Source organism: Pongo pygmaeus, chromosome 4 (genome assembly GCF_028885625.2).
Source record: "Pongo pygmaeus isolate AG05252 chromosome 4, NHGRI_mPonPyg2-v2.0_pri, whole genome shotgun sequence".
NCBI lineage: Eukaryota > Metazoa > Chordata > Mammalia > Primates > Hominidae > Pongo > Pongo pygmaeus.
The window spans coordinates 182853835-182922938 of record NC_072377.2 but is presented as its reverse complement, the minus strand read 5'-3'; the positions used below and the strand labels follow the sequence as shown (position 1 = coordinate 182922938).

Sequence of the window (69104 nt, the reverse complement as noted above, 5' to 3'; positions counted from 1 at the left end):
ATAACAGGCATGTGCTACCACGCTCAGCCTAGAAATTTTACATAAATGGAATCATATAATATGTGGCTTTTTGTGTCTAGCTTCTTTCACTTGCCGTAATGTTTTCAAGGTCAGCTACACTGCAGCATGTATTAGTGTCTCTTTCCTCTTAATTACCAAGGAATTTTCTATATACGTATATTTTTTTGCTGGTTCCCCCTCAGAGGATGAATCTTTTTTTTTTTTTTTTTTTTTTGAGTTTAAGTGTAGACGTTTAAGCCAGCACAGTGGCTCACACCTATAACCCCAGCACTTTGCACTTTGACAGACTGAGGTGGGTAGATCACCCAAGGTCGCGAGTTCAAGACCAGCCTGACCAACATGGTGAAACCCTGTCTCTACTAAAAATACAAAAAATTAGCCGGGCATGGTGGCAGGCACCTGTAATCCCAGCTACTTGGGAGGCTGAGGCTGGAGAACTGCTTGACCCCGGGAAGTGGAGGTTGCAGTGAGCCGTAATTGCTCCATTGCACTCCAGCCTGGGTGACAGAGTGAGATTCTGTCTCAAAACAAAAAACAAAAACAAAAAAAAACAAAGAAAGAGCGTGGAGGTTTAATAGGCAAAAGAAAGAGAAAGGAGAATAGTTCTCTCCTGCAGAGAGACAGGGGCCCCCGAGTGGCTCTTCTGGTTAGTGGTGAAATGCACCGGGTTTCATAGACGAGCTTGAGGAGGTGGTGTCTGATTTACACAGGGCCCAAAGATTGGCTGGATCAGGTGTGACATTTAGTGTCCACCCCACTATAATCTTTTATTATGCAAATGAGCTTCCCACCTGGAGAGCACCATGTTGTCTGCTCCTTACTGTACACGTGGTTGATGAAGAAAAGGGAAGATGGAGCCTTCATGTTGAACATGCCTAACCCCCAGGTAGCCTTTTCCTGTTGGCACAGCTGCTGGCATGCCCCCAGAGGATGAACCTTGAAATAGTGCTGGGTCCTGGGTCTTCTGCCTTCTCTGTCTACATTCTGCCCCTAGGTGAGCTCATCTAGTTTCCTGGCATGAAATTCCACCTTTATGAAAATGATTCAAATCTCTTTCTCTAATCTGGCCTTTTCCCCTGAGCTCCACTAATGGTCTTCCTCTCCACTTCCTGATGCATTGTTCTTAAAACCCGAGGAATCTCCAGAGAGGTAAGAGTGTCTTTGGTATGCTAATGAGATGACTGCTGGCTGGGGGACCCCTAGATAGTTTCAGGAGGTGGGCAGGTCACTGGAAAGACCAAGCCACATTTAGAGGACTGGGATTTTCAGCTCCACGCCCCACCCTCTACCCCGCCCCTGCCCTGCCCCCAACCTCCCAGGAATGGAGAGGGGCTGAAGGTTAAGCTGATCACCAATGGCCAGTGATTTAATCAATCATGCCTCCATTAAAACCCCAAAAAACGGGATTCAGGGGGCTCCCAGCTGAAAACGCAGAGGTTCCTGCAGGGTGGCACACTCCTTTCTCCATACCTCGCTCTATGCATCTCTTCTGTCTGGCCTCTGTGATATCCTTTATGGTAAATGGGTAAATGTAAGTGTTTGCCTGAGTTCTGGGAGCTTCTCTAGCAAATTAATAAAACCTGAGGAGGGGTCATGGGCACCCCAATGTATAGCCAGCTGGTCAGAAGTTCCAAAGGTCTGGACTTGCAACTGACATCTGAAGTAGGGGACAGTCTTGTGGGACTGAGCCCTCAGTGTGTGGGATCTGACACTAACGTCAGGTAAATAGTGTTAGAGTTAAACTGAATTAGACGGCACACAGCAGGTGTCTGACAGAGAATTGCTTGCTTGCTGGGTAGAGGGAAAATACACACATCTGGGGTCACAGGTGTGTTGACTGTTGAGTGAGAGACTAGGAAAAACACTTTGGCTTTTCCTATATCTCAACAACAATCCAATAACACTTAAATATAATTTAAAATGATATTCAAATGGACTTATTCCAGAAAGGCAAGGATGGTTTAATATTAGAAACTCAATTAATATAATTCATTACATAAATAGATAAAATGAGAAAAGAAACCAGTCTTATCAATACCTATTAACAAGGCAGTTGATAAATTTCAACTTTTTTTCCTCTTTCTTTCTTTTTTTTTGAGACAGAGTCTCACTCTGTCACCCAGGCTGGAATGCCGTGGCATGATCTTGGCTCACTGCAAGCTCCGCCTCCCAGGTTCACACCATTCTCCTGCCTCAGCCTCCCAAGTAGCTGGGACTACAGGCGTCTGCCACCACACCTGGCTAATTTTTTTGTATTTTTGGTAGAGACGGGGTTTCACCATGTTAGCCAGAATGGTCTCGATCTCCTGACCTCTTGATCTGCCCGCCTCAGCCTCCCAAAGTGCTGGGATTACAGGCGTGAGCCACCACTCCCGGCCTTTTTTTTTTTTTTTTTTTTTTTTTTGAGACAAAGTCTCGCTCTGTCACCCAGGCTGGAGTGCAGTGGCGCAATCTCAGCTCACTGCAACCTCCACCTCCGGGGTTCAGGTGATTCTTGTGCCTCAGCCTCCCAAGTAGCTAGGATTACAGGCGCCTGCCACCATGCCCAGTTAATTTTTGTATTTTAGTAGAGATGGCGTTTCACCATGTTGGCTAGGCTGGTCTCAAACTCCTGACCTCAGGTGATCCACCCACCTCAGCCTCCCAAAGTGCTGGGATTACAGGCGTGAGCCATCGTCTTTTTTCTTTTCTCTTTCTTTCTGTTTTGTTTTGGAGACAGGGTTTCCATATGTTGCCCAGGCTGGATTCGAACTCCTGGGCACAAGCAATCCTCCCATCTTAGCCTCCCTGAGTAGCCAGGACTACAAGCACACATTGCCGTACTTCATTGAAAAAAATTTTAGAGACAGGGTCTCACTCTGTCACACAGGCTGGAGTGCAGTTGTAACTGAGTACCTCTATTTATCTAAGGAATGATTTAATTATTTTTTTCTCTCTTCTTTTCTTGTTCCCCCCATTCCCCATTTCCTACTTAGCCTTTTAGAAATACAAATATAGCCTTCTACCTCCCCGTCACCAGACTCCTCCCAGGGAAAGTTTATCTAACTATGGGCTCCAAGACAGAACAAACCAAGGGTTAACAGTTGATTTGCAAACTGAAGCATGCCGGCTAAGGAACTCTCACCCTATGGCAGGCTGCCTGAGAGACACCAGCTTGCCCACAAAGATGCCAGCAGTCACCAGCACAATGGCCCAGTAGGTAAGGCACCAAGTTAACACAGAGACCCCCCATCTTGCTCACTTTCTCCCTTGCTTTTTAAAAGTGCCTGCTTTTTGCTCCAAAGGCCAAGTGGCACATTTAAAGGCAGGATGCTTGTGGTGCCTTTTCCCCTAAACTAGCTTCATAATACATTACTTTCTTTCTATCAGACCTCACTTTTGCTAACTGAACTCTGCATGCAGCAAGCAACTCACCTGCTATTGGGTTACAGTTCTGGCGGCCCGGACTGGGAAGTGCTGCGTGCTCCGGGCAGGCCTGTGCTTGACCACGTGCTTTCACTACTGGGTGAGGCCTAGGGTCACCTGTGAGCACCAGCTGCTCGTGGCTAGCAGACCCCATGATGGGGATGTTAAGGAACTTCTCAGAAGCGGCCAAAAATGCTTTTGTTTTTGGGAAACCTCCCTTTTGCCTCCTGGCACAATGTTGGCTGCCTTCAATGCTTCCCTGGTTCAAAGAAAGTGAACTTTCTTTGTTCACTTTTTTTGTGGGGTCGGGGGGAAGCCGCCATCATTAGGAGCTGGGTAAGTTGGTCGGAGTGCACCTGACTGGCCTCTGCCTTGTTTTAGGTGTCACTGCTCTACTTAAGATTTGGCTGGGTGGGGCGCGGTGGCTCACACCTGAAATCCCAGCACTTTGGGAGGCTGAGGCGGGTGGATCACCTAAGGCCAGGCAGTTCGAGACCGTTCTGGCCAACATGGCAAAACCCCGCCTCTACTAAAAATACAAAAATTAGCTGGACGTGGTGGTGGGCACCTGTGATTCCAGCTACTTGGGAGGCTGAGGCCAGAGAATCATTTGAACCTGGGAGGCGGAGGTTGCAGTGAGCCAAGATCATGCCACTGCACTCCAGCCTGGGCAACAAGAGCGGAACTCCATCTCAAAAAAAAAAAAAAAAAATATTTGGCTGTTAGTCATAACATTTGAGCATCTGCGTTCGTCTGCATGTGGGGCACCAAGAGAGCTCTACTCGGATGGGACTCAGCAGTCCGTGGAGTCATTTGGAACTGCGGAGGGAAATTCAAGACCCCACCCAGCCCCTCTGATTGGACTCCTTTGGCAGTACGCTGTTTGCAGGTATGAATGTATGACTTTGTGCATGGGCCGCAATCCCTTCTTCAACAAAGAAGAACAGTGTGGATAGGACCCCACATTCTATACTGGCTGGAGCGTTTCCTTTCGGTCACTTTATCTTTTTTCCTTCCCCTCCTTCCTTTCTCTCACCCCACTTGTAAAACCTGGCTCCTATGTGGAAGCCAGCCAGGCTCTATCTTCCTCTATTTTGTTTTCTGCCTGCTTTATGTGAGTGTGTATGTGTGTGTTTATGTGTATGTACAGGTATTTTGTTTCGTGTTGTGGCCACAAGGTGCCAAATTGGCTTAAAGTTAAGAAGTACTCATAAATTAACTAAAGTCTTTAATAAATAAGCTGGCTTTAAAATTATTGGCAAAACAGTATTAGAAATGTCTTAAGAATTGTCAACATACATTTTCGTTTGGATTCATTGATCAAGTGGTTTCAAGTTGATCTCTGCCAGATGTTATTAGGTGTAAAAATTTTGCATAAAGCCGGGCACGGTGGCTCACGCCTGTAATTCCAGCACTTTGGGAGGCTGAGGCGGGTGGATCACAAGGTCAGGAGATCAAGACCATCCTGGCTAACATGGTGAAACCCCATGTCTACTAAAAATACAAAAAATTAGCCGGGCGTGGTGGTGGGCGCCTGTAGTCCCAGCTACTCGGGAGCGTGAGGCAGGAGAATGGCGTGAACCTGGGAGGCAGAGCTTGCAGTGAGCCAAGATCACACCACTACACTCCAGCCTGGGCAACAGAGCGAGACTCCGTCTAAAAAAAAAAAAAGTTTGCATAAGAGTTATAAAACTATAATGCAAAATTTTGATCCAAACAGAATGATCTTTGTGAAATTTTTGATAAATAAGACATTTAATAAAAACAGGCTGGGCTCCTGCCTGTCATCTCAACAGTGGGAGGCCAAGGTGGGAGGCTCACTTGAGCCCAGGAGTTCAAGACCAGCCTGGGCAACATAGTGAGACCCCTTCTCTAAAAAAAAGGAAAATAAAAAGAATAAAACAGGCCGGCCATGGTGGCCCATGCCTGTAATTCCAGCACTTTGGGAGGTCGAGGCAGGTGGATCACCTGAGGTCAGGAGCTTGAGACCAGCCTGGCCAACATGGCGAAACCCCATCTCTACTAAAAATGCAACAATTAGCTGGGTGTGGTGGTGGGCACCTGTAATCCCAGCTACTTGGGAGGCTGAGAGAGGAGAATTGCTTGAATCCAGGAGGCGGAGGTTGCAGTGAGCCAAGATCGTGTCACTGCACTCCAGCCTGGGCGACACAGCCAAACTCCATTTCAAAAATAATAATAATAATAATAATAATAATCGCTTAAATCAAACATATGTTGTCAGAAAATAGAAACTTTAGGCTGGGCGTGGTGGCTCATGTCTGTAATCCCAGTACTTTGGGAGGCCAAGGCGGGTGGATCACTTGTGGTCAGGAGTTGGAGCCCAGCCTGGCCAACAGGGTGAAACCCCATCTCTACTAAAACTACAAAAATCAGCCAGGTGTGATGGCAGGCGCCTGTAATCCTAGTTAGTCGGGAGGCTGAGGCAGGAGAATCACTTGAACTTGGGAGGCAGAGCCTGTAGTGAGCCAAGATCGCACCATTGCACTCCACCCTGGGTGACAGAGACTCCGTCTCAAAAAAAACAATTGTAAGATAGAAACATTAATGCCCTTTAGGTCATGTGTTTAAAGATTCTTGATAAAATAAAATAAAAACATCTTCAAAATTTATACATTTGGGCCAGGCACGGTGGCTCATGCCTGTAATCCCAGCACTTTGGGAGGCCAAGGTGGGCGGATCACCTGAGGTCAGGAGTTCGAGACCAGCCTGGCCAACATAGTGAAACCCTGTCTCTACTAAAAATGCAAAAATTAGCCAGACGTGGTGGCACATGCCTGTAATCCCAGCTACTCAGCTACAGGAGGCTAAGCCAGAAGAATCGCTTGAACCTTCGAGGTGGAGGTTGCAGTGAGCCGAGATCATGCCACTGCACTCCAGCCTGGGTGACACAGCAAAACTCTGTCTCAAAAAAAAAAAAAAAAAAAAAAAAGCCAGGCACAGTGGCTCATGCCTGTAATCCCAGCACTTTGGGAGGCCGAGGTGGGGGATCACCTGAGGTCAGGAGTTTCAGACCAGCCTGACCAACATGGAGAAACCCGGTCTCTACTAAAAATACATAATTAGCCAGGTGTGGTGGCACATGCCTGTAATCCCAGCTACTCGGGAGGCTGAGGCAGGAGAATCGCTTGAATCTGGGAGGCCGAGGTTGTGGTGAGCCGAGATCACGCCATTGCACTCCAGCCTGGGCAACAAGAGTGAAACTTTGTCTCAAAAAAAAAAAATAAAAAATAAATGTATACATTTGGTCTAAATTAGGCAGACCAGGTACTATCTGCTAGATACTTTAAGGCCATAAACTGCTTCTATGACTTTTAATATACAATCTGATACATGGTTAATATTGCTTACCTACGAGGATTTTCATCAAAAAGTAAAAGCTGCTGAGAGTTCACATTGTAACACGTACTTGAGACTACCAGAGAAACAGGTTTTACACGCGAGGTCCATAAGGAAGGTAGAGTGTGTTTTTGGTAAAAGATTATAAGATATGAAAATATATTTTTTGTTCAAGGGAATATGATTTTGTCTAATTCAGAAGTTTTTAAGGATTGTCTAATCTAAAAGAGTAATGGGACAAAATTGAAGATTTAGACAAGTCATAAAGAATTTCTGAAGGATTGATCTTGTAAAGAAAATTCTGTGGGTTTGAGGAAGTTGGCTAAGATTTTGAGGAGATTATTTCGTTTTTCTGTAGGTTGACTATTGAAATAAAAGTACATTGGTCAGATATGGTGGCTCATGACTGTAATCCCAGCACTTTGGGAGGCCGAAGTGGGCGGATCACTTGAGGTCAGGGTTCGAAACCAGCCTGGCCAACAGAATGAAACCCTGTCTCTACTAAAAATGGTATGGTGGCGGGTGCCTGTAATCCCAGCTACTTGGGAGGCTGAGGCAGGAAAATCACTTGAACCCAGGAGGCAGAGGTTGCAGTGAACCAAGATGACACCATTGCACTCCAGCCTGGGTGACAGAGTGAGACTCCGTCTAAAAAAAAGAGTATATTGATGCGGGGCCAAAACTGGGCCCATGTGTCTGAATAACAATGTTTTCTTGAACTGAGCTGCTATTTAACAGAAACTTGTAAAGGGCTATAAAAGATTTATGGAAATGTTACATTATGGTCAAACTAATTAGGATTGGATAGATTTGTCTATAAGGTTTTATTAAGAATCAGATTTACAGGGCTGGGCGTGGTGGCTCACACCTGTAATCCCAGCACTTTGGGAAGCCGAGGCCAGTGGATCATGAGGTCAGGAGATCGAGACCATCTTGGCTAACACAGTGAAACCCCGTCTCTACTAAAAATACAAAAAAAATTAGCCGGGCGTGGTGGCGGGCGCCTGTAGTCCCAGCTACTCAGGAGGCTGCGGCAGGGGCATGGCGTGAACCTGGGAGGCGGAGCTTGCAGTGAGCTGAGATCACGCCGCTGCACTCCAGCCTGGGCGACAGAGTGAGACTCTGTCTCAAAAAAAAAAAAAAAAAAAAAAAAAATCAGGTTTAGCCAGGCGCGGTGGCTCACACCTGTGATCAGAACACTTTGGGAGGCTGAGGCAGGTGGACCACCTGAGGTCAGTAGTTCGAGACCGGCCTGGCCAACATGGTGAAACCCCTTCTCTACTAAAAATATAAAAATTAACCAGGCATGGTGGCAGGCGCCTATAATCCTAGCTACTTGGGAGGCTGAGGCAGGAGAATCACTTGAACCCAGGAGGCAGAGGTTGCAGCGAGCTGAGATGACACCATTGCACTCCAGCCTGGGGGATAAAAGTGAGATTTCATCTCAAAAAAAAAAAAAAAAAAAGAATCAGGTTTAACATTAATAGTACGCTAATACAAAGGTGAAATTTGGGTTTCTCTTTTGAATAAGATTTTAGTGTAATATTAAAAGATAATAAAAGATTTTTGGCTGTATATGGTGGCTCACGCCTGTAACCCCAGCACTTTAGGGGGCCAAGGGGGGTGGATCACTTGAGGCCAGAAGTTCAAGACCAGCCTGGCCAACATGGCAAAACCTTGTCTCGAGTAAAAATACAAAAATTCGCCGGGTGTAATGGTGCATACTTGTAATCCCAGCTACTTGGGAAGCTGAGGCAGGAGAATCACTTGAACCCAGGAGATGGAAGTTGCAGGGAGCCAAGATTGTGTGACTGCATGCCAGCCTGGGTGACAGAGTGAGATTCTGTCTCAAAAAAAAAAAAAAAAAAAAAAGATAATGAAAGATTTTTGTTTGCCTTTTGAATAAATGACCAAAAAAAGGGGGGAAGAGAAAAGAGACAGATTCAGCTGGCCTCAGGCTGTCTTTACTGGGTCCCATTCAGAACTGAGTATTCCCTCTGTCCGTGATTAAAGATGTTTCCCTTTTACTTATAATGACCTGGGATTCTATTTTGTAATATCAAGTGCTTAAACCTAGGCTGGGTGTAGGGGCTTACGCCTATAATCCCAGCATTTGGGAGGCCGAGGTGGGCAGATCACTTGAGCTCACGAGTTCAAGACCAACATGGGGTTGGCTAGATGTTAGTATTTGTAAGTATACTTAATTTATGGCAGTATAGTTATTTGCATAAGGTCAATACAAATCTGTTTTTTCTCTTTTTTTGTTTTTTGAGATGGAGTCTTGCTCTGTTGCCCCAGCTGGAGTGCAGTGGCGCCATCTTGGCTCACTGCAACCTCTGCCTCCCAGGTTCAAGCAGTTCTCTTGCCTCAGCCTCCCAAGTAGCTGGGATTACAGGTGTGTGCCACCACGCCCGGCTAATTTTTATATTTTTAGTAGAGAAAGGGTTTCACCATATTGGACAGGCTGGTCTCAAACTCCTGACCTCAAGTGATCTGCCCTCAGCCTCCTAAAGTGCTGGGATTACAGGCGTGAGCCACTATGCCTGGTCCAAATCTGTTTTCTTTTGTAACACGACACCACTGGAGACACTTTACCAAGGCTTTGACTGGAATGGCTACTTTCAGGTATAAACAGACTGCTCTAAGGAATGAAAGTTGATTTACAGAGACTATAAAGCCCCTTGGAAAAGCTGGTCTCATACCTTGTCAACATAGTCTCTGTACAGCGTTTCCTGACCCCATGGTAAGTAAAGAGAATCACTTTTTTTTTTTTTTTTTTGAGATAGAGTCTCGCTCTGTCACCAGGCTGGAGTGCAGTGACACAATCTTGGCCCACCACAACCTCTGCCTCCCGGGTTCAAGCAATTCTCCTGCCTCAGCCTCCCAAGTAGCTGGGACTACAGGTTCACACCACCATGCCTGACTAATTTTTGTATTTTTAGTAGATACGGGGTTTCACCATCTTGGCCAGGCTGGTGTCGAACTCCTGACGTCGTGATCCACCCGCCTTGGCTTCCCAAAGTTCTGTGATTACAGGTGTGAGCCACCGTGCCTGGCCAAGAGTGTCACTTTCTGACAGGCCCAGGAACCCCAAGTTATCTTGGGACCTTGAGGAGAGGAATTCACCCAGTTCCTATAGCATTTGCAGGCACAGATAAATTCATGGCTGGACTCAAGACTTTAAAAAGTCTTAATCTGAGATTCCTTATAAAACAAAGTTCTAGTAAAGCCAATTTTTAAAAAAGCCGACGTGACAAATAATTATTCTTGCTATACTTTATGCAAATACTCAGGCCAAGTATTGTAAGACTAAAACTTCTTTTTCTTTTTCTTTTTTTTTGGAGACAGAGTCTTGCTCTGTCGCCCAGGCTGGAGTGCAGTGACACGATCTCTGCTCACTGCAAGCTCCGCCTCCCAGGTTCACGCCATTCTCCTGCCTCAGCCTCCCGAGTAACTGGGACTACAGGTGCCTGCCACCACGCCTGGCTAATTTTTTGTATTTTTAGTAGAGACGGGGTTTCACTGCGTTAGCCAGGATGGTCTCGATCTCCTGACCTCGTGATCCACCCACCTCAGCCTTCCAAAGTGCTGGGATTACAGGCGTGAGCCACCACGCCCAGCCCTAAAAGTTATTTTTCAAATAAATTTGTCCTACTATGATTTGTCTTTAGTAAAAATGGGAACTGGAGAGAGAAAAATTATGTTTCAGAAAAAACTATAGTATACCTGTTGTTAGATTCTAGTCTTGTCTACTGTTTTTGAGCTTTTATTATTTTCTGCAATTTGGACTAAATCCTGAATTCTTCCCAGGATACAATACCAAATTAATCCTTTTAAATTTTTCTTCCATTTTTCTGAGTTGGACTCAGTGAAATTACTACTATATTATTCCTTGTAATACAGGTGAGAAAAACGTGTCAGACTGCCACTGCCTTCCTCCTCTGTAATTAAGGAGATTTGAGACTAACATCTGGATAAACTGCCCAACATTAACCTTTGTTTTTCTTCTGTTTCCATGGAAACACCTCCTATTAAAAATCTGTTTGCCTTCATCACATGCAGAGGCCTAGCCCATCTCCAGTGCCACCTTCTGGATGAGACACAGCTATTTAAGTAAGCTGATCCTTTCTCAAAAACAAGACACTTTCATGAAGATTCATAGCTCTTTTTGTAGCCTGTCAAATATATATACCCAACCAACCTGTCATCATATCCAGTTACAGTTGGCAGTGGTGAACCTGCATGATAATTAAGAATTCAGGAAGTGCCTCAGATAGCCATGTGAAACATGCACCAACAAATCAAAGGTGTGTCTGACCCCACACTGTTGCTAGACCAGCGGTTAGCATCCTGGTCCAGGTCAGAACCATCCTGGTGGCAAAGCTGTTTGTAACATTGGCCCTGATTGCAGGGATAGGCATATCCCTCTGTTGTAGGGTCCACTGCTGTTGCACCCTCTGTATAGGAATGCAAGACAGGCATTCTCTCAGAGGCTCTTGAGACCTTGCACCATATTGCTCCAACAAACATCATCTGTAAGCCCAAGTACTCATGAATATTTACAATTCCAAATACATCAGTTCCATTCCGATGCCCAAAGGCTATGCTCCCTTTCAGCAGGAAGTAGCCAGAATGAATATGGTGCCCAGATCCCATAGAAATGGAATGGAATTTGTCAGTGGGGAAATGTAACTGAGTACCCCCATTTTTCTAGGGGGTAGTTTAATTTTTCCTCTCTCTTCTTTTCTCTTTCCCCCAGTTGCCCACTTTCTACTTAGCCTTTTAGAAATGGAAACATAGGCTGGGTGCAGTGACTCACGCCTGTAATCCCAGCACTTTGGGAGGCCAAAGCAGGCAGATCGCTTGAGGTCAGGAGTTCGAGACCAGCCTGGACAATATGGTGAAACCCCGTCTCTACTAAAAATACAAAAAGTAGCCGGGCGTGGTGGCTGGCGCCTGTAATCCTAGCTACTTAGGAGGCTGAGGCAGGAGAATCGCTTGAGCCTGGGAGGCAGAGTTTGCAGTGAGCCAAGATTGCGCCACTGCACTCCAGCCTGGGTGACATAGGGAGACTCCATCTCAAAAACAAAACAAAACAAAGCAAAACAAAAAAACCCACAAATATAGCCTTCTACCTCCCTTTCACCAGACTCCCTACAGGCAAGTTTATCTAACTGGGCTCCAAGATGGAACTCTCAAGAGTTAACAGTTGATTTGCAAACTGAAGCATTCCTGCTAAGAAACTCTCACCCTAAAGAGGTTGCCTTGAGAGATACCAGCCTGCCCATGAAGATGCCAGCAGTCACCAGCTCTACTACTGGCAGATAAGGACCCCTTACCTTGCTCACTTCCTTCCCTGCCTTTTAAAAGTTCCTGCTTTCTGATCCAAAGGTGAAGTGGCACATTTAAAGGCAGGATGCCTGTGCCTCTTCCCCTAAGCTAGCTTTGGAATAAATCATCTTATTTCTACCAGATCTTGATTTCGTTAATAGGACTCTGCATATGGCAAGCAACTCACCTTCTGTTCAGTTACATAATGGTGTGATCATGGCTTACTGTAGCCTTGAACTGCTAGACTCACGCAATCCTTCCATCTCAGCCTCTCAAGTAGCTAGGATTTCAACACATATTTTCTGTATTAATCCGTTCTCACCCTGTACTATCTGAGACTGGGTAATTTATAAAGACAAGAGATTCAATAGGCTCACAGCTCTGCAGGCTGTACAGTAAGCATGGCTGAGGAGGCCTCAGGAAACTTATAATCATAGCAGAAGGTGAAGGGGAAGCAGGCACATCTCTACAGGGAGAACTACAAAACACTGCTGAAAGAAATCATACAGGACACAAACAAATGAAAACATTCCATGCCCATGAATTAGAAGAATCAATACCATTAAAATGGTCACACTGACCAAAGCAATCTACAGATTCAGTGCTCTTCCTATCAAGCTACTAATGTCATTTTCCACGGAACTAGAAAAAAACTATTTAAAAATTCATCTGGAACCAAAAAAGATCCCAAATAGCCAAAGTGATCCTAAGCAAAAAGAATAAAGCTGGAGGCTTCCCATTACCCAGCTTCAAACTATACTATAAGGCTACAGTAACCAAAACAGCATGGTACTGGTACAAAAAAAGACACATAGACCAATGGAACAGGATAGAGAGCCTAGATATAAAGCCACACACCTACAGCCATCTGATCTTTGACAAAGTCAACAAAAACAAGCAATAGGGAAAGGACTCCCTATTCAATAAATGGTGCTGGGATAGCTGGCTAGCCATATGCCAAAGATTGAAACTGGACCAACTTTCTTTCACCATATACAAAAATTAACTCAAGGCTGGGTACGGTGGCTCATGCCTGTAATCCCAACACTTTGGGAGGCTGAGGTGGGCAGATCACTTGAGGTCAGGAGTTCGAGACCAGCCTGGCCAACATGGTGAAACCCTGTCTCTACGAAAAAATACACAAAATTAGCCAGGTGTGGTGATGTGTGCCTGTAATCCCAGCTACTTGGGAGGCTGAGGTAGGAGAATCACTTGAACCTGGGAGGCAGAGGTTGCAGTGAGCTGACATTGTGCCACTACACTCCAGCCTGGGCAACAGAGCAAGACTCTTTCTCTATAATAATAATAATAACAACAACTCAAGATGGGTTAAAGATTTAAATGTAAGACCTGAAACTATAAGAATCCAAGAAGAAAACCTAGGAAACACCATTTTGGACATCAGCCTTGGGAAAGAATTTATGACTAAGTCCTCAAAAGCAATGGCAACAAAAACAAAAATTTGACAAGTGGGGCCTAATTAAACTAAAGGGCTTCTGCACAGCAATAGTAACTATCCACAGAATAAATAGACAACCTACAGAATAGAAGAAAATATTTGCAAACTTTGCACCTGACAAAGGTCTAATATCCAAAATATATAAGGAACTTAAACAATTGAACAAGCAAAAACCAAATAATCCCATTTTAAAATGGGTAAAAGACATGAACAGACATTTCTCAAAAGAAGATGCCAACAAGCAACTAACCAGCATATGAAAAAATGTTCAGCATCACTAATCATTAGAGAAATGTAAATCAAAACCACAATGAGATACTACCTCACACCAGTCAGAAGAGCTATTATTAAAAAGTCAAAAACAGCAGCTGCTGGCAACGCTGTGGAGAAAAAGAGAATGCTAATACACTGCTGCTGGGACTGTCAATTCATCCCACCACTGTGTAAAGTAGTTAGGAGGTTTCTCAAAGAACTTGAAACAGAGCTACAGGCCGGGCGTGGTGGCTCACACCTGTAATCACAGCACTCTGGGAGGCCGAGGCAGGCAGATCACCTGAGGTCGGGATTTCGAGACCAGCCTGGCCAACATGGAGAAGCCCTATCTCTCCTAAAAATACAAAATTAGCTGGGCGTGGTGGTGCGTGCCTGTAATCCCAGCTACTCGGGAGGCTGAGGCAGGAGAATCGCTTGAACCTGGGAGGTGGAGATTGAGGGGAGCTGAGATTGCGCCACTGCACTCCAGCCTGGGCAACAAAAGCAAAACTCTGTCTCCAAAAACAAAAACAAACAAACAAACAAAAACCAGAGCTACCATTTGACCCAGCAATCCCATTAGTAGATATATATTCAAAATAAAACAGATGTTTCTACCAAAAAGACACATGCACATGTATGTTTATCACAGCAATGTTCACAACAGCAAAGACACAGAATCAACCTAGGTGCCCATCAGTGGTGGATTTTGGATAAAGGAAATGAAGTTCAACTTGAGGGGGAGAAAAAGAGAAAAAAAAACAAAGATATAAAACATTTAATAAATAAAAATAATTTTTTAAATGTGGCACACATTCACCACAGAATACTGTGCAGCCCAAAAACCCGAAATAATGTCCTTTGCAGCAACATGGATGCAGCTGGAGGCCATCATCCTAGGCCAGTTAACACAGGAATGGAAAACCAAACACTGCATGTTCTCACTTAGAAGTAGGAGCTAGGCCGGGCACTGTGGCTCACGCCTGTAATCCCAGCATTTTGGGAGGCCAAGACAGGTGGATCACCTAAGGTCAGGAGTTCAAGACCAGCCTGGCCAACATGAGAGGAGACGAAGGGGATGAGTAGTGAAAAACTAACTGTTGGGTACTATACTGAGTACCTGGGCGATGGGAACAATTATACCCCAAACCTCAGCATCACGCAATATACCCCAGTAACAAACTGCACATGGCCTCTCTGAATCCAAAATAAAAACTGAAATTATTTTTAAAAAATATTAAAAAGCAAAATGCAGAATGCTGTGCGTAGTATGCTACTATTTCTGTGAAGAGAGGATGGACATTTACTAAGAAAAAGGTGGGAAAAAAAGGGGAAGGATAGTATTGTGTATTGCGTATACATACAGAATATTTGCAGAATGCAGTGTTGGAAGTGGATCCCATCGGTTGCTTCTTAAAATTTTTTTTTTTTTTGAGATGGAGTCTTGCTCTGTCAACCAGGCTGGGGTGCAATGGCGTGATGCTTTTCTTTTTTAATTTACATTTTTTCCTTTCTCTCTCTCTCTTTCTTTCTTTCTTTTTCTGAGGGGGTGATTCTAAGTCTTTATTGGGAAGAATACCCACCCGCCTTCCCTCACTGCAGACCATAGACACACTTGGTGTCAGGGTAGGGGCAGGTTCAGCTGCTACTTCTTTTCCAGAGCAGGTGGCACAAAACAACCCCCCAGGTAATGGTGGCGACCGGTAACCTGGGTTGCTGATTTTTTGGGTGCTGTGAGGGCGATGAGCAAGTCTGGCTGGATCCCTCCAGAGTTTCCCTTCTCCACATCCCATCCTGAGGGAATGTTGATGCCGGCAATGGGCACAGTGAGTCCCTTCAGGACACTCAGGATGCTGTGGAACGTTCCCGAACATCACCCTCGAAGCTGAAGCCGAAGATGGCATCCACCACCAGCTCATACAGCTCAATCATCACGGGCTCTGAGCGCATTTCCCCAAGGAAAGGGATGTCCGTTTTCTGACCCTGGGTCACCAACGCAATGAAGAGGGGCTTGTTAGGCCTTTTGGGGTAATAGATGGTTGGCTGGTTAGCCAAAGAGTTTGAGGTGTGGAGCACAGACCAGACCATCTCCTCCATTATGCCCCGGGCCACAGATGACCAGGACGGTTGGGGGGCTCCTGGACATGGACGTGGGGGTACACGCCTTGGCGATGGCTGTGGCACAGCTCAGCCCGGCCAGCTCCATAAGTCGGTCCACGCTGAACTGGTACTCGTTAAATAGCTCCTGGTCCACGGCCTGGGCTTCCTCCTGGCTCGGGTACTTCACCGCTATGCTCGCCATGCGCGCTGAGTCCCAGCGGCCACCCGAGTTCAGCCGCTGCGGTCCCCGCTAGGTGGGTCCCGAGCGGCAGGCGCTGGTCTGGCTTTTGATCCGCGCAGGCGCGAGCCGCAACCAGCAGCCTGAGCCCCAGCGGCGCCCGCAGGCCGGACATCCTGCTCGCAGAGCGCGCGCCCGGCCCAGCCCGACGCGACCCCGGCGCATCATTTTTTCTTTCTTTAATTTTGTTGTTGTTGTTGTTGAGACAAAAGTCTTGTTTGTTGCCCAGGCTGCTGATTAGCTTCTGGGCTCAAGTGATCCTCCCACCTCGGCCTTCCAAAACACTGGGATTACAGGCGTGAGCCACGGCCCCCAGCCTCAGCTGTTGCATCTGATTGGAAAAACCTGTAGGCACCACCACCGTCCAAATCAGAGGTCAGCGAACTACCACCCGCGGACCCATGCTTGTGTTTGTTTCTTTGTTTGTTTGTTTTGAGACAGAGTCTCGCACTGTCACCCAGGCTGATGTGCAGTGGCGCGATCGCAGCTCGCTGCAACCTCCGCCTCTCCGGTTCAAGCGATTCTCCTGCCTCAGCCTCCCGCAGGCGCCCGCCACCACGCTCTACTAAAATTTTTTTGTATTTTTAGTAGAGACGGGGTTCCACTATGTTGGCCAGGCTGGTCTCGATCTCCTGACCTCGTGATCCGCCCGCCTCAGCCTCCCAAAGTGCTGGGATTACAGGCGTGAGCCACCGCACCCGGCCCCCATGTTTTTATAAATAAAGTTTTATTGGTACATAGCCACCCTATTTGATTACATATTGTCTCTGGGTGCTTTCCTACTATAACAGCAGGGCTGAATAGTTACAATAGAGACTGTATAGTCCACGGAGCCTAAAATGTTTACTGTCTGGCCCTTAACAGAGAACATCTTCTGACCCCGATCTAAATCAATTGGACTGACAATCAAGCCCTTTGCCTAGCAAGCCCCAAACACCCTCAGCCCAGTTCTCCACGGGCCGCGCCCCCCCCCCCCCCCCGCCCACCCCCATTCTGGCCTGGCTGCTCTCCTCTCTTTCACGAAGAAAGAGAAAAACAGATGCCTCCTTATCTCACGAGAAAAGGAAGGCCAGCAGCGCCAGGTGTCTGTTGCTGGAGAATGAGCACAGGTCAGAAGGGGGCAGGCGCACTGCTCCCTGCCTTTCCTCCTCTCCATGGCCAACTGGAAGCCAGAGGCTGAACAGGTGCCAAGGAAAGAATGAGGGGGGGCTGCCTGGGTTCTCCTCCCACCTCGGAACCTGATTTGCTCAGGGGTCTGGGCCCGGCCTCCGTCATTCCACTCTGTTGACGGGAGGGTGAATCAATGGGCTCTGAAGACCCTTCACTAGAAGTGGGCTCACTTTCTAGGGCAGGAGCATGGCCTCTCTGCCTCCTGCGAAGCGAGAGGCCAGATGTCAGTCGAGCATGGTCATAAGTACTGACTCCCAGAAGCAAAGCCCGCCCTGACTGACTGCTTGCGATTCCACGCTGCTCCACGAGGTGGCGGTACAGGCGAGGGAGAGGAGGCCACAGCGGGCTCCCGGGCGACGGGGCCACGCACCTGGCTCAGGCAGCACAATGCCACCTGCTTTCCCCGCCCGTCACACCTCAGTGGGAGGTGGAGGCCTTTCTGCCACAACTCACAGATCTCCATTCCCATTTCCACCGTAGGTCTCCCGGTTCCAGCTGCGGCCGCACTTACTGTACATGCACTTGGCTCTCCCAACAGCCTGATGAGGTAGGGACCCTTATTATCCATCCCGAGTCCCCTCGACCTCTTTCCTTTGCCAGCCTGCCCTGCCTCCCCTCTACATTGGTTTTCTTTTCTTTTCCCTCCCTCCCTCCTTCTTTCTTTCCTTTCTTTTTCTTTCTTTCTTTTCTTTCTGTTACTTTCTCTCTCTCTCTTCTTCCTTCCTTCCTTTCTCTTCTGTCCTCTCCTCTCTTTTCTTCTCTTCTCTTTTTTCTTTTACTTTCCCAGCCTGCCCTGCCTCACCCTCTACATTGGTCTTCCTTCCTTTCTTTTCTTTTTTCTCTTTTCCCTCCCTTCTTTCCTTCCTTTTTTTAAAATTTTCTTTCCCAGCCTGCCCTGCCTCGCCCTCTACATTGGTTTTCTTTTCTTTCTTTTTCTTTCTCCTTCCTTCCTTTCTCTCTCTTTTTTTTTTCTTTGAGAGAGAGCGTCGCTGTGTCACCAGGCTGGAGTGCAGTGGCACAATCTCGGCTCACTGCAACCTCTGCCTCCCAGGTTCAAGTGATTCTCCTGCCTCAGCCTCCCGAGTAGCTGGGATTACAGGCGCCCACTACCACGCCCAGCTAATTTCTGTATTTTTGGTAGAGACAGGGTTTCACCATGTTGGCCAGGCTGGTCTTGAACTTCTGGCCTCAAGTGATCCACCTGCCTCGGCCTCCCAAAGTGCTGGGATTACAAGCGTGAGCCACCACGCCAGGTCCCTATGTTGGTTTTCACTGAAGTGAATGTGTCCAGAAATCTGGTGTATTCGCTCCCTATTGCTGCTATAACAATTGACCACTCAGTGGCTGAGAACGACACCCATGTATTATCTCACGGGTCTGTACGTCAGCAATTCTGGAGGTCAGGGCTTGGGCTGAAGGTTCACATCAAAGTCTCCACCTGCTGTGATCTCATCTGGTGCTTGGAATCCCCTTCCAGGCTCACTCCTCTTGCTGGAAGAGTTCAGTTCCTGGTGACTGTAGGACCTGGGTCCCGCCTCCTGTCATCTGGTCACTCTCAGCTCCTGCGGTTGCTTTTTGGCCTCACACATGGTCCCCCCATCCTCACAGCCAGGAGCAGCATTCAGATCCTGCTTGCTCCTGGGATCTCCATCATTGCCCGTCTGCCGCCAGTCAGAGAAAGCTCTCTGCTTTGAGGTCTCAAGGGATTACACTGGGCTAACCCGGATAATCCCGGATTGTCTCCCTGTCTGAGTCAACTGTGCCAAATAAGAAGACATGCAGGAGTGACAGCTCCTCATACTCACAGGTTCTGGGCAGGGCATCTCTGGGGGGCTATCTTAGAAATCGTGTCTGCCTGACGCACCCTCTTGTTCCACTGCCACACCCCATATCTCAAAGTCCTGTCGTGTCCTGTACATCGCTCTCACCAACTCCCTGAGCTCAGCCTCACGGCCACCATCCTGGGCCAGGCCACACTCGCAGCTCCCTTGCTGCTCTCATTCTTCTCCCTCTTCCCCAGGCATCCTGTCCACCCTCTGGTTCCCCTGCTGTAGCCTAGATGCTCTTCCAAAAACACAAAGCTAACCATGCTACTCCCCAGTTTAAAATCCTGCAGTGGTACCCCAGGAGCTTCAGGGGACGAACAAAGGTCCGTAAAAGTCGTTTGTTCAAATGATTTCTGAGGACGGACTCTCCACCAGGCACCTCCTGTAGCTTCCTGCCTTGTAGGACGGGGAGATTCAACCACGAAGAAGGCTGCAGTAAGCACTAAGGGTGGCTGTTCCAGCCGGCCCTGCCCCCGTTCCCTCCTCACCCCTAGGTCTTCCCAGTACCCTCCTCCTCTACCCTGTCACAACCAACAAATCCTGTAGGGAGCACTTTTCCCAGATCCCTTCCTAGATTCCAGTTCGATATCGCTCCCATGGCTGGTACTTTCCCGTGCGGAACCCTTGGGAGACCAGGACTCTCTGTCTAGCTCACCAAGGCTCCCCCGATGCCCAGCGCAGTGTTGGGCACATAAAGACGCTCAGTAAGTTGTTCTGAATGAATGGAAAGTCCAATATGCACGGTGCAGACCCAAACCTCGTGAGATTGCCTTTACTCCTAATACTTGTCTGCCTTGTGCCAGTGATTTTTCAGTGAACCTTTAGGGGCCAATGGTCCTGGCCCCCACATCTCCATGGCACAGTCTGGAAGGAAGCTGAGTGCCGTGGCTCATACCTGTAGCCCAGCACTTTGGGAGGCCGAGGTGGCAGAACACTTGAGGCAGGTTTTGTGCACAAGTGGACATACACACGCCCCCAACAATGCCTGCCAGCCTTTAGCAAAACAGCAAAGAAAATGAGAGGGAAAGGCCCCAGCAGAGGAAACATTTTCCTGACTTTTGAGACTATGGAAAGTGAATAGAAGAAGGTAATAGATGAAACAGCTGTCGAGGGCCACAGCCCAGGAAAGGCTGCAAGGGGACTGCAGGGGAGACCAAGCCACCAGGCACCCCAGGACCTGCAAGCGGGAAGTGAGAGACCCCAGGACCAGGAAGCGGGAAGTGACAGTCAGCACTAAAACAGCTGCTGCACTTGGCATCCACCACCACCTCCTGTTCCTCTAGAAACCCCCAGACAAAAAATTCATCTCTGGGTCCGGAGGTGGTGGCTTATGCCTATAATCCAAGCGCTTTGGGAGGCCAAGGCAGGAGGATTGCTTGAGGTCAGGAGTTTGAGGCCAGCGTGGGCAACATGGTGAGACTGTCTCTACAAAAAATATAAAAACATGGCAAGACTTTGTCTCTACAAAAAATATAAAAATTAGCCGGGCGTGGTGGTGCATGCCTGTGGTCCCAGCTACTCAGGAGGCTGAAATGGGAGGATCGCTTGAGCCTGGGAGGCAGAGTTTGCAGTGAGCTGTACTTGCGCCATTGTACTCCAGCCTGGGCGACAGTGCAAGACTCCATCTCAAAAACGACAAAAACAAAAACAAAACCAAATCTGTCTGGGAAAAGCTCAGGCTTTGGTTGGTGGCCCAGAGTAAAGCCTGTCTCCAACTGCAAATGGGGATCTGTGGCTGATAATGGATTCAATAGCCACCCCCTGCCCCTGGCCAGAGCCTACAGGTGCCATCCCTCTTGTGGCGCACCCTCATGTCAACAATAGACTTTGGGTGGTAATGATGGGACAATGTAAGTTGATCAATTGTAACAAATGTACCCTCTGGTGGAAGATGACAATGGGAGAAGAGGTGCATGCATGGGGCAGGGGGCAGATGGGAAATCTCTCTACCTCCCTCTCAATGTTGCTATGAGCCTAAGACTCCTCTGTTGAGGCTAAAGCAACTCCATCTTGGATGCTAATCTACTATGTTGGCTTCTGATTAACTCCTGGTCCAGGAAGGCCTCTAAGATTTCCAGTTTATCTATTGTTCCTTGTATATGAGACTGTACTTACCATCAATCCCACCATTAAGTCAAACAGCCTTGATGTTATCATATTTCGCTTGTCCACACGTTCCTTCTGAATAACCTGTTCCCTTGGTACAGAAGCTGTGGATCTGGGGATACTGCTGCGGGGATCTATGATTTTGTCTCCCCACCACTGGAGACACAGACGTGGCTTCTGTTCATAAGTCCCTTTGAAATGTTTCTTTCCAAGAAACTGGATTTGTCAGATAACAACGTGTTAAAAATATAAAGATATTGGAACGTTTATACACTGTTGGTAGGAATGGGGCAGCCACTTTGGAAAACAGCCTGGCCTTTCCCCAAAAAGTTAAACATAGAGTTACCATTTGACCCAGCCATTTTCATTCTGGGTATCTACCCAAGAGAACGGCAAAATATACCCACACAAACACGTGTCCACGAATGTTCATATCAGCATTATTCATAATAGTCAAAAGGTAGAAACAACCCAATCCATGAACTGATGAATGGATAAAATGTGGCATATCTATACAATGAAATATTATTTAATAATAAAGCACTAGGTTGGGCATGGTGGTTCACACCTGTAATCCCAGCACTTTGGGAGGTAGAGGTGGGCAGATCATGATGTCAGGAGTTCGAGACCAGCCTGGCCAACATGGTGAAACCCCGTCTCTACTAAACATGCAAAAATTAGCCAGACGTGGTGGCATGTGCCTGTAATCTCAGCTACTAGAGAGGCTGAGGCAGGAGAATTGCTGGAACCCAGGAGGCAGAGGTTGCAGTGAGCTGAGATCATGCCATTGCACTCCAGCCTGGCCAACAGAGCGAGACTCCATCTCAAAATAATAATAATAATAATAAAGCACTAATAAATGCTGTAACATGGACAAACCTTGAAAATGTTATTCTAAGTAAAAGAAGCTAGTCACAAAAACTGCATATTACATGATTCCATTTCCGTGAAATGTCCAGAACACAGAAATGGATAGAGACAGAACATAGATTAGTGGTAGCTTAGAGTTCAGGAAAGATAAGGAGGTCAGAGGGTGATAGCTAAATGGTACAGCATTTCTTTCTTCTTTTCTTTTCTTTTTTTTTTTTTTTTTGAGGTGGGGGTCTCGCTCTGTCACCCTGGCTGGAGTTCAGTGGCACAATCACAGCTCTCCACAGCCTTGATCTCCCAGACTCAGGTTGTCCTCCTGCAGGTTGGTCTCGATCTCCTGGGCTCAGGAGACTCTCTCCTGGCGGGGCGAGGTGGCTCACACCTGTAATCCCAGCACTTTGGGAGGCCGAGGCGGGCGGATCACGAGGTCAGGAGATCGAGACCATCCTGGCTAACACAGTGAAACCCCATCTCTACTAAAAATACAAAAAATTAGCCGGGCGCGGTGGCGGGCGCCTGTAGTCCCAGCTACTCGAGAGGCTGAGGCAGGAGAATGACGTGAACCTGGGAGGCGGAGCTTGCAGTGAGTTGAGATCACGCCACTGCACTCCAGCCTGGGCGACAGAGTGAGACTCTGTCTCAAAATAAATAAATAAATAAATAAATAAATAAATAAATAAATAAAGTCCTCTCCAATTTTTTAAAAGATGGACCTTAGTCCATCTAGATCTAACTTTCTCACTTTATGGTGAAGCACTGATGCCCTGAGTTGCCTAAAGTCATTTGTCATTTAGAGCCCTGGACTAGTGTCCATTAATCTTTATGTTATCAGTCACTGTACACTGCTCAAAGTAAGCTCAGCTGGGCACAGTAGCTCACGCCTGTAATCCTAGCACTTTGGGAGTTCGAGGTGGGCAGATCACGTTAGGTCAGGAGTTTGAGACCAGCCTGGCCAACATGGTGAACCTCTGTCTCTACTAAAATACAAAAATTAGCCAGGTGTGGTGGTGCATGCCTGTAATCCCAGCTACTTGGGAGGCTGAGGCATGAGACTCACTTGAACCCGGGAGGCAGAGGTTGCAGTGAGCCGAGATTGCACCACTGCACTCCAGCTGGGGCAACAGAGCGAGACTCCATCTCAAAAAAAAAAAAAAGAATAAAGAATAAAAAAGTAAGCTCAAATAGTAGCCATTCCAACAAAATCAATAAAGTAATAAACTCACGCAAAACAACTTGGGTTCAGAACAGATTTCTGAGTCTGGCTTTAGAAATACACAGTGTGTTGGCTGGGCGCGGTGGCTCACACTTGTAATCCCAGCACTTTGGGAGGCCCAGGCAGGCAGATCACAAGGTCAGGAGATTGAGACCATCCTGGCTAACACAGTGAAACCCCGTCTCTACTCAAAATACAAAAAAATAGCTGGGCGTGGCTGGGCGCAGTGGCTCACGCCTGTAATCCCTGCACTTTGGGAGGCCGAGGCGGGTGGATCATGAGGTCATGAGTTCAAGACCAGCCTGGCCAAGATGGTGAAACCCCGTCTCTACCAAAACTACAAAAATTAGCTGGGTGCGGTGGCAGGCGTCTGTGATCCCAGTTACTTGGGAGGCTGAGGCAGGAGAATTGCTTGAACCTGGGTGGTGGAGGTTGTGGTGAGCCAAGATCTGCCACTGCACTCCAGCCTGGGCGACAGAGTGAGACTCTGTCTCAAAAACAAAAAACAAAAAACAAACAAAAATTAGCTGGGCGTAGTGGCAGGCACCTGTAGTCCCAGCTACTCGGGAGGCTGAGGCAGGAGAATGGCGTGATTCCAGGAGGCAGAGTTTGCAGTGAGCCAAGATTGGGCCACTATACTCCAGCCTGGGTGACAGAGCAAGACTCCGTCTCAAAAAAAAAAAAAAAAAAAAAAAAAGATAAGAAATACACAGTGTGTTAACAATAAAAAAAGAAAACAGGCCAGGTGCGGTGGCTTACATCTGTAATTCCAACACTTTGGGAGGCCAAGGCGAGTGGATCACTTGAGGTCAGGAGTTCAAGGCCAGCCTGACCAACATGATAAAACCCTATCTCTCCTAAAAATACAAAAATTAGCTGGGCATGGTGGCCGGTGCCTGTAATCCCAGCTACTTGGGAGGCAGATGTTGCAGTGAGCTGAGATCATGCCACAGCCTGGGTGACAAAGGGAGACTCTGTCTTAAAAAAAAAAAGGGGGGGTCGGGCGCAGTGGCTCATGTCTGTAATCCCAGCACTTTGGGAGGCTGAGGTGGGTGGATCACGAGGTCAGGAGATCAAGACCATCCTGGCTAACACGGTGAAACCCTGGTGAAACCCCGTGTCTACTAAAAATACAAAAAATTAGCCGGGCATGGTGGTGGGCGCCTGTAGTCCCAGCTACTAGGGAGGCTGAGGCAGGAGAATGGCATGAACCTGGGAGGCGGAGCTTGCAGTGAGCCGAGATCGCGCCACTGCACTCCAGCCTGGGCCAAAGTGCGAGACTCCGTCTCAAAAAAAAAAAAAAAGAAAGAAAACAGTGTGGTTTTCTGAAGACATATTTGTTCTCAGCACTTCATTGTCTTATGGCTCAAAATGCAGACACGTGTAACCTGGGCCAAGCTGAGGTTCCTACAGTTTCACTATTTACATATCCTTTTGAGCTAAAGTCAAATGTCAAATCACAGGTATGGGTAAAGCCTGGGCTTGGAGACAAGTGGACCTGGGTTCAAATCCAGCTTTGTGTGAGCTACACCAAACTATTCACCTTTATGTGTGTCAGTAAATTGTGAATATAAAAGTATATATTCCTGGTAAAAGGACGGTAAAGTCTTTACCTTTACCATAGAGGTATTTTTTGGTGAGCACCGAATGAGATATTGTATATAATATGCTCGCCACATAAATGTTAACTTTCTTTTTCCTTCCATGTAAGAGCTGAAGGGACTTCACAACCAAGGCTCTGAGTGAGGTCAGTCAAGCGAGCCCATTTGTTTGAATTTGTTTGAACTGGGTTTCTCAGGAATGAAATTCTCCATCACTCTGCTGGACAGAGTTCACCGTGCCCCATGCACAGAACTGGCGGTACTTCTCCCCTTGGTGAACCTGGCACGTTTTCATCTGTCCTAAAAGGCAGAAACACCACTCAGAAACAAGAACAGAAAGCCACCCTGCAGAGTCCTGCCAGCTGTGTGCTCGGAGGAGGTCACAAGAGCTGCTCTCACAGACCCCACATGACACTCAAGAAAGGATTCCCAGGAAGGGGCAGAACTGCTGTTACAAGACAGAAGAGGAGGAAGAGTGGGGAGAGTATGGGGGTGGGGAATGGTACAGCAAAGTTGTCAGCAGGAAGGCAAAAGCTGACAGTAACCTAAAGCTCAGGAAGGAGCTATCTTTTCTCAAGAAATAGCAAAACAAAAACTTTTAAAGCTTCAATTTTTTTTTTTACATTGTATATACACACCTCATTTGCTTTCGAATTGTTTTCTATTGTTTATATAGCATGTTGATTGATGACTGATATATTTTTCTATTTGTGAAGAGTTTTGGGAAGCTCTAAAGTTAGGATGGATTACATCATAATTTCTCTTATTAAAATACTAAATTTTAGGTCTGGTGCAGTGGCTCACACCTGTAATCCCAGCACTTTGGGAGGGTGAGGCTGGCAGATCACTTGAGGTCAGAGTTCAAGACCAGCCTGGCCAATATGGTGAAACTCCGTCTCTACTAATAAAATAAAATAAAATAAAAATATTAAATTTTAAGCTAGGTGTTGTGGGAAGTCAGGGACCCCGAACAGAGGGACCTGCTGAAGCAGTGACAGAAGAACATAAATTGTGAAGATTTCATGGACATTTATTAGTTCCCTAAATTAATACTTTTATAATTTCTTACGCCTATCTTTACTGCAGTCTCTGAACATAAACTGTGAAGATTTCGTGGACATTTATCACTTCCCCAATCAATACTCTTATAATTTCCTATGCGTGTCTTTACTTTAATCTCTTAATCCCATCATCTTCGTAAGCTGAGGATGTATGTCGCCTCAGGACCCTGTGATGACTGCGTTAACCGCACAAATTATTCGTAAAGCATGTGTGTTTGAACAATATGAAATCTGGGCACCTTGAAAAAAGAACAGGATAACAGCGATATTCAGGCAACAAGGGAGATAACCATTAGGTCTGACTGCCCGGGAGCCGGGCAGGACAGAGCCATATTTCTCTTATTGCCGAAAACGGGTAAGAGAAATATCGCTGAATTATTTCCCCAGTAAGGAATATTAATAATTAACAGCCCCGGGAAAAGAATGCATTCCCAGGGGGAGGCCTCTAAAATGGCAGCTCTGGGAGTGTCTGCCTTATGCAGTTATAGATAGGGATGAAACACGCCCTGGTCTCCTGCAGCGCCCCCAGGCTTGCTAGGATTAGGAAATTCCAGCCTGGCGAATTCTAGTCAGACTGGTTTTCTGCTCTTGAACCCTGTTAAGATGTTTATCAAAGACAATGCATGCACAGTGGGCCATGAAGCTTCATCATCAATTCGAGTTTCGCCCTGGCCTTGTGACCTTGCCCTGCCCATTTGCCTTGTGATATTTTATTGCCTTTGAAGCACGTGATCCCTGTGACCCACACCCTATTCGTACACTCCCCCCCTTTGAAAATCGCTCAGAAAAACTTGCTCGTTTTGTGGCTCGGGGGGCATCACGGAACCAGCCGACATGTGATGTTTCCCCTGGACACCCAGCTTTAAAATTTCTCTCTTTTGTAGTCTTTCCCTTTATTTCTCAGACCGGCTGACACTTAGGGAAAATAGAAAAGAACCTACGTTGAAGTATTGGGGACTGGTTCCCCCAATAGCTAGGTGCAGGTGCACCTGTAGTCCCAGCTACTTAGGAAGCTGAGGCAGAGATTGCTTGAGACCAGGAGTTCAAGGCAAGCCTGGGCAACAAATATACTGAGATCCCATCTCTAAAATAAGCAAATAAATAAACAAGATAAAATACTATTTTTTTTTTTTTTGAGACGGGGTTTTGCTCTTGTTGCTCAGGCTGGAGTGCAATGGTGCAATCTCAGCTCACTGCAACCTCCGCCCCCTGGGTTCAAGCAATTCTCCTGCCTCAGCCTCCCGAGTAGCTGGGATTAGAGGTGCCCACCAACACTCCTGGCTAATTTTTTGTATTTTTAGTAGAGATAGGGTTTCACCATGTTGGCCAGGCTGGTCTCAAGCTCCCGACCTCAGGTGATCTACCGGCCTTGGCCTCCCGAAGTGCTGGGATTACAGGCATGAGCCACCACACCTGGGCAAAATACTGAATTTTTAAAAATATTTTTTGTTTTGTTTTGTTTTTGAGATGGAGTCTCTCTCTGTCACCCAGGCTGGAGGGCAGTGGTGTGATCTTGGCTCACTGCAACCTCCACTTTCCGGGTTCAAGTGATTCTCCTGCTTCAGCCTTCCGAGTAGGTGGGACTACAGGCCCATGCCACCATGCTGGGCTAATTTTTGTATTTTTAGTAAAGAGGGGTTTCACCATGTTGGCCAGGCTGTTTTTGAACTCCTGACATCAAGTGATCTGCTCTCCTTGGCCTCCCAAAGTGCTGGGATTACAGGCGTGAGCCACCATGCCCAGCCATAGAAAGCTATTTGTTTTGTTTTGTTTTGAGACAGTCTCGCTCTGTCGCCCAGGCTGGAGTGCAGTGATGCAATCTCAGCTCACTGCAAGCTCTGCCTTCTGGGTTCACGCCATTCTCCTGCCTCAGCCTCCCAAGTAGCTGGGACTACAGGCGCCCACCACCATGCCCGGCTAATTTTTTGTATTTTTAGTAGAAACGGGGGTTTCACCATGTTAGCCAGGATGGTCTTGATCTCCTGACCTCATGATCTGCCCGCCTCGGCCTCCCAAAGTGCTGGGATTACAGGCCTAAGGCACCGCACCCGGCCTATTTGTTTTTATTTAATGCAAAACAAATAAAATTGATTGCACTTTAGTTCGAGTTACAAGGTTTTTGTTGTTGTTGTTTTGTTTTGTTTTAGAGACAAGATTTTCCTGGGTGGCCCAGACTGGAGTGCAGTGGCTATTCACAGGTGCAGTCATGGATCACTGAAGCCTCTAACTTCTGGGCTCAAGTGATCCCCCTCTCAGCCTCCTGGGTAGCTGGAACCACAGGCACGAGTCACCACACCGGGGAAAGGCCAATTTTTAAGTTGGTTTAACTGACCTGTGCTCCCACCCACAACCACCAGAACACTTCTAAGTTTCTACTTACCGGCCTGTTCCAGCAACACAAAAATGGCAGGCCTGCCACATCAGAATCAAAGGTAATTAGTATTACAAATTAGTAATTTGCAGCCATTATCTAATTAATATCCATCCAGAGTTCCAAAATATAGTGGAAGAGGCTAATCAGAGACACCAAGATCCACTGGATCTCGGCCTGCCACCGCCTCCCACATCCTGGCAGCTCTGTCCCTTTACCTTCTACAGATCCATCCAAAGGGCAGCTCTTCATAGCTCTCACCCTGCACGGCAGGGAGCTCAGTCCCCAAAGCCTTCCCTCCGCTGTTCCCGGCTTCGCTGGAGCCGTCCTTCCCTCAGCCCCGGCTGGCTTCTCGGCTAGGCCCTCTGCATGTGTAGCGTCAGGCAATGGTAAGAACTGCGGGAAAATAGCGGGTGAGGGGATGCTGGTTTGGAGAGAGAGGGGACTGCAATTTTAGATAAAATCACCAGGGAAACCTCTCCCATAGGAAACACTGAAACGGAACCCTGCGGGATGAGAGTGAGCCACACGCTATCTGGGGAAAAGCGGTGCAGACGCAGGTCAGTGGGGTCATTCCTTGCTCTATATCTTTCACACCTGCGCAGCGGGGTCCAGGGGTCAGAAAACAAAGAAAAATTATGCAAGAAAGGAGGCAGCCTTAGGCCGGGCGCGGTGGCTCACGCCTGTAATCCCAGCACTTTGGGAGGCCGAGGCGGGCGGATCGCCTGAGGTCAGGAGTTCAAGACCAGCCTGACCAACATGGAGAAACCCTGTCTCTACTAAAAATACAAAATTAGCCGGGCGTGGTGGCGCATGCCTGCAATCCCAGCTACTCGGGAGGCTGAAGTAGAAGAATCGCTTGAACCCGGGAGGCGGAGGTTGCAGTGAGTCGAGATTGCGCCACTGTACTCCAGCCTGGGTAATAAGAGCGAAACTCCGTCTCAAAAAAAAGAAAAGGAGGCAGCCTTTCCAGCACCCAGGGCCCCGCCCCCTCCGGCCCCGATTCCCAGGGCTCCGCCCCTTGCCTCACATTCCCTCCGCTCCGCCCTAATCCGTTCCGCCCAGTCCCTTGGTCCGGGGATGGCCCCGCCTTTAGGACCATGACTCCGCCCCTCTCCGCTCTCCGTATTTACGGAGCTGAGCGTCAACGATTGGGCTGAGTCGGAGACTTCCTTTCCTGATTGGCCGTGTTGTACCGCGGCTTCTCGCACGGCTGATGACCTGGAAGTGATGCCTAAAGTAGTGGACCGCGTGCGCTCGCCTCCCTGGGACTAGGTTTCAGCGGCTGCTGCGATGACCAAAATAAAGGCAGATCCCGACGGGCCCGAGGCTCAGGCGGAGGCGTGCTCCGGGGAGCGCACCTACCAGGAGCTGCTGGTCAACCAGAACCCCATCGCGCAGCCCCTGGCTTCTCGCCGCCTCACGCGGAAGCTCTACAAATGCATCAAGAAAGGTGAGGCGGACCCCGGCGTGGCCGGGATGGGGGCGCGGGTGGCTGAGCGAGGCCCCGACCGACTCTTCTGTCGTTGCAGCGGTGAAGCAGAAGCAGATTCGGCGCGGGGTGAAAGAGGTTCAGAAATTTGTCAACAAAGGAGAAAAAGGGTAAGAACCTTCCTTCCTCTGAATTTTGCATTTCTAAACGTTAACAGAGAAATCTCTACTTAGTAGGTGCGCAGTAAAAAGGCTGACTCTGACCTAGCCCCATATACAGAAGCCAATCAAGCAGTCGGTAAAGTCCCTTTGGTACAATACCGGTACAACAATACCGGTACATCACGTATACCAGCTCAAAGTGAATTCCAAAGTGAAGCGAATTGTGTAAGCTAAGTCCCTTAGGGTAGACCCACCTTCATTAATCAGGAACCCTCCTCCCCGGGCTCCGCTCCTTGCCTCAGATTACCTCCGGCTCCGGCCCTAATCCTCTCAGCCCTGAATCTCAGTCCTAGGGATGAGCCCTCTCCAGCTCTGTATTTAAGGAACTGAGCGTTAACGTTTTTGTTTGTTTTTGAGATGGGTCTAGCTCTCACCCAGGTTGGAGTGCAGTGGTGCGATCACTGCAGCCTCGTCCCCCTGGGCTCAAGCGATCCTCCCACCTCAGCCTCCCGAGTAGCTGAGACCACAGGCTTGCGCCACTACGCCTGGCTAAGTGTTGTTATTGTTGTTTTGCAGAGACAGAGGAGTCTCGCCATGTTGCCCGGGCTAGTCTTGAACTCCTGGGCTCAAGGAATCCTCCTGCCTCGGCCTCCCGAAGCGTTGGGATTACAGGCATGAGCCACCGCGCCTGGCAGCCTTAACAATTGAATGTATTCTTTTTCAGGCACTGTGCTATAGGGGAAATAGTGACATTCATTGATCACATAATGACACACACACAAATAATTACACGTTGTGATAGCCATGAAGGAAAATAACAGAGTGCAATGATAATTACTTCATCACCCCACTTTTCTTAATGGCATTTATCAAAGTTTGAACCTTGTTTACACTTTTCTTCCCTTTATCACCCTCTCAGGCCAGATGGTAAGCTCCTTCAGAACAGGGCCTCCTTGCTTTATCCCCATAAGTGAAACTGTAGGTGTTCAAGAGATCAATAGTGTTGGGCAGACTTGATGCTCAACGGCGTCTAACCTAGCTGGGGAGGGCACATCAGGGGAAGTTTCCCTCAGCAGTCACATTTGAGCTGAGCTCTTAAGACACAGGGATTAATTTGGGGGGGTGGGAGGATCCTGGAGTGGGCCTCGGGGCAGGAGAGGGTCTGGTGGGCAGAGGTGCTACCTTCTTAGGGGGTCTGGGGGGCAGAGGTGCTACCTTCTTAGGGGGTCTGGGGGGCAGAGGTGCTACCTTCTTAGGGGGTCTGGGGGGCAGAGGTGCTACCTTAGGGGGTCTGGGGGGCAGAGGTGCTACCTTAGGGGGTCTGGTGGGCAGAGGTGCTACCTTCTTAGGGGGTCTGGTGGGCAGAGGTGCTACCTTCTTAGGGGGTCTGGTGGGCAGAGGTGCTACCTTCTTAGGGGGTCTGGTGGGCAGAGGTGCTACCTTCTTAGGGGGTCTGGTGAGCAGAGGTGCTACCTTCTTAGGGGGTCTGGTGGGCAGAGGTGCTACCTTCTTAGGGGGTCTGGGGGGGCAGAGGTGCTACCTTCTTAGGGGGTCGGGGGGCAGAGGTGCTACCTTCTTAGGGGGTCTTGTAGACCACAGGAAATTTAGTTTTTACACTCAGTGCTTTGCAGGCTATTGGGGGTTAAAGCCAGGAAGTGACATTAATTTTTATTATTTTCTACACCCTAAGATTTTTCTGACAATTGAAGAAAGGATTAGAGAGGTACGAGTAGGTTTGGGAAAGTTCAGGTAGTAGACTACTGCAGTCCTGGAGAGGTGATGGTGGAGACAGAATTAAAGGGGACAGATTTGAAAGGACTTTTAGATGTGGAGAATGGGGAGGCATTGACGACTTGTAGGTTCTGACACGCCCAGCTGGAGGGACAGAGGGCCCAATCTGAGATATGAACAGTGGAGGGGGACCAGATTTGTGTAGAAAGATCACAAGTTTGGTTTTGGGTAAGTTTTTGAGGTGCTGTAGAGACACATGACTTCCACCCCTCCCCACACCAGGAGAACCGTCAAATAGGCAGATAGCTATAGGGGTGTGGAGCATGGAAGAGAGAGGGCCAGGCTGGAGATAGTAGATCTGGGAGTTTTCAGCACATAGATGGCACCTGACCCCATGGCAGTGGCTCCGGACAGCCAGGAAGAAGGTACTGAGAGGAGGGGTCAGCCGAGGACAAGGCTGTGAGGAACACTCACAGTTAAAGGCGCTTAACAGAAGGGGAGCCAGCAGAGAGCCCAGAGGAGCAGTAGGAGTGTGGAGGAGTTCTTTCAGCCGAGGGCTCTGTCCTCGTGTGTCTGCCTGTTATCCAGCATGGGAGAGCAGACTTTTCCTTCTGTGTCTTCAGGCTCCTGAGGCCCTTGCCCCCCAGCCTTGACACCTGGCCAGCTAGGAACCCTGGCTGAGGAGTCTCTGGCAAGCTTTCATTGCCTCACTGTCACTCTTGGGACACAGCCCATGCTTCTTAGCCTGGTACTCAAGACCTTGGGGCTGTCCCCTGCCAGTCTCTCTGGCTGTGTCTGGTGCCGTTCTGATTCTCGCACCACATGCTCTCCCCCGCCCCAGCCCCTCCATGGGCTGCGTGACACACAGTCATCCATCAGCATACTGTTCAAGTGTCACCTCCTGGTTGAACCCTTTTTTGACTCTCCAAAGAGAGCTGAGCTCATACACCTTGGCACCCATCCTGTACTTCACCTGTCCGAGCACTACATCACTTTGGTGGCACCTGTATGTTGCCAAGAGGTAGAGATCACCCCCAAAGAGTGTGCTCACCAAACACAATTTTGTCTCTATCCCTAAGACCCAGCCCAGGGCGGCATTTACAACTGAAAGAAGGAAGGAGCAAGCCAGAAATGACAGTGTTTTCTCATTTCAGCATCATGGTTTTGGCAGGAGACACACTGCCCATTGAGGTATACTGCCATCTCCCAGTCATGTGTGAGGACCGAAATCTGCCCTATGTCTATATCCCCTCTAAGACGGTAAGGAGCACATGGCCCCCTGACCTTGCTCAGCACTGGGGTGTCTGGGATAGTCTACCATAGCAGGAGAGTGTGGGAAAGAGCCGGGAGTGTTGGAGCTAAGACAGGCCTGGATGGATTCTCGGCTCCACATCTTCTTAGTTTTGGGACTACAGATACGTTACTTCTTGCATTTCAGTTCCCATCTTGTAAGATGGGAATCCCAGCCCAGGGGCTGTGGCTCACACCTGTAATCCTAGTGCTTTGGGAGGCCAAGACAGGAGGATTAGTTGAGGACAGGAGTTCAGGAATAACCTGCGCAACAAAGTGAGACTCCATCTCTACAAAAAATTTTTTTTAATTAGCTGGGTGTGGTGGCACATGCCTGTAGTCCCAGCCACTTGGGAGGCTAAAGCAGGAGATCACTTGAGCCCAGGAGTTCGAGGCTGCAGTGAGCCATGATCATACACCACCACACTCCAGACTGCATGACCGAGTGAGGCCCTGTCTCAAAAAAAAAAAAAGGCTAGGGTGGATCATGGGTACCTACAGTATCACTTCTTGGGATAAAGCAGGGAGAGGCCCTGTTCTGAAGGAACTTACCGTTTGGCCTGATGGTAAGAACCGAATAGTCAGTTATCTGTGGACTATGAGAATAAAGAGATAAATGTATGTGCAAGCTTTGTAAGCTAAGATGCTTCACCCATGTTAGTCTGGTTAGGTGGGTTTAGACTCAGAGGGACCTGTAGCTGTCCTTATCTTATGTAGCAGGGGCCAGATCTGAGGCACAGGAAGTGGGGGTGGCAGGGACCGGGACAGCCCCTGCTGGGCTGGAGCCCTTTCATAGTTGCCATGCGGGAATGTAGGCCCTGTGTGGCTGGACCATGCCTTCAAAGTCTGATTGAGTTTAAATGATGGCAACCAATTCAAGATGCTTTTAAATAGAACATGGACCGAATAGAACATGGTTGTAGGCCAGATTAGGCTGGTGGGTCATCAGTTGGTGACTTCCTGGCATACAGGTTGTACAGCCTTTTTTCCAAACAGCACTTCTTTCCCCTCTATAGGACCTGGGTGCAGCCGCAGGCTCCAAGCGCCCCACCTGTGTGATAATGGTCAAGCCCCACGACGAGTACCAGGAGGCTTACGACGAGTGCCTGGAGGAGGTGCAGTCCCTGCCCCTACCCCTATGAGGGGCTCTGGTAGCACCTGGGCACCTGCCGCTGGAAGCTACTGGGTTGGCGGCAGGAAGACTGGCTGTCCTCCTGCCCACCCACAGTGATAGCATCTTTCCTGTTCCCCAAGGCACGCCTTCTTCCCAGGCAGCTCTAACAGCCCTTTCATGAAAGTAATGCCAGTCTTCTGTCCATCAGTGCCATTTCCTGTAGAACTAAAGGCTGTTCCAAGAATGTGGGGTGGGGAAAGTAAATGCTAAGACTAAAATGTGGTGAGTCTGTGGGTGTTTTCTTAAGCAGTAGCTGCTGGTTGGGCCAAGGAGTTGGTGTGCGGGAAGAGTGAAGCAGTCTTCCTCACCAGAGAGCCCGAAGGACTCAGAGGGTTCTGTGCTAATGCTCAGCTGCCCAGGGTCGGGTGCTTTGGCTCAAGCTGAGAACTGATCTTGCTGTTATCCCAGCATTTTCAACTCCCTCTTCCAGGGTAGACTGAGGCTGTGAGGTAAGGTAGGGGGCCCAGACCCACTTCACGGAAGCCTAAAGCCCCCACATCAGGAACACCCCCATTCCTAACTTACCCCAGGAGCCTTAAATACCACTGTGAAGCTTATGGAAGCAATTTACCCACCCACACAGCAAATTTTAAATAGGAATATGAAGCTAAAATGCATCCCCCCGAGCTCTCTCTTGCTTAACATAATGGCCCTAGTAACCCAATCCCTTCAAATATTTTAGACTTGGGGCCCCTTCCTGCTGTCAGAGGCCCTGCACGGGACTCAGTATACATAACAGCCAAGTTCAGGCACCCTGGAATAAACTGGAAATAGCTTGGGCTTGAGGGTCAGATCTGGTTAAAACCCCAAGCTCTCTCCTTTCTAAGCTGTGAGCCCTGTTGTGCAAGTTACTTCATTTTCCTGAATCCCATTACACGGATTTCTCCTATGGAGGTAGTAAGATCTGGTATGGGTATATGTAAAAGCACCTTGCCCGGGGTCTGCCATCTAAGCTCCCCGCAGTCAAGTTGGGTTCTTCCTGCCTGGACACTGGATACCTGCTGGCCGTGTTTTTGTCTGCAGCAGCCCCCAGGCCGTGCCAGCCCCTGTGTGTGGTAGACACGTGGTCATAATTTGTCAGGGAGGCTAAAGGTTGGCCAGGAGAAGTGAGAAGGGCAGCAAATACATTTGTTCAAAGTTATAAAACAACGTCATTCCATTCTAACTGGGACTATTTACAGTGGGAGATGGTACGTACTGTTGAGGCTGTAGTGGGAGGAAGAGGTGGGCCACCACTGGACACCCTTGGGCCGAGGGGCAAGGGTGGACATAGCATTGGCATGGCAGCAAGAGACTTGGCTGAGGGCAGGGGTGGAAGGATGTCTACTGCTGAAGACCAAATCCCTTGCCACTCTGTCGGTTGCTACTAAGTCAAAGGCAAACAGAACAGGAAGAGACAGCAGGAGCACAGAGGCCAGTATCTCCCTTTCCTTATGCCATGGAGCCAGCTGCCAGGTGTGGGCTGGTCCATCTCCCTCCTCAGCCTCTGCCAAAGGGCTGCTCCAGCCCTCCCCTCAGCGGAACTCCTCAGCCAGGCGCTCTGAAACCAACCACAGTCCACTGAAGCTGACCACCCTACTGAGACAGACCAAGGCTCACAGGTGAAAACCCCTTTCAACAAAATTCCTTCCAGGTAGGAATCAGAATATGATGCGTTTCCCATCTGCCGGGTTCTGCTCCATGGGACAGTAGGGACACTTCAGCCTGCAAAGGGAGGAGAACCGAGAACGTCTCAGGGGTGGCTAGTAGGAGAGCCAAGCCAAGGTGGAGTAGAGCACGGGGAACTTACTTTCCTCCATTAATGAGCTTATTGAGTGCATCTCGGGAGATAACATGGCCGCAGATGAGCTTGATGGGAGGGTTGGAATCTGACGTCTGCTGGCGGAGGATGGGGCAAGCGAACACGGAGTGGTACCAGCACTTCATGCCTAGTTCAATCTCAATCTGGGAAGGGCAGCAAAGGGGGTGAGTTCCACTTCCTGTCATGGCTGTCCTCTCCAGTGCCTCTTGCCCACGATTCCCCGGGCCAGGCCTCACCGGCAACTCGTCCTTGTGACTCCAGACCCCAGTGCACTGCCTCTGCTCAATCACAGCCTTGATGTTCATCAACACGGGCAGCGCCACACAGCCAGAGGCAAAGCTGCAGACAAGGAACAGGGGCTAGAGTGGCTCAGATCACAGCAGACAGGCAAAAAGGGCCAGCGTGCCATACTTCAGCATGGACCTTGAGACAGGGCTCTAAAATGGTGCACAGTCAAATCGGTCCTCAAAGATCCCTCACATTCTTCATAAGGTGCCACATATGTACTTATGTATGTCTGACTCTAGAGACTCATTCTAATGCACCCCAAAATTTGAGAACCTACAGGGAAGACTTCCTATAGCTCTAGGGGCAGATATCTGCTCATCCTAATGACTGAAAAGTCCTTGGTGTGACTAGGGGACAGTGAGCAGTTCCAAAGGGCCCCAGCCTGCCTGTAGGATGTACCCTGCTGTGTAGTCATAACACATCTTTATAATGGTGGCTATCAACTAGGCTGCCTAACAAATGGAGGTTGGGGTTCTGTTCTCGTGACAATTGCATGGGGAAGGGAGCCTACTGGCTGGAAGCTCAGATGCTGAATACCCCACAGTGCACAGGGTAGCCCTGCACAACAGAATCATCCTCAGGTGCTGATGTTGTTCTTGCTGGGAAATAACATTCTATAAACTGAGTCCATGGTAACAGATGAGCGTAGAATCAGTCCACTATATTGAGGTGCTGTACTCAGACACCATAAACAGTCTAAATACACAGTGACAACTGTCCACTGTGGTGGAGTGTGTGGCTCTGGGGTCAGGTTCAAGTGCCTATTCCCTGTGAGGCCTTGGGCAAGTGAGTGCACATCTTGACCCTCCATTTCCTCATCTGTAGAAGGAGGATAACAGTGGCTCTCCCTCCCAGGGTTGCTGTGAGCTCTGAGGGAGGTGTCAGCAGCAGTGCTGAATACATATTACTCAACCACTCACATCTCCCCTGAAGGCAAGTGGTGTTTAAGACATGAGGTCATGAGGAAGGCGGGCTGCAGAGGGGCATGGGTTAGCTGGGAAGGTCTTGCAATGATCCAGGGTGAGGTGCAAGAGAGGCAGGGACCTCATTCAGGAGACCTTACAAAACGGGAACCTTGACCACGCCACTGACCTCATGGTGACCTCGGGCCATAACTCTTCCTAGTCTCAGTTTAACTGTAAAAACAGGTAATTCCTCTCCTGAAGAATGACTAAGAAAGCCAGTTTCGGTCTCTGAAAGCACCGAGCACTGTTCCTGGCACACGGCAGGGCCTTGGCAAATGATGATTCCCTCTCTACCCTCCCACCTGTACTGCCCTCACAGGGCTGGGTTGTACCTGACGCTAAGCGGGGACTCCACAGAAAGCCCCAGCAGGGAACAGGCGTCCCGGGTAAAGGTCTCACAGATCTCCGCCCAGTGGCTGTTGTCCAGCAGGTGGCAGTAGGGTGACTTCTCCAAGCCTAGCCGCAGGTACACCAGGCTGCCCATCATCACCTGGATCTCTACAAGGCAACCAGGGGGTGCAGCTCAGTGGGTGCAGGGCTCTGGGTCCACCCCCCAAGCGGGCGGCAGGACTGTGCTGCACAGTATGCTGAGCCCAGCAGCTCCCAAGCCCCTGAGCAGACTGAGCAGGGATGAAAATGCCCTCAGGCAAATTTGACTGTAAAATCCATTGGGGAGGTGGAGGTCCAGGCTGCTTCTGCAGGACAAGAACAGGCATTACTAACACAGAATCAGGAATGGGGACAGTTCTTTTCCAGTTCTCTTTCCTCCCCAACTGCATCAACGATCAAATAAGTCCTCAGGTTGGCACTGGTGTCTCCACACTAATCTCCATTTAGAGCAACCCCAGGTTAAGAGCTTTCAGGAGGCAGCAGTATCTAGCTAAAACTTCAATCATGGTTTGGGGCCGGGCGTGGTGGCTCATGCCTATAATCCCAGCACTTTGGGAGGCCAAGGTGGGTAGATCACATGAGGCCAGGAGTTTGAGACCAGCCTGGCCAACATGGTGAAACCCCGTCTCTACTAAAAAATATAAAAAGTTAGCCAGGCGTGGTGTCAGGCACTTGTTTTTTTGGTGTGGTTTTTGTTTTTTTTTTGAGACAGAGTCTCGCTCTGTCGCCAGGCTGGAGTGCTGGAGGGCAGTGGCGCAATCTCGGCTCACTGCAACCTCTGCCTCCTGGGTTCAAGTGATTCTCCTACCTCAGCCTCCCGGGTAGCTGGGACTACAGGTGCCCGCCACCACGCCCGGCTAATTTTTCATATTTTTAGTAGAGATGGGGTTTCACCATGTTGGCCAGGATGGTCTTGATCTCTTGACCTCATGATCCACCTGCCTCGGCCTCCTAAAGTGCTGGGATTACAGGCGTGAGCCATCACGCCCGGCCAGTGTCAGGCATTTGTAATCCCAGCTACTCGGGAGGCTGAGGCAGGAGAATCGCTTGAACCTGGGAGGTGGAGGTTGCAGTGAGCCGGGATCACACCACTTACTGCACTCCAGCCTGGGCAACAGAGTGAGACTTTGTCTCAAAAATAAATAAATAACTAATAAATCATGGCTTGGTTTTCATATTTATTTTGAGATAAAATTTAAAATAATAAATATGAGGTGGAACTGAAAAACCAAGTTAGTACAGGTTACTACTTGTAAGCATAGGTGAGACTCAGATTCCAGGTTTGGAAATTCTAGCATGAAAGGAAGAGTGCTCAATTGAGTCTTTTTTATTTTATTTTTTGTAGAGATGGGAGCAGGGGCAGGGGTTCGCCATGTTGCCAAGGCTGGTCTCCAGCTCAAGTGATCTGCCCCTTGCTTTGGCCTCCCAAAGTGCTGCAATTACAGGCATGAGCCATTGCACCCAGACAAGTCTTTTTTTTTTTTTTGAGATGGAGTCTCGCTCTGTCGCCCAGGCTGGAGTGCAGTGGCGCGATCAAGCTCCGCCTCCCGGGTTCATGCCATTCTCCTGCTTCAGCCTAGTAGCTGGGATTACAGGCGCCCGCCACAATGCCCAGCTAATTTTTTTTGTATTTTTAGTAGAGATGGGGTTTCACCATGTTAGCCAAGATGGTCTCGATCTCCTGACCTTATGATCCGCCCACCTCGGCCTCCCAAAGTACTGAGATTACAGGCGTGAGCCACGGCGCCTGGCCTCTTTTTTTTCTTAAAGGACTTTTCCATAGGCCAACCAGGTCAGGGAGGCACACGAGGCAGAACAGGCGGGACGGGCATGGCATGCTCTGAGTGTGGTGTGGCGCATAGCAGGCACGAGGACCCTGGGTGGTCTGCGCTGAAGCTATAAACTAAAGGTATGGCAGATGTGAGAGAGGAGGAGCCTAGAGTTCATCCTGGACACAATGAGGGGTCAGAGAAGTTTCTAGTTGGGGAGAGGCATCTGCGTAACAGACAGCCCCACACGGGTGCAGGGACTGGCAGCCTGATGTAACCCACCACATCCAGACATGTGTCAGGCCAGGCAGCACAACCCCAGCCGCCTGGGCACTCACCCCGCTGGTGCAGCCGAGCAAAGGGCTGGAAGTGCCGAGCATAGCTGAGGGCCTCCAGCTGCTTCTCGGGGCCTCCTGCCAGGAGGCGGATGAAGTGCAGTCGGTGCAGCTTGAACTCCAGGGAGCTGTTGAGTTCCAGCAGGCGCTGCCTGTGGGAGACGGCCCATCTGGGAAGAAAGGGGCCAGTTTAGTGTAGAGCTGGTGGGGGCTAGGACCTGAGAGCCAGGACCTGAGAGGAGGGCCCCAAAAGCCTGTGTGAGGCTCTTGAGACAGGGCTGGAGGCAAGTCAAGTACATCTGGGTGAACTGAAGACCACAGTCAAGCCCTGTGCCCTGAGAGGTCGGAGCAGAGTGCTGCTGGCCCACCCAAGGGCCTCCTTACTCCAACGCAGGACCCAGGTCTTGTTCGTGCAGGGCTTCCAGGATTCGATTCAACTCTAGGAAAGGCTGCTTGAAATCCAAGTCCACATTCAGCGTTGATTCCTACAAGGAGAGAGAGAAGAGATCCCACCACTGGAAGATGGTGTTTCCAAAGTTCTCTGCTATGCACATAATAAAAGCTCACCCGCCAAAGACAGGCCAGAGAGAGCTGGGCTTTGCTTGAGGAGCTTGATCTCCTGCCAGCCACTTGGGCCTCTCTTGTTCCCATTTCAGTCCTGGGGAGGCTGAGTATGACATGCTGACCTCCAGAGTGCAGACTGCAAACCCCACCCCACAACCGTAGCAATGGAGACAGTCCCCAGGCTACGCACTGAGTTGCATGGCGAGAAAATTACTCCTCTTCAATCCTCCTAGTACAGTAGAGAAAATCTTTACTTTTACCACCAGTGTGTCTTTAACACCTAACAAGTACTACTTTGTCATTTCACTCATCTCCCTTTTCATTTAAGGGATATGAGGCCTCAGCTCAGAACCCTGGCTGGCAACCAACTCTAACTAGAAATGAGTAACTTCTCTTTTCATCATATACGTTTTTAAAGCTACCTTCTACTTCTGGCAGAGGTGCTGATTTCCTTTAGGAAATAAATGGATTTGAAGAATGGCAGGGACTTCATATAGTGAAAACTAGCAGGTGAAAGGCAGAGCAGGCAGGTTGTCATGCCCGCCCGGCCCGGCTGTACCTGGCACAGCTCCTCGGCCACGCTGAGCATGCCCTGCTGGTACAGGTGTTCCACGATGGCCATCTGCAGGATCTGCTGCTGCTGTTCCCGTGCATCCCACACCGCATCTGACACAACACCACAGATCTCAGAGTCGAAGTTCTGACGGAGGAGGAGAGACAGGGCCTGGTGATGCGGGCACTCTTGCTGGCTGTCCTTCGAGTCCTTGTACATCCCAGCTTCAGGGTACTCCCACCCCAGGCCTGGAGCTGGCCACATGCTCACCCTGTCAATGGCTTTGCCCACTCGGGATACACTGCTGTGAATGTCCTTATGGTCCGAAGCCAGTTTCTGCACCGTATCTTTGATCTTCCGGCAGCACTGTGACATCACCAGAGAGAGGGTGGCTGACAGAGGGGTCCCCTGGAGGGCTGCAGAGAAAGTGGAATAAGGACACAGAGGAGGAAGACTGGGGCACCTGCCTTGGCAGCAGACCTTAGCTCTGCTTCCTCTATTCTAAATGCCAGCCCCGTAGCCCAGGAGGCAGCCCTGAATGCCAGGGTGAAAGAACTAGCTTCTCTTCCAGGTCCTGCCACTTTTTAACTGTCTGACTTGGAACTGGTCAAATGGGAAAAGCCAGTTCACCTCTGGGAGCCTTCATTTCCTCATCTGTGAAATTACAGGTTGCTGTGAAATGAAGATGATTTGGCACTTACTAAGGGTCAAGTGTTTATTTTAACTCATGGACTACAGCATGCATAGGATTCTGTTTGGTAACTGCCAGGTTAAACATAGAGTTACCGTATGATCCAGCAGTTCCACTCCTAAGGATATACCAAAAGAAATAAAAACACGTCCACACAAAAACTTGTAAGTGAATATTTATAGCAGCAATATTTATAATAGCCAAAAGGTGGAAACAACCCAAATGTCCATCAACTAGTGGAAAAATATGGCACATCCATACAGTGGACTATTATTCAGCCATAGAAAGGAATGAAGTGCTGATACAGGCTACAACATAGATGAGCCTTGAAAACATTCTATTAATCAAAGAAGCCAGACACAAAAGGCTACATGTGGTATGATTCCTTTTATATGAACTGTCCAAAATAGGCAAATCTAGAGAGACAGAAAAGAGATGAGTGGTTGCCAGAGGCTAGGGAGAGGGAGGAATGGAGAGCTAGTCAATGGGTGAGGTTTCTTTTGGGGGTGATGAAAATGTTCTGAAATTAGATAGTGGTGAAGATTGTACAACTCTGTAAATATGCTGAAAACCACTGAGTTGTACTTTATTTTTTTAATTTTCATCTATGTATGTATGTATTTATTTATTTTGAGACCGAGTTATGAGACTGGCTAATACCTGTATTTTTGGCAGACAGGGTTACCATGTTACCCAGACTGGTCTCAAACTCCTGGACTCAAGCGATCTACCTGCCTCAGCTTCCCAAAGTGCTGGGATTACAGACATGAGCCACCATGCCCATCCAGAGTTGTACTTTATTTATTTATTTTGATACAGAGTCTTGCTCTGTCGCCCAGGCTACAGTGCAGTGGCTTAATCTTGGCTCACTGCAACCTCTACCTCCTGGGTTCAAGCGATTCTCCTGCCTCAGCCTCTCGAGTAGCTGGGATTACAGGTACATGACACCATGCCCAGCTAATTTTCGTATTTTTAGTAGAGACGAGGTTTCACCATGTCGGCCAGGCTGGTCTCGAACTCCTGACCTCAGGTGATCCACCTGCCTCAGCCTCCCAAAGTGCTGGGATTACAGGCATGAGCCACTGCACCTGGCCAGAGTACTTTAAAAGAGTGAGTTTAATGGTAAGTGAATTATAGCTCAATTTTTAAAAAAGACATAGGAACCAGGGACTCCCTCTGGTCAGACCTAAGACAATTTGAACATTACATTAAATAACTGTAATGGATTATAACCTATTGAATAAAATAAGAATATGAGTGTGAACTGATAATAATGAAAGGAGAAGGGAAAGCTTCTTTACAGTTGGATGCCAACTAATAAATGTATAAAGAATGACAAAGCAGGAAAAATCACCATGTTGCAGACAGCTTAGTAATAATTCACACAACAATCATTAATGGATACTAAAACTAGTAGGCTGAAATTTGGTAAAGAATAGGACATTTATATGGTATCAAAGTATCTCCCCACAAACCACTTTTTTTTTTGAGACAGTCTCGCTTTGTCACCCATGCTGTAATGCAGTGGCGTGATCTTGGCTTGCTGCAACCTCCACCTCCTGGGTTCAAGCGATTCTCATGCCTTAGCCTCCCAAGTAGCTGGGACTACAGGCATGTGCCACCATGCCCGGCTAATTTTTGTATTTTTAGTAGAGATGTGGTTTTGCCATGTTGACCAGCCTGGTCTCGACCTCCTGGGCTCGAGTGATCCACCTGCCTCAGCCTCCCAAAGTGCTAGGATTACAGCCCACAAACTACTTAGTGATTACAAAGAAAAATTAGGAAGTTTACAGTGGAAAAACTTTGCAGCTACCATCTTAACTAAGTGATCAAAGTGAAGATCAGGCCAGGTGCAGCAGATCATAATCCCAGCACTTTGGGAGGCTGACACGGGAGGATCACTTGAACCCAGGAGTTCGACACCACCCTGGACAGCACAGGGAGACCCTGTGTCTACAATAAAAAAAAAAAAAAAAAATTAGCTGGGCCTGGTAGTGTACTGCTGTGGTCCCAGCTACTCCTGAGGCTGAGGTGGTAGGATCACTTGAGCCCAGGAGATCAAGCCTGCAGTGAGCCAAGATCATGCCACTGCACTCCAGCCTGGGCAACAAAGTGAGACCCTGTCTCCAAAATAAAAGTGAACAACAGCAATAATGCAATAAACCAACATCTTGTGTCTTCCAGTGTGATGCACTGAGAAACAAATCACTTCTGAAGTACTGCCAAAAATGCAAAACCTAAGTAATGAGAAAACATCAGAAAACTCCAAATTGAGAGACGTTCTGCAAAATAATTGGCCTTAATGCTTCAAAAATACCAATGTCATGAAAGATAAAGGAAGACAGAAGAAATGTCTCAGATTAAACAAACTAAAGATTACACAGGAGAAACTAAATGCAGTGTGTGATCTTGGATTGGTTCTTGGACTGGATATTAAAATGCTTTATGAAAATTCCTGGAACAGCCGGGCATGGTGGCTCACACCTGTAATCCCAGCACTTGGGGAGGCTGAGGCAGGTGGATCACCTGAGATCAGGAGTTCGAGACCAGCCTGGCCAACATGGCAAAACCCCGTCTCTACTAAAAATACAAAAAATAAAATAAAATTAGCCAGGCATGGTGGTACGGGCCTGTAAACCCAGCAACTTGGGAGGCTGAAGCAGGAGAATGTGTTGAACCTGGGAGGCGGAGGTTGCAGTGAGCCGAGATTGCGCCATTGCACTCCAGCCTGGGCAATGAGAGCAAAACTCTGTAACAAAAAAAAAAAAAAAAAAAATTCCTGGGACAAAAGCAAAATTGAAATGTGGACTACGCTGGCTGGGTATGGTGGCTCACACCTGTAATCCTAGCACCCTGGGAGACCGAGGCAGGCAGATCACTTGAGGTCAGGAGTTCGAGACCAGCCTAGCCAACATGTCAAAACCCCATCTGTACTAAAAAATACAAAAATTAGCTGCAGGTGGTGGTGTGCGCCTTTAATCCCAGCTACTCGGGAAGCTGAGGCACGAGAATCGCTTGAACCCGGGAGGTGGAGGCTGCAGTTGAGCCAAGATCACGTCACTGCGCTCCAGCCTGAGCAACAGTGAGACTCCATCTCAAAAAAAAAGAAATGTGAACTATAGTTATTAGGTAATATTATATCAATGTTTCATTTCTTGGATTTATTTATTTATTTAATTTTTTGAGACGAGTCTTGCTCTGTTGCCCAGGTTGGAGTGCAGTGGCATGACCTCGGCTCACTGCAGCCCACCACCATGCCCAGCTAGTTTTTGTATTTTTAGTAGAGATGAGGTTTTGCCATGTTGGCCAGGCTGGTTTTAAACTCCTGATCTCAGGTGATCTGTCCGCCTCGGGCTCCCGAAGTGCTGGGATTACAGGCGTGAGCCACTGCGCCTGGCAATTTCTGGGTTTTAATAACTACGCTGTTTTTATGTTAGAGAATGCCCTTGATTTTAGGAAATACACACGAAGGCTTGGGGCTATGTTATCTACAACTTACTTTTAAATGGTTAAAAAGTAATGATCTCGGCAAATATGGCAACATATGAGCAGTTGGTGAATCCAAGTAAAGGGTATATATCAGTTCTTTATACTATTCTTGGAACTGGTCTGTAAATTTGAAATTATCTTTAAAATCTTAAAAGCTAAAAATAGGCCAGGCATGGTAGCTCATGCATATAATTCCAGCACTTTGGGAGGCTGAGGCAGGAGGATCACTTGAGCCCCTAGGAGTTCAAGACCAGCCTAGGCAACAAAGACACTGTTTCCACAAAAAAAAAAAAAAAAAAAAAAAATTACGAGACGAAAAAAAAGTTAAAAATAGAAAAGTACGTTGAAAACACAATGTAAATGGGAATCATCTCAGGTAAATTAATAATTTGTTGGGCTTTTTGAAGTAGCTCAGAGACTGTCATTACCCGGTTTCAAGGAGGCCTAGAGATGCAGGTACCAACATCCTCATCATCGTCCTTCCGGAACCCTGTCACTCAGTAGCTTCGGGTCTCCCACGTCCTCAGGGAGGCTGTCGCAGGGCACTTGCAAGGGTGGCCACCCACCTGCGCTGGCCAGCTCAGCCCGCAGCTGGCCCACGTAGTGCAGCAGCTCCTCCAGGCTCTGCTCACAGTGCTGCCCGTAGGTCAGGAACTTCTGCAGGACCTTGTCCAGCTCTCTCTCCACGCACGCACACTGCTCCATGGCGGCCTCAGCCTGGGGAGGGTCAGCTGGGTCAGGCCCCATCTGGGCCACGGTGGCATAGCAGGCAGGGTGCCCAGACCACCTCTCTTCAGATCCCTCTCACCATTCCCACATCATGTAACAATGTTCCCAGCTTACCAAGGTTTTGGTAAGCATATAACATCCCATCTCCTCACTCCACTGGGATGCCCAGTGGAGGATGCAGGCTGGTGTGAGGATGAGGTTTTTCTTAATCATGGTGAGAAAATTATTATTCCATTTTCAACTCTTTTCATGCCTTAATCTTTGCTCATCTCCCTTTTAAATCAGAATAGAGAGCAGGTCTCACAGAGCCCTTAGCTGGCAATACTATCTAACTAGAAATCCATATACTGTATAATGTCATATTACATGTATGTATTTTCTTTTTTGAGAGACAGGCTCTTGTTCTGTTGCCCTGGCTAGAGTGCAGGTGCACAATCTCAGCTCATGGCAACCCTGATCCCCCAGGCCCAAGGGATTCTCCCACTTTAGCCTCCTGACTAGCTGGGACCACAGGAGTATGCTTCCACACCTGTCTAATTTAAAAATTTTTTTCGTAGAGACAGGGTCTCCCTGTGTTACCCCAGCTGGTCTCAAACTCCTGGGGCTCAAACCATCTTTCCACCTTGGCCTCTCAAAGTGCTGGGATTATAGGCATAAGCCACTATGCCCAGCCCATGTATTTTCATAGAGTTATTATGGCCACATTCTTACAGTCAGAGGAACTGCTTTTCTACATACTATAGTAACATAAGCCATAAAGGCTGTCCTTGAGTGGCTGATATTTGGAAACACAGCTTGGGGAATAACTGCCAACCATGCCGGCCTGACAGGCTTGCCCACCACCCCTGCCTCACCCTCACCCGCTGCGCACCTGAGGACAGGCACAGAACCCTTGCTCTCTCATAACTCCGTGCCCTGGTACATGCTGCTTCCTCACCTGGCCTGCTCTCCATCACCCTTACCTCCTTGACTACTTGAGAGGCTGGCCCATCACTTCTGAGTTAGCTCAGACGTCAGCGTCTTCAGCAGCTGTCTCTAGCCTGTGCCCACCTAGCTCCCTCTACTCTCACTTTGCACCCTTCTCTTTCAGTTTTGGTCACTGGGCCTGCCTCCCCAACCAGACAAGAACCTCTCTTGCTGCAACACAACCTTCCCTCCGCATTATACCATTGAAAGAAAGTTGACTTTTCTTGTCCTATCTCCTCTCCCTACCACTGGGGCTTCCTTCTGTGTCCTTTCTACCCTGGGCCACTGCTCCTTTCCATTTCAGAGCAGCCTTTGACACTGAACATGTGGGCAAACCTCAGAATGTCTGTGACAGAGCTGATCTAGCCCAATGCCCATTCTCAAGAAGGGTACGGAGGAGCATCAAAGAGAAAGAGAATCTTATGTCCAGGGTGACCACCAAGACCCTCCCAGTTTCACAGGCTCTCTTCACTCATTCCCACCAGCACGAGTCCCGGCCTCAGCACCTTGGCCCATCTGTAGCCACTGTCTCCCAACCTGACAGGCAACAAGTGACCGTGAAAAGGCACCCAGGGCCTTGGGGGCTGTGTTTCTTCCCTTTTTCCTTACAGCTAATGCTATTACACTGGAATCTATAGTCACAGAGTCCAGAAGCTATGCCACCCCACCCCCCACCATCCCCTCTGAACAAACACCCTGCAACTGAATGTGACCCATTATGGCAAAATATAACAGGGTCTCCTATCTGAAATGATGTAATTATTATTATTGCTATTATTAACAGCTGACATTCCAAAGAGGAGCCTGTTATGTGCCAGGCACTGTTCTAATGACTTTGCATACATTAATTCATTTACCTAATGCTCACCAAAACACTATGAGGTAGGTACAATGATTAGACCCACTTTGCAGATGAGAAAATGAGACACAAAGATTAAATCAGTTGCCCAAGGTCAGGCATCTGGGAAGTGGAGGAGCTGGGAACTGAACTGAAGCCAGACAGTCTGGCTCTGGCCTCAGAGTCCTTCTCTATGTACTTCATATCACAGGCACTCCCAGGACCAGCTTCACAGGCCACTGTTTCACCAGGAAAGGAAAGAGCAAATATCTGTGTTGGAATGAGTGTACAGCAACCATTAATGATGACGAGAAACACAAAATTAACCACAGAGCTCATGAGAATGATCAACCGGGGAAGATGGCAGGACACTAGAATGCTGGCCAAGAGTGTCTGGGAACTAGAATCACAATTTATCAAAAATAAACATGGCTCAAAAAAGCCAGGACCTCACGAAGGTCAAACAATCTGGCCCTGTCAGACACCAAGGGCTACCAGGCTTATCAAAGGCAAGCTCAAATCAGCATCTTGAAATTGTATTTACTACACTTGATCTTAGCGAAAAGGCTGAGAAGCGATAAAATTGTATTTACAAAGCTGAGGAAGGAGATAGGTACAGGACTGCATTGTAGCAAGGAGTAGGAAACAATCTAGGGACCTCATCACTAGAGGAATCAAGTAAGTAAAATGTGGGGGCTGCATCTATGGAAACCTGTGGAGCATTTAGAAACTGCATCCCAGATATACCCAGAGCAACATCGATAAGATCCACACATGGCACTGAGGTGGAAAAAAATGAGGTCTAGGCAGAATCCATTTATGTAAATTAAAAACATAGGCATATAGGCTGGGAGCAATGGCTCACACCTGTAATCTCAGCATTTTGGGAGGTCAAGGCAGGCAGACTGCTGAGCTCAGGAGTTTGAGACTAGCTTGGGCAACATGGCAAATTTACCTGGGCATGGTGACACATGCCTGTGGTCCCAGCTACTCAGAAGGCTGAGGTGGGACAGAGGATTGTTTGAGCCGGGGAGGTCAAGGCTGCAGTCAGCCATGATTATGCCACTGCATTCCAGCCTGAGCAACAGAGTGAGACCCTGTCTCAAAAAAACAAAAAACAAAAAGAAGATATACACCAAACACATCAGAATGGTTTCCTGTTGTGAGAAGAGAGGGGAAGAATAGGGACAAAAGGGAATATAAATACAAAGGAGAAAAAGGCCCTGCATGGACCAGTTAAATGTATCATGAACTGAGGAGTGTGATTAACTCAGTAATTTTTTTTTTTTTTTTTTTTTTGTAGACGGTCTCACTCTGCTGCCCAGGCTGGAGTACAGTGGTGCTATCTTGGCTCACTGGCAACCTCCACCTCCCGGGTTCAAGCAATTCTCATGCCTTGGTCTCCCAAGTAGCTGGGATTACAGGTGCGCCACCACACCTGGCTCTTTTTTTTTTTTTTCATATTTGTATTTTTAGTAAAGACGGGGTTTCGCCATTTTGGCCAGGCTGGTCTCGAACTCCTAGCCTCAAGTGATCCACCTGCCTTGGCCGCCCAAAGCACTGGGATTACAGGTGTGAGCCAAATCACCTGGTCAAATTTTTAAAAATAAAATAAGTGAACTGAGAAAACAGAACTGTTTGTGAGTATTCTATCCAAAAAATGCAGGAGGTTAATTCAGTCTGTCCAGAGCAAGCCACTCTGCCTGAATCATAGTCAGTCATCTTCACCAGGCGCAAGGAATTGTGTTTGTCTTTGACAAACTTCATGATTAATAGAAGTACTGATGATTGAAATTTCATGTCCACTGGTCCTAAGCCTTCCTCCCCAAGGTCTCACATATACAGAAATTATCCACCAGGATGACCCTCCGAAACACACATCAGATCGTTACCTTTTGCCCAACACTACCATGGTTGACATATAAACCTTTGCAATTATATATTTGCTTCCTTTGCACAAGTTCTTCCCATTTTTAGAGTGCCCTCTGCACTTCTTTGTATAGAGTACATAAGCTGTAGTTAAATTATCACCTCTCCTTGAGCCCTCAGTGAAATCTCCCTGCCTCCTTTTCTGCTTTATAACCTGGCAAGAGTGGCCATACCACACCCATCGAGTCCTCAACTACTGCAGCACAGTAACAGCCTGTCCACGTCAGCCTCCTCCATTGGTCTGTGAGCTGCTCGATGGCTGGAATGTAGACTTGTCCTTTCTCCCCCTCAATGCCCAGACTAGGGCCTGGTCCATGGTAGATGCTCAGTAAACATTTGTTGATTGGGGCCGGGCGCGGTGGCTCACGCCTGTAATCCCAACACTTTGGGAGGCCAAGGCGAGTGGATCATGAGGTCAGGAGATCAAGACCATCCTGGCTAACATGGTGAAACCCCATCTCTACTAAAAAAATACAAAAAATTAGCCGGGTGTGGTGGCGGGCACCTGTAGTCCCAGCTACTCGGGAGGCTGGGGCAGGAGAATGGTGTGAACCTGGGAGGCGGAGCTTGCAGTGAGCCAAGATCGTGCCACTGCACTCCAGCCTGGGAGACAGTGCAAGACTCCGTCTCCAAAAAAAAAAAAAAATTGTTGATTGGCCGGGCGCAGTGGCTCATGCCTGTAATCCCAGCACTTTGGGAGGCTGAGGCGGGTGGCTCACCTGAGATCAAGAGTTTGAGACCCACCTGACCAACATGGTGAAACCTCGTCTCTACTAAAAATACAAAAATTACCCAGGCATGGTGGCGGGCACCTGTAATCCCAGCTACTCAGGAGGCTGAGGCAGGACAATCGCTTGAACCTAGGAGGTGGAGGCTGCAGTGAGCAAAGACCATGCCATTGCACTCCATCCTGGGCAACAAGAGCAAAAACTCCATTTCAAAAAAAAAAACACATCCATTTCCTAAGTTTGTGCTAGAGAGCCTGAGCTCAAACGTGTAGGAGTGGGTAGAAAAGAGACATGAGTGAAATATTAAAATCTCCACAAAGGCATGTATGGAGGTTTATCCTGGAGTATTTAGCATCCTGAAACAAGGAGCTCCTGTGTAGGGAGAAAGGAAGTTTGAGCAAATCATAAAGGTCCCTTTTGCCTGACAAAGATTAGACAACCTCCATTGACCCAATTCTTAACGCTTTTTTTTTTTTTTTGTGAGGCAGGGTCTCTTCAGTTAATAGGGTTGCTTAAAAATTAAAAAAAAAAAAAAAAAGAGAGAGAGGGTCTCAATCTGTTTCCCAGGCCAGAGTGCTGTGGTACAATCAGGGCTCACTGCAGCCTCGACCTCCTGGGCTCAAGTGATCCTCCCACCTCAGCCCCCCACCCCAAGAAGCTGGGACTACAGGTGCACCATGTAGTCCCCCCATGAACACTCCTGAGTTCATGACACATTTAAGTGGTCCATGCGGGGCCTTTTCTCCTTTGTATTTATTTATGTATTCCCTTTTGTCCCTATTCTTCCCCTCTCTCCCCACCACACCTGGCTAATTTTTTTGTTGTTTGTTTTTGAGACATTCTCACTCTGTCACCCAGGCTGCAGTACAGTGGCACGATCTTGGCTCATTGCAACTTTTGCTTCCCAGTTTCAAGCGATTCTCCTGCCTCAGCCTCCCAAGTAGCTGGAATTGCAGGCACCTGCCACCACGCCCGGCTAAATTTTTTATTTTTAGTAGAGATGGGGTTTCACCATGTTGGCCAGGCTGGTCTTGAACTCCTGGCCTCAAGTGATCCTCCCGCCTTGGCCTCCCAAAGTGCTGGGGTTACAAGCGTGAGCCACTGCGCCCAGTCTTATTTTTTGGAGAGACAGGGTTTCACCATGTTGGCCAGGTTGGTCCTGAAGTGCTGAGCTCAAGCCATCTGCCAGCCTCAGCCTCCCAAAGTGCTGGAATTACGGGCGTGAACCACTGTGCCCAGCCAATTCTTATGCTTTTGCAGCCGCGACCTCCAACCACTCTCTACCCTACATGTCACTCCTCTGCTTAAAACCAAAAGATTTCCACTGTACTTAGAAAAAACTCCACATTCCTTTCTATGACCTACAGACTCTATGTGAGCAAACCCCAACTCTCCGACCTCATCTCCTACCACACTTTCCCTTTCTTACCATACTCCAGTCACACTAGCTTTCTTTCTGTTCCTTGACTATACTCTCAGTTGATTTCTGCCCCAGGGCCTTCGCACTGGCTGTTTCCGCTGCTTGGATCACTCTCTTCCCGTATCTTCCTATGCCTGCCTCCTAATTTGGGTCTCAACGCAAATGTCACGTCCTCAGAGATGCTCTGCTAGACCACAGTATCCAACGCTGACCCCTCTGCCCCATCCTCACACCAGTTACCCTGTCATATCGCCCTCCTCCATTTTTTTTTACTACACAGTCCTACTTGAAGTTTCTAATCTTTTCTCATTAACCAAAACTGGAGGGAGGAAAAAGCCCATCATTTTCCCTGGACAGCAGCGCCTACTGGGAGTTTCACCCGCATTAACATGCAAACGACAGGCAAACTCCTAGTCATCCTTTCAAAGACCCTGCTCCAAAGCCCTGCCGAGCCCGGTGCGCACCTGCTCACTTCCGACCCAGCGCGGTCGCACGAAGACTGGACGTTTGAGTCCGAGCAACTCCCCCCGGCTGAGGCGGCTCTTCGGGGGCTGGGCCGGGACCTATGAGTCTGGGACTCCAGCTCCCGGCCCCGGGCCGACAACTGCGAAGAGAACAAGCCCAAGGGCAGATTGTTCGGGGCTTAGTCGTGGGTAGCAGGGGTTCTGGAGAAGGCTGGGGCCCGGGAGGCCGGCCGAGCTTTCCCCGCCGCGCGCCTCAGCTCCGCCGGCCGCTGTGCCCGCCCTCGGCCCGCACCTGCCGGCTCCCAAGCCCTCACGCTCTCACCTCGCCCAGCAGCCCCGGCCCCGGCTTCCGGCGCCACTGTCATCGGAACCGGAAGCCGCGGCGGGCGATCGGAGGTCCGGGCCCGCCCATTGGAGGTTTTGCGGAGGGGTGGCCGTCTCACGAGCCCGCGGCTTTGCGCCTGACCGCCGAGCCTCCCCGCCGCGCGTGCCGAGTGGAGTCGCCCGCGGGAACCGGGCGGCGGCCAGAAAAGCCGCGCCTGTAGTCCGCTGGGGAGTCGCGCCTGGTCGCCTCCAGGTTCCGAGTCCCTCCGGCCGGGCCCCGGGCCTCCCAGTCGGCGGAAGCCGCTGGCCGCGACCGCTCCTCGCCGGTGGGCGGGTTCCCCAACCGGCAGAAGAGGCGTCGGCCTCGCACTCAACCCAGCGCCCGGCTCCCGGGTCAGAAGCCCCAAGCAGTTACGCCTACAGCGCTGCCCGCCCTGCTCAGTGAGGGCGGCGCGGGGGCCGTGAGGGGCAGTGGCTGGGCTAGGTGCGCACCGGGCTCGGCGGGGCTTTGGAGCAGGGTCTTAGAAAGGATGACGAGGAGTTTGCCTGTCGTTTGCATGTTAATGCGGGTGAAACTCCCAGTAGGCGCTGCTGTCCAGGGAAAATGATGAGCTTTTTCCTCCCTCCAGTTTTGGTTAATGAGAAAAAAAGATTAGAAACTTCAAGTAGGACTGTGAACAGGCTTAGGGATCCTGGACAGAGCCTAGAAATCTCAGGAGAACTGAGAGCTCTTGAAATATCAAGTGATGCTTAAAAAAAAGAAAACTCCAGGCCGGGCGCGGCGGCTCACGCCTGTAATCCCAGCACTTTGGGAGGCCGAGGCCGGCGGATCAGGAGGTCAGGAGATCGAGACCATCCTGACTAACACGGTGAAACCCCATCTCTACTAAAAATACAAAAAATTAGCCGGGCGTGGTGGCGGGTGCCTGTAGTCCCAGCTACTCGGGAGGCTGAGGCAGGAGAATGGCGTGAACCCGGGAGGCGGAGCTCAGAGTGAGCCGAGACGGCGCCACTGCACTCCAGCCTGGGAGACAGAGCGACACTCCGTCTCAAAAAAAAAAAAAAAAAAAAGAAAAGGAAAGATAGAAAACTCCGGACCCGGCGGCTCACGCCTGTAATCCCAGCACTTTGGGAGGCTGAGACGGGCGGAACATAAGGTCAGGAGTTCGAGACCAGCCTGTCCAATATGGTGAAACCCCGTCTGTACTGAAAATACAAAAATTAGCCGGGAATGGTGGCGGGCACCTGTAGTCCAATGGTCCCAGCTACTCGGGAGACTGAGGCAGGAGAATCGTTTGAACCCGAGAGGCGGAGGTTGCAGTGAGCCGAGATTGCGCCATTGCACTCCAGCCTAGGCGACAGAGCGAGACTCCGTCTCAAAAAAAAAAAAAAAAAAAGAAAAGAAAACTCCTTTCCTGTCCCAGCCTTGCTGGTCCCCTTAGCTCGAACTTAATCTGCCCACTGGGTATTCAACAGAATTCAATTCTGCGGAGGAGGGGGTCCAGCGCTACCCTGCCGCCCTGTGTTGGTCGCTGTCCTGGGGAACGGGTGAAGGGGAGAAGATGGAAGCTGCCCATCTGCCCTAAGGAGGAAGGGTGAGGGTTAGGAAGGAGGAGAGAACAGGCACTGACCCCAAACTCAGGTCCAGACTGAATTTTCTTTTTCTTTTTTCTTTTTTTGAGATGAAGTCTTGCTCTGTTGCCCCGGCTGGAGTGCAGTGGTGTGATCTCGGCTCACTGCAACCTCCACCTCCAAGCTTTGAGCGATTGTCCTGCCTCAGCTCCATGAGTAACTGAGATTACAGGCATGCTCCACCATGCCCAGCTAATTTTTGTATTTTTAGTAGAGATGGGATTTTGCCATGTTGGCCAGGCTGGTCCCAAACTCCTGACCTCAGGTGATCTGCCCACCACAGCCTCCCAAATTGCTGGGATTACAGGCATGAACCACCGCACCCGGCCCCAGATTGAATTTTCTATCCCAGACCCCCTGCTCTGGAGGGAAAGAGTAGAGAAGTCCCCACTCCTCCTCAGGCCTCAGCTGGGACTAGGAACAGCCCTGGAGAAAAAGCCAGGTGTCTGTGTTGCCAACTTCTGCTCCCTTTTTGGTTGGGCCTCATTCCAGGCCATCCGCCCCTTGAATCCTCCATGCCTCCCCCTCCTCCCCTTTGCACTTTTTTTTTTTTTTTTTTTTCAGAATAGAGAGGTGGTTTCCCTATGTTGCCCAAGCTGGTTGAGAACTCTTGACCTCAAGAGATCCTCTCCCTCTCAGCCTTTGGAAGTATTGGGATTACAGGAGTGAGCCACCATGCCTTGCCCTGTTTTCTTTCTTTCTTTTTTTTTTTTGAGACAGAGTCTCGCTCTGTCGCCAGGCTGGAGTGCTGGAGGGCAGTGGCGCAATCTCGGCTCACTGCAACCTCTGCCTCCCGGGTTCAAGTGATTCTCCTACCTCAGCCTCCCGGGTAGCTGGGACTACAGGTGCTCGCCACCACGCCCGGCTAATTTTTCATATTTTTAGTAGAGATGGGGTTTCACCATGCTGGCCAGGCTGGTCTTGAACTCCTGACCTCGTGATCCGCCCACTTCGGCCTCCCAAAGTGCCGGGACTACAGGCGTGAGCCACTGCGCCTGGCCGACCTGTTATCTTTATAGCACTTGAAATTATCTTGCGTGTTTATTTGTTCATTCTGTCTTCTGGCCCCCACTCCCATCACCCTCTTTGGGGCCAGGCATGGTGGCTCATGCCTGTAATCCCAGCACTTTAGCAGGCTGAGGAGGGAGGAATGCTTGTGCCTAGGAGTTCTAGACCAGTCTGGACAACATAGGAAGACCCTGTCTCTACAAATAATACAAGAATTAGCCGGGTATAGTGGTGCACATCTGTAGTCCCAGCTACTTGGGAGGCTGAGATGGGAGGCTGCCTAGGAGGTCGAAGCTGCAGTGAGCAGTGATCGCGCCACTGCACTCCAGCCTGGATATCAGAGTGTGAGAGACCCTGTCTCAAAAACAAACAAACATGGGCCAGGCGTGGTGGCTCATGTCTGTCATCCCAGTACTTTGGGAGGCCGAGGCGGGTGGATAATTTGAGGTCAGGAATTCAAGACCAGCCATGGTGAAACCCCGTCTCTACTAAAAATACAAAAAAAAAAAAAAAAAAAAAAAATTAGCCAGGCATAGTGGCAGGCACCTGTAATCCCAGCTACTTTGGAGGCTGAGGCAGGAGAATCGCTTGAGCCTGGGAGGCGGAGGTTGCGGTGAGCCAAGATTGTGTCACTGCACTCCAGCCTGGGCAACAGAGTAAGACCCTGTCTCAAAACAAAACAAAAACAACTCCACTGGCCCTACGTTTTGCCTTCATCACTGCGTTATCGCCAACACCACAAGCTTTGCACAGGAGGTACTCTGAGATACTCAAGAAGCCAGTGTCCTCCACGTACACATAAGGAAACTGCGGCTCAAAAACCTTATGATATATAGCAGGGGAGAAGGCCCACAGCAGGACTGTGTGCCCACAGGGGCGTCGGGACGTCGGGAGGGCGGATCCCAGAGATGCCTGCCCAAGCATGAGGAGCCTGGGTGGCCCTGGCCCAAACGGAAGCCATAGGGGTGGAGAGTTGATTGAACCTTGCCTGGGGCCAAGGGCCCAAGCCGCCTCCCAGCCAACCTGACCTCACAGGCTTTGGCAAATGCCCCAGGCTTCCCCACTTCCTCTCCGGGAGCCTTGGCCTGCCTCACAGCCAAGAAGGATGTGAGCAAAGTTGAGGTTCTCCCCCAGTATGTGGCCATCCTTGCATCTTGGTGTTATTTTCAAGTGTGCACCAAGTTGTATTAGTTGATTTTGCCCATCTGTCCCCGTAGGGATTGTGTGTTTTTTGTTAGGGATGGGGAGGATTCCTTCAAAGCAATCAATTCTCCCATTAATTCAGTAATCATCGAATTCACTTTTTGCCAGCATAGAAGTTTTAAACATTCCCTGTATTCTCCGAAGCTTCAATAATTTGAGTCTCTGGAATAAAATTAACAGTAGACAGATTAATAGGAGAAAAGGCATGCAAATTTATTACATACATGCACAGGAGTCCCACAAAATGTGAGACTCTAGTAAGGGCCAGACTGATGAAGTCTAAATAGCATTTGAGCTCCAAAAACTGGGGCCTGAGGTTTCTGGGAGGAGGTGGCGGCAGATGCTAGGAGGTTGAGGGGAGGAAATGCATGGCAAACAAAGGCTGTCTTGTCATGAAGATAAAACCTCTCAAGTAGCCCAGTCCTCAGAAGAGATGGTATCACCTTCAGTATCCTCTCCAGTGAGTTAATCGTACATGTTTTATGAGATGCTAGGGAAAGGGCTCAAGACAATGGCATTCCTTCTGCAGGAACTTCCCTTAGAAACAAAAGAGAACTTCAGAGAAGTCCCCTCCCTGCGCTTCAGGAGGGTTTTGGGAGGAAAGAGGAGTGAGCTATGGTAAGAGACTTTAGTTCAAAGCATTCAGCCTCCCACAGCTCCATACTTTGGGGTATCATTTTCTGAGCCCCGACACCAATTTCCTAGGATAGGATTTTTAAAATTTAACTCAATAAATGCAGGGGTGGGCCAAGCGCAGTGGCCCACGCCCATAATCCGAGCACTTTGGGAGGCTGAGGCGGGTGGATCACGAGGTTAGGAGATCAAGACCATCCTGGCTAACATGGTGAAACCCTGTCTCTACTAAAAATACAAAAAATTAGCCAGGCGTGGTGGCAGGCGCCTGTAGTCTCAGCTACTCAGGAGGCTGAGGCAGGAGAACTGCTTGAACCCGGGAGGCGGAGGTTGCAGTGAGCCGAGATCACGCCACTGCACTCCTGGGCGACACAGTGAGACTCCATCTCAAAAAAATAAAATAAAATAAAATAATAAAATAAATGCAGGGGTGGCGCACAGTATGACTTCTTTCCCAAAATTTTTATCCAGTTATCCCAGCACCGCTTGTTAAAGAATCCTTCCTTACCCTTATTTTGAAGTCCTTTATTGTGTAAGATTTTCTACAGAATAGAATCTATTTCTGACTCTTCATTCTTTCCATGAGGTGTAGATTATTTTTACACCAATGTCATATTTTTCTTGCTACTTTGTAATCTGTTCTAATATTACATATTAGAGCAAAGGAATTAAACGCCGCTCACAAAAAAGGAAAGAGAAAAAACCCCATACGGTTATTGTGAAAGCAGATCGGTGTTGCAGGGGCGGGGGTGGGGCAGGGGGTGGACTAGAGGGCCACAGGAGATGGCTGGGGGGTGACAGAACTCTATCTTCATTGTTGGGTTCGTTATATAATTCTGCATTTGCCAAAACTCTAAGTAGGCCCAGAGCAAAATGAAACCATGAGACCCACCTCCTGGACGGATGAGTGAGCCAGCTGGGAACTCCCATGGCCCTCCAGCCTCTCCTCGCGTGACATAATCACTTTTGCTTTTGCTGCAAGAAGCATCATTCTTTTTCTTTTCTGAATCCAATATGGATGCCTAAGCCCCCACCTGCCAAGGGGGATGGGTTATCAATATCTGAACCGTCACTGCAGGGCCTGCACCCTCTTTGCAGAAACCTCAACACCTACATCCCCTGAGTCTCGGAGGAATGTACCCAACCTCCCAGACAGGCTTCCTCTGCCTGCTCCACGCTCTGCCGACCCATGCCACCGTGGAGGCCCCTCTGTTGTCCCTAGTTCTGTCTGAGCACTTCTGGATTCTCTTCTGTTCTCTTTTCCACCTGCCTGGCCCCAGTCACTATTTGGAGCGGCCTTCACTACTTCTGACACGTGTGGTCTCCCTCCCCCACACACAGGTAAGCCCTATCAGGGCAGGGGACCGAGGGCCTTGGCCACCTTGGCTTCCTCACCTGAGAGGGCCCCAAATACATCACTGGAATGAATGGCAGCTGCCCCCGGAGTCCCTGTGCTTGGCACAGACCTGGTGCCCACGGATGGTGAACGAACATTCAGAGTAAGTCTTCCCCATCCATACCACCCCAAGCTCAAACCCATTCTAGTATGGGGGGGCTCTGGTTGCTCCTGACTCCACATCCCACCAGTGCCTTCTGGAGCTGCGGTGAAGACACCACCCTACCCTGGCAATGCCCGCAGCTCAAAGGAGACAGAGGCAAACCAACAATTACAGCAGCACGGAAAGAGCTGACGGAGATTGGCATGGGGGCTGTGGGCGCAGGGAGGAGGGAGTGCCCAGGCAGGGGAGGCAGTGAGTTCAGGGAAGGTTTCTCAGAGCACTGAAGGGCTCTGCCTACAGGATGAGGGCTCAGAGGGCTACAAGGGCTTGCCAAGGTAAGAAGGAGGCACCACTATCAGTGACTAGAGGACACTAGTGTGTCAGAAGCCTGAAGGGATGGACCAAAAGGCCCAGGGAGCTGCTGGAAGGGATGACACTGAGTGAAGGACTGGAGGCCCCAGAGGCAGGGAGCCCAGCACCAGGAGGCAGCCACCTTCTGCAGAGCAGGCTGCCCGGACCAAGCCTGCTGGGGCCGGGGGGGCTGCACAGAAGGCTAAGCCAGGGCAGCTGGGAAGCTGAGGCCCCGCCAGCAGGAGGGAGGGGCTGCCCTGAGGTGGTAACCACTACAGTGACACCTGTGATCAGTGACACCTGTGGTCGGTTGGCCCCAGAGCCACCCAGCCGGCTGGGGGACCCAGGAACTGGTTTGTCCAGCCTGGATGAGCTGACGGGGATCCAGCTCCGAGACGCCCCAGGTTCAGGTTCAGCTCTCGTGCCCTCCCCCTACATCTGGGCCTGGCTTTGGTTTCTGGCACGGCTGCCAAGTTTTGGTACCTCCCACCCACTCCCCACTGGCTGTACTGGCCAGCCCAGCTCCCTAATTGCTGGGTGGGGAACTGTTCTGCAGAGCTGGTATACCGAGGTGGACCCTGGCACCAGCTGTGTGGGCCCCTGGCCTGACGGTCCCCTGGCCATGGAGGCTGTGATCAAGGCATCTGGCCAGCACCTGGCTCTGAGGGGCCCTCTGGAGGAGCCACTGTCCCAGAGATTTCCATTTGGGGTTTGGAGGAGTTTGTGAAATGGGAATGGGTACCAAGGGGGTGTGTAGATGATTGGCCTGCCTGACCTGGGCACTCCCCCTTTCCCTCCTCAGGCAGACAGGAGCTCAGGTGTGGGCCTGCATGGGTCTCAGATAGGCCTAGGGGATCTGTCTGGGACACAGGCTCCACCCAAGCCTGGCCAGTGCCAAGACAGACTGGGGCTGACAGGAAGGAATGGGGTAGAGGGTGGGGCCAAGAAGGGGCCTGCACTGTCTCCAACCCAGACACTGGCTTTTGGAGGCCAGGCTCCCAAACACACCCCCTCGGACACACCCACCACCCGCAAGCACATCTTTACACACATCTGCCACTTACATGGCCATAAACACACCATCCCCACAGCAGACAGTGCACACGCCTCACTCTCTGCCCTGAAAAGGGGGGCCCCCCAGCTCATGCCTCACACCCGTCCCCTGACATCCATGTGCACTAACTCCACTTCACAACCAGGACCCACCTGTGGGGCCTGAGGGGCTGCCAGGCATGGCCAGGGTAGCCAAAGGGAGTGACCTGTGGCTCTCTGCAGACAACTTCTCAGAAGTTCCGAGCTGCCCTGTCAGGGAAGGGACTGGTGAGCTGACATCGGTGTGCAGGGCCCTCTGGGGTAGGAGCTCATCTAATTCAGCCTGTGCCCCCACACTCAAGAGGGCCCAGCACAGCACCTGGCGCACAGTAAGCATGCAATGCACGGCAGCCAGTCCAACAATGAGCGCGTAAGGAAGCTGAGCTTCCCTCAAAGGAAGGGAGAGACGCCACTCACACAGCCAGACTGAACCTGTGTTCCAGGCCAGGCACCCAGCGGGGGAGCAAAGGCCCAGAGGGCAAGCCAGGCCTCTGAGAGATCAAAGGCAGGTGTGGGTTTTAGGGACCAGCCTTAGCTGAGAGCAGGGATCTGGGAGGACTGACCGTCCTGGAGCCCAGCGCAGGACACAGGCAAGGCGGGGTGGGGAATGCTTCCTCCTGGGAGAGCTTTCCAGAATGTAAATCAATCATATTTCACCCCTACTTAATAATGCCCCAGAGCCCCGTTGCTGATGGGGAAATGTTCCCATTCGTTGCTGTGGTAAAGGCTCTTTACCAAGAAACTCATAAGCTTGCCCACCTCCTCTCCTGCACCTTCCTACGAACAGGGAATGAGGCAGAGCACTTCTAAGGCCCCCCCACTCCTATGGAGGGAGGGAGGGAGACAGGAGGCGGGTGCCGGGAGGGGCATGGTCTGAGCCTGTGGATCCTCCTGGGGCCCAGCCTTCCCACCAAGAAGACATTTCATGTTCTCAAAATGCCTTGGTTGACTTGCCCTTTGTTTTCTTGGCATTCGCTGGTATTGTTCCTTCTGAAAACTCCACTGGTGCTAAAGAAAGGAATTTCAGCCCACACGGCAGTTAAGGAACTGTGTGGGGCTGAGGCAAGGAGTAGGATTCCTCTGCTCCCAACACATGCCCAGTGGCCATGCAGACAGGTGCAGGGGACACCCTCCCACTGACCACTGGCCATGGGAGGAGCTACTGCCCAGGTCAACAGCCTCAATCCCGACCATCCATCATCCTCTGGTCACAGGCTCAGCGTATTCTGAGCCTCTGGTAGAAAACGTGGTTTTATTCTGGGGGAAGCCAATGTTCCCACCCCAGCCTCCTTCTCTGGAGGAAGGCCCCAGCCCAGGTCTCCAGCCTCCCTCCCTCTGACCTGCCCTTCCGGACCTTGGGGCTGGTGATCCCCCAGCCTCCTTCTCTGGACCACATCCACTCCAGGAAGCAGGGCTGGGCCCTGCCTAGGTGCTCCTCTGCCAGGAGGGCCTTGTCCTGGCTCCTGCCAAGGCACCCTACCCAGCCCACGGCCCCACTGGATCCCTCCTCTCCTTGCACCTCCCCAGCCCTGGGCTGGCCTCTGCAGGTTCCACCCCAACCAGTGCAAGGGAAGGCTGAGCCGGCCGTCTCAGGGCACCTTCTGACAGTGTTTCTGCTGTCAGCTCGCTCTGCTGGCCTCAGATCTTGGAGGACTCGAGCCGGGGACTCCAGGGTGTGGGGGGCTCCCGCAGTGCCCGCAGTTCCTGCTCCAGTGCCTGGTTGCGGCGGTACATGTCCATGTACCCTCCCTGGATCTCCCGCTGGTAGCGCAGCACGCGCTCCTTCTCCTCCTGCCAAGTCCGCCGCTCCTGCTCAAAGCGCAGCGCCTGCTCCTGGCCCCGAAGTCGCTCCTGCAGCAGCTCAGCCCGCAGCTGCTCAGCACTGTCTCTGGCCTCGCTGCCTCCTGCCTCCCCCAACAGGCCCCTGCTCTTGCAGTCATCAGTCTCACAGCTGCCTGGGGCTTCTTCCCGAGGGGCCTGCTCCTGCAGGCTGCGCACAGCCTCGCGCAGCTGGACCAGCTCTGCGTCCTGAGCCTGGGCTTGTGCCCGGCTGCCCCGAAGTTGTGTCTTCAGACTGAAGATCTCCGCCAGCTTCTGGGCCAGTTCCGCCTGGGCTTCACGCAGCTGCTGCTTCAAGAGGCTAATCTCTGCTGTCTTCTGGCACACCTGGGGGATGGGGAGGACGCAAGCAAAGTAGGGTGTGGGGAGCCGGTTTGGGAGGGGGCAGGCAGAGGAAGGGACCGGCAATGGAGATGGGAGAGTCTCGGAGCCCTCTGTCATCTCTCACCTCCCATCGGGCTTCCTCCTCTGGTCGTGCACTGGGGTCAGCCTCTGGGAGGGTGCCGGGGGCCCGAGGCTCTGGAGCAAGGCCCTGCTGAGCCCGCAGCTCCTTGCGCAGGCGCCGCTGCTCCTGCTGAGCCATAAACAGCTGCAGCTGGAGGTTGCGCTCGCTGCGCTCAGCCTTTTGGGTCACCTCGTGCAGCCGCTCCACATACAGGCGCTTCAGCTCAGCCAGCCACAGCCGCTGGCGCTCCTCCAGCACCTGTCAAGGGGAAGAGATGCATCCACCGTGGCCCTGCCCCCTAGAGGCGACTCAGAGCTCCACCCGATACTCCAGCCACTGATCATATCCTGTGCTCCTACACCACAGGACCCAGCCACACATGCGCTTTAACCCGGGATGTCCTCCAGGGTGAGGTGTCCCCATCACATGGCCCTCCCAAGGAGCCTCTCTCCTTCCTTCCCACACAACTCCCAGGCAAGGACCCCCAGTGACATGACATCCCCACCACCTGGGATGCAGAGGAAGGAAGCCCAGCCAGCTCCCCCTTTCTTGCTCTCTTGTGTCCACGGCCACGTGGGTGAGCTGGCTGGGGCCCCTCTCTCTGGCCTGTACCCCAGTGCTGAGGCACAGAACAGGACTCCAGGGCAGGGGCTCCCTCACCTGCGTGAACGGGTTGGAGCCGTCCTCATCGCCAAGGCCCCTCTTGAGCTCCTCACAGGTCTCGGGCAGCACGGCTCCCATCTCCTCGGCAGAGGAGCAGGAGAACTCGTAGGGGGGTGGTGGCTCGGGCAGGCAGCTCAGCACAGCTGGTGGGCCAGCCTCCTTGGGTCCTCGAGAGGCCCGGTCCAGGGAGCCCCCGAGATGGTTAAGGTGGCCAAGGGAGGAGCTGAAGGGGCTAGGGCCAGTACCAGGACTGCGACCAAAACTACCCCCACTGGAGGAGTCGGACAGGCTGGGCTCGGGCTCACGGCCGCCCTCATCTAGGCTGAGGGCGTGCAGCAGCTGTGCCTGGGCCTGGCTGGCCCGGGGCCCGGGGCTCAGGGGCGGGTGGCAGGCCAGCGTGTGCAGGCTGCCATTGCTGCGCCACAGCTTCTGGCCTTTGTGGGACGCCAGGCTTTGCATGGATAGGAAGCCTTTCCCGTTGCCCGCTGTAGGCTTGAACACTGAGGGGCGAATGCGGCACTGCCAGGAAGAGAGGGCAGAGAGGGCAGGTGTGAGACCTGGGCAGCTGCCTGCTCTACCTCCTGATGCTCCCACAGCCCCTGAGGGATCCTCTTTGAGACCGCGGGGCACGTGCCACCAGGCCGCAGTGAACAAACCTCAGGCCAGCCCGTAGCATGATTTTCGTATCTCAGCATGCCCTGTCCCCACCCCATCCCAACATCAGGGTCTCCAAGGAGACCCCACCCTCCCCACACCTTGTAAGGGGCATGAGCAAAGGTGCACCTTGTCGAAGCGACCCCGCTCTGGCAGTGAGGTCTTGCTGAAGTCACCCGCGCGAGGATGTTCCCGGTAGTAGAGGGTGGCATAGTCGGCAGGCTCGTTCCGAGGGGCCCGCTTGGTGTTCTTGGTGCTCTTGCCGTCCTTCTTGGGGAGGTGCAGGTAGCTGAGAAACTCACGCTGGCCCAAGCCCTTCCGGAGGAGCCCATCAGGCTGGCGGGAGCCCCGAGACCCGGCAAGTGCCGCCCGCAGCTCTTCAGGGGAGAAATCCTGCCGTTCCAACAGGCTGCCCACGCTGCCCATGGCAATGCCAGCAGGGCCTGGGGCTGTGGCCATGAAGTTTCAACAGGGTACAGGCAGCTGCTTCTAGGAATTGGGAGGCTCCATTAGGGGCAGGTGAGCACTGGCTGCCCAACTTCCCTGGGGCCTGAAAACAAGGCACTTGCTCCCTGTAGCTCCCCACAACCTAGCCCAGGCCCAGGTAAGGCAGATGTGGGTCCAAGAGAGAACCCCGGGACAGGATCCCTAGACTGGCAAGAGAAAGAAGTACAAGCCCCAAAGCCACCTGCCCATCTGTTACTTGCTGGAATGAGTCTAAGGAAGAGCAATGGTGCCCCAGCCATGCACCAAAGGGCCAGCTCCGCCTAGAGGCCTGTGTGGGATTCAGAAGTACCGGGAGGGGATAGGCCTGGAAGCAGCAGGACAGGAGCCGTCCTCCCAGCACTGGGCCCACACAGGGCGAAGGAAGACAAACTTGGCCGGGCACGGTGGCTCACGGCTGTAATCCCAGCACTTTGGGAGGCTAAGGCAGGTGGATCACAAGGTCAGGAACCGCAGACCATCGTGGCTAACACTGTGAAACCTCGTTTCTACTAAAAATACAAAAAATTAGCCGGGCATGGTGGTGGGCGCCTGTAGTCCCAGCTACTTGGGAGGCTGAGGCAGGAGAATGGCATGAACTCGGGAGGCGGAGCTTGCAGTGAGCTGAGATCGCGCCACTGCGCTCCAGCCTGGGCAACAGAGGGAGACTCCATCTCAAAAAAAAAAAAAAGAAAACTTGGCCTGGCTGAACCTCACCTTGCTTATCCTCCTGCCATGTTCCCCACCAAATCTGTGGAGTGGGGAGAAGGCACAGAGACCCAAGGCCAGTGAGACCCTCCTTCCCATGGGAGAGGGGTAACCCCTGCAGCCCCTCTTCCTGCAAAGGGTCAAAGCTCCCCAAGGGAAACATCTGGCATCGCGGGTGGGGGGGCGGGGGTTGGGGGCTACAGTGGGAGGGATACAAACAGGAAGGGCCCAAAAGGAGGAAGGATGACGTGAACAATGGCCACAGTTTCCGGGACAGGTGTTCCCATCTGGGCAGTGGTGGGTGGAGGAGGGAAGGGGCAGCTGAACTCACGCCAGCCCCTGCACATGCTCTTATTCCAAAGCCCACCACCTGGCAGGGTGGGTCCCAAATCCTAACCCTGGCGGAACCAATCGGTGTGTGACCCCGGCCAAGCTACTAACCTCAGTGAGCCTGGACTTCCACACACATGCCCTGGCGAAGATAACACTTATCACTGGGATGCTGGGAGGATGGGGTGGGATAACATGACAGAGCACCCAGTCCAGGGCCTGGGCCACAGCTAGGGTCAACAGGCTGGCTGGAGCTGAGCTCAGCCAGGCACACAAACATCACCAAGGGACTAGGCTGACGGACCACCTTCCACCTGTGCTGGGCCACACGCTCTGGAGGCAGGGCTGGTACCTAGTCCCCTGGGGATCCTCTGCACAGCCCAGTGCCCAGCATGGAGCGGGCGTGCAGAAAGGTCTGGCCGAGTGAACGAATGCCACCTTCTCTGCCTCCCACCCCTGAGCAGCTGCTCCCATTCTCGAACAGAAGCCCAGCAGGCCGGCTGCAGCTGTGAGTCCCCTACTACCACCCACGCTTCCGGGCACCCACTCCTGCCCCCGAACAATGGTCGTTAGGAGGTTCCATCTTCCTCAACCATTTCCAGGTTTTGTGTTTGTGGAAGACAAAGCTCTCCGGGAGGGGGACCTGCCCCAAACCCACAGCCTCACCTCACCCTGTGCAAAAATGACCTCAGCTCTCCCCTCAACAACCCCCAGACCCAGGATGGGGCGAATCCGGGTTTGCACACCCCACCCAGCCCAGCCCCTGAGAACACACGTTGCAGGCCACATAGGGGATGCATCCAGGTAAGGAATCACAGGGGCTGGGTTCCTACAGCGACTCAGCCCTGCATACGGGTCCTGCTGAGTCCTGTGACAGAGTTATTGTCCTTTCCTTTTTTTTTTTTTTTTTTGAGACAGGGTCTTGCTCTTCACTCTGTCACCCAGGCTGGACTACAGTAGCACAACCATGGCTCACTGCAGCCTCGAACTCCTAGGATCAAGCCATCTTCCCACTTCAGCCTCCTGAGTAGCTAAAAACACAGGTGCGTGACACTGTGCCCAACTATTGACCCTTCTTAAAGGTCAGTGGGGCTCAGAAAGGTGAAGTGACTTGCCCAAGGTCATAGCTGGTCACGGCTGCCCAATGTCTAGTGGGGACCTAGGATGCACCACCTACAGCCAAAAGTATTAGAATGGAAGCATCCTGCCTCCTCGTCTGATACTTCCTTGCCACGACAAGCCCATCCAGCCAGAGATGTGGTTTGTCCACGAGCACACTCAACTCCTGTTGCTGCTTCTTGGGGAGGGGACAGCAGAGACCTGCTCTCCAGCCTGCCCTCACTCTCTCCAGGGGACCCCAGACACAAATGCTCCGCCTTTTGCCATGCCTCAGTTTCTGCATCTCTGAAGTGGGAAAGGGCCGGGCATGGTGGCTCACACCTGTAATCCCAGCACTTTGGGAGGCTGAGGCAGGAGGATCACTTGAGCCCAGGAGTTTGAAACCACCCTTAGCAACGTAGCGAAACCCCATCTCTATTTATTTTAAAAAAGGAAAAAAAAAAATGAAGTGGGAAAGACTCTGCCTGCCCGGCTTTCCTCAAAGGATTATTGACAGTCAGAGATGGAGGGGAAAGGGCTTATGAAATGTAAGCCCTGTGTGGCCCTGGGGGCGGAGACGTTGGCAGCAGTGCCAAATACGCCCACCTCACCGCAAATGCACACTGCCTCAGCTTCCCGTGGGCAGATGCTCACTTCCTGTCTCGAGGAGAGATAACCGACCCCCCAGGTTCCCCACGAGGCATCTCAGGTCCAGGGAGAGTCCCTGAGCTAGAGGTAGCCACCGGCCGCAACAGTGCGTACAACCACACACACCACAGTGTGCCACGTGTCAGCCCCACCCAGCAGCACAGAGAGCCCATGTTAGAGGACACGGTGCGGACAGTCACGTCCAGCAGCAAACACAATCATACAGCTGTGCACAAGGTCACCCACAGCACTGAGCACCTTCCAGGACACACTGACAAAGCAGGAGCAGCCCAGTGGCATGATGACCCAGTGTCCTTCCCAGCCCCCAGGCTAGTGAAGGAGCAGCAGACAGCCCCTTCCCTTTGTCTCTCCTTAGGCCCCCCACCGTCCCCACTGTGCCCCTCCTGGCTGACTTCTCTGACTGGATTATCAGCTCCCCCAGCAGGGCGGAGGCCCCCAGCTTTCAGGACGCTCCTCCCTGCCTATGTCACAGAGTGGGGACAGTCTCTTTTCCTAAAGGGGTCCATCCTACCTCCACCCCCTCCCCCAACACACACATTCCTTCCTTCCTGTTGCTTGGAAGCCCAGGGATTGCCTGCTCAGGGCAGGGCAGCTGTGCAGGCTGGAGGGGATTTGGTGGGGGAGGAGGGAGGGAGGACAGCAAGTGCCTTGCAGCCTCACTGGAACATCAGAGCAAAAAGCCGGGGCCCCTGCACGGGTCGTGGAGAGAAGGGTGGGGACAAGCCAAGTGCCTGGGCTTCCCTGCCCTGGGAGTGGCAAACCCCCAACCACCCAGCTGGCTAGATTTGGGCTGGGACACTCAAGCCACATTCTCCACAGGTCCTGGCTAGCCCCATTAAGGCCTCTCCACTCCTGTTTCCTGCCACCAGTCCCCTCACCCCTCTCCAGTCCCCAGGATTAGCAGGCAGCACTGGAATCTCTGAACACGGAGAGGAATCTCTTTCGGACCAATCCTTGGTGGAGATGGAAGACACAGCTGCCCTGGCCAGGAAGCAAAGAAGGAGAGGACGTGCTTTCTTTGAGGGGGGTGTCCCGGAGCCTGTTGGTGCCCTTTTGGATCACGCCAAAGGGCACTATCACATCCTCACAAGACACACAGGAGATGAGTTCTGTCATCCCCCGCTTCACAAGAGGAAACTGAGGTTCAGAAAGTGAAGTAATGCGGTTAAGGTCATGTTCAGCCGCAGGGGAGAAAGCACACAGGTTCCAGGATTAGAAGTCCTCTCGGATCCCATCTTGCATCTCCTCTGGGTTGGGACATTCCAGTCCCCACATGGGCAGGAGTGCTGCCTGCCCTGGCTACAGTCAGCCCCTCCTGAGCCCTGACCCCAGGGAAAGGTCCCACCACCTGCTGGGGGATCAGCTCTGCTAAGGGGCGTGTCTGCAGCTGCCCCTAAGGAATGGGACTGGAATGTCCCAGCTCCAAAAGGGGCGGGGGGTAGTAGGCAAGGGGGGCCCAGAGAGGGGCTGGGAGAGGCTGGCCCACCCCATCCCCTCTGTGACAGACACTTGAGGCAGAGACCAGGGGCTAAAGCCTGCGGAAGTGGTGCTTAGTATCACTATATAGTGCTTCACGGCTGCACCGCAGTGTACAGTTTTTTCTCAGCCCTTCTATTTCATTATCTCATTTCATCTCCACAGCGGCCTCGTGGGGGCAAACAGGACAGTAATTACCCTCACTGCATTTTACAGATCGGGAAACTGAGGCCTAGGAATGCGAGGTGAGTTGTCCAAGATCCCACAGTGAGAAGCAATCTCAACTCCCTGGGCAAGGTCCTCTCTACCTCAGCAGGTTGTCCTAAGCCAGGGGTCACGGGTTCCCCTCCATGGGCACACACTGCTGTGTATGTATTGCATGTATGTCTGCCCAGCCCTCCACGCCTGTTTCTCCCAAGGACACCTGCAACCAGGCTGCTCTGCACTGCGGTCCACCAGGCCTGGAATCCCTCCTGCTGCCCCCCAGGTCAGGAAGAAATAGAGGAAACCTGCCTCATGGGGACTCCCAGTGCCTATGCTAGCTCTAGAGGCGGTGGCAGAAGCAGGCTGGCCGCATTCATTCACAGTCTCGCACATGCACACCCACACGCTGCCAGCCGGTAGAGAAGCCCTGCCTGGGAGGGCCCTGGGAGGAGGCTGATAACCGCGCCCAGGATGGCCTCCTGCGTCCGCTCCCTCCCGAGGAGAGCCAGGCCCAATTTGTTCCTATGTAGTTGTGGTCGGGGGGTGGCCCAGTGGGAGACAACGGGTCTCAGTTCTCGTTCTGGATACAGCCAGGGCCCTGATTTCGGCTTGGCTCCAGGCCAGCCCTCACTTGGGCCAAAGGCTGTGGCCGGGACTGGACCGGGTGCTCTAGCGGTCAAGACCTAGGAATGTCCCCTACCCGCA

At 50.7% G+C, this 69104-nt stretch overlaps 3 protein-coding genes and 1 pseudogene across 14 annotated transcripts in view; 1 reads left to right on the top strand and 3 right to left on the bottom strand.

Annotated features, from left to right (window-relative positions):
- Positions 1-15111: 15111 nt before the first annotated feature.
- LOC129036449 (NAD(P)H-hydrate epimerase-like) lies at positions 15112-16699 on the bottom strand (annotated as a pseudogene).
- Positions 16700-17719: 1020 nt separating this feature from the next.
- NHP2 (NHP2 ribonucleoprotein) lies at positions 17720-34387 on the top strand. Of its 6 annotated transcripts, none has more exons than XM_054487611.2 (9): positions 17720-17880; positions 19435-19594; positions 28158-28442; positions 28609-28770; positions 28869-28941; positions 29478-29834; positions 29914-29983; positions 32860-32965; positions 34012-34387. In XM_054487611.2, the coding sequence occupies exons 6-9, from the start codon at positions 29675-29677 to the stop codon at positions 34135-34137; spliced, it is 462 nt and encodes a 153-aa protein (XP_054343586.1). In that variant the 5' UTR covers positions 17720-17880; positions 19435-19594; positions 28158-28442; positions 28609-28770; positions 28869-28941; positions 29478-29674; the 3' UTR covers positions 34138-34387. The 6 variants fall into 6 exon arrangements, with proteins under 6 accessions (XP_054343586.1, XP_054343587.1, XP_054343589.1 ...); XM_054487614.2 differs by having other exon boundaries at positions 17744-17880; positions 28852-28941; XM_054487612.2 differs by lacking the exon at positions 19435-19594 and having other exon boundaries at positions 17722-17880.
- Positions 33285-52739, bottom strand: RMND5B (required for meiotic nuclear division 5 homolog B). Of its 5 annotated transcripts, XR_010126505.1 has the most exons (12): positions 52411-52699; positions 52089-52228; positions 45581-45731; positions 41105-41250; positions 40841-40981; positions 40102-40202; positions 39721-39887; positions 37556-37721; positions 36207-36309; positions 35959-36113; positions 33548-35873; positions 33285-33448 (listed from the first exon to the last, which is right to left on the bottom strand). XR_010126505.1 is itself a non-coding variant. In XM_054487599.2 (11 exons), exons 3-11 carry the CDS (start codon positions 45717-45719, stop codon positions 35810-35812), a joined length of 1182 nt encoding a protein of 393 aa, XP_054343574.1. In that variant the 5' UTR covers positions 45720-45731; positions 52089-52228; positions 52411-52739; the 3' UTR covers positions 33285-35809. The 5 variants fall into 5 exon arrangements, 4 of the variants coding, with proteins under 4 accessions (XP_054343574.1, XP_063521717.1, XP_054343575.1 ...); XM_054487599.2 differs by having other exon boundaries at positions 33285-35873; positions 52411-52739; XM_063665647.1 differs by lacking the exon at positions 52089-52228 and having other exon boundaries at positions 33285-35873; positions 52411-52455.
- A 4658-nt stretch (positions 52740-57397) lies between these two features.
- Positions 57398-69104, bottom strand: part of N4BP3 (NEDD4 binding protein 3) — a 12771-nt gene continuing 1064 nt past the window's right edge. For 2 of the 3 annotated variants that reach the window (XM_063665640.1, XM_054487582.2), the window contains 4 exons: positions 63561-63920; positions 62775-63296; positions 62118-62372; positions 57398-61996 (listed from right to left, as the gene is read on the bottom strand). In XM_063665640.1, coding sequence (XP_063521710.1) covers positions 61469-61996; positions 62118-62372; positions 62775-63296; positions 63561-63890 — 1635 coding nt within the window. In that variant the 5' untranslated portion in view covers positions 63891-63920 and the 3' untranslated portion in view covers positions 57398-61468. The remainder of the gene's footprint in view (positions 61997-62117; positions 62373-62774; positions 63297-63560; positions 63921-69104) is intronic. The other variant, XM_054487583.2, reaches the window with a different exon arrangement.

Excerpts from the sequence above, each read along its gene's own strand:
- NHP2 (XM_054487611.2), top strand. The coding sequence starts at position 29,675 with ATGACCAAAATAAAGGCAGATCCCGACGGGCCCGAGGCTCAGGCGGAG. Across the intron at positions 29,835-29,913 it reads CTACAAATGCATCAAGAAAG|CGGTGAAGCAGAAGCAGATT; the intron begins GTGAGGCGGACC and ends CTGTCGTTGCAG. Across the intron at positions 32,966-34,011 it reads TCTATATCCCCTCTAAGACG|GACCTGGGTGCAGCCGCAGG; the intron begins GTAAGGAGCACA and ends TCCCCTCTATAG.
- RMND5B (XM_063665646.1), bottom strand. The coding sequence starts at position 45,719 with ATGGAGCAGTGTGCGTGCGTGGAGAGAGAGCTGGACAAGGTCCTGCAG. Across the intron at positions 41,251-45,580 it reads GGCTGAGCTGGCCAGCGCAG|CCCTCCAGGGGACCCCTCTG; the intron begins GTGGGTGGCCAC and ends CTTTCTCTGCAG. Across the intron at positions 36,310-37,555 it reads GAGTCCCCGCTTAGCGTCAG|CTTTGCCTCTGGCTGTGTGG; the intron begins GTACAACCCAGC and ends CCTTGTCTGCAG.